The sequence below is a fragment of the Mustela lutreola genome, chromosome 2 (assembly GCF_030435805.1).
Source record: "Mustela lutreola isolate mMusLut2 chromosome 2, mMusLut2.pri, whole genome shotgun sequence".
In the NCBI taxonomy this organism is placed as follows: Eukaryota; Metazoa; Chordata; class Mammalia; order Carnivora; family Mustelidae; genus Mustela; species Mustela lutreola.
The window spans coordinates 149,587,997-149,652,112 of record NC_081291.1 but is presented as its reverse complement, the minus strand read 5'-3'; the positions used below and the strand labels follow the sequence as shown (position 1 = coordinate 149,652,112).

The 64,116-nt window shown below is 40.2% G+C and overlaps 1 protein-coding gene and 2 pseudogenes across 4 annotated transcripts; 2 read left to right on the top strand and 1 right to left on the bottom strand.

Annotated features, from left to right (window-relative positions):
* Window positions 1-9,288: 9,288 nt before the first annotated feature.
* On the bottom strand, window positions 9,289-34,223 carry TM4SF18 (transmembrane 4 L six family member 18). Of its 4 annotated transcripts, XM_059163804.1 has the most exons (6): window positions 34,023-34,223; window positions 33,747-33,940; window positions 30,847-30,936; window positions 21,645-21,787; window positions 12,390-12,570; window positions 9,289-11,616 (listed from the first exon to the last, which is right to left on the bottom strand). In XM_059163804.1, the coding sequence occupies exons 2-6, from the start codon at window positions 33,921-33,923 to the stop codon at window positions 11,602-11,604; spliced, it is 606 nt and encodes a 201-aa protein (XP_059019787.1). In that variant the 5' UTR covers window positions 33,924-33,940; window positions 34,023-34,223; the 3' UTR covers window positions 9,289-11,601. The 4 variants fall into 4 exon arrangements, with proteins under 4 accessions (XP_059019787.1, XP_059019786.1, XP_059019789.1 ...); XM_059163803.1 differs by lacking the exon at window positions 9,289-11,616 and having other exon boundaries at window positions 11,623-12,570; XM_059163806.1 differs by lacking the exons at window positions 9,289-11,616; window positions 34,023-34,223 and adding an exon at window positions 31,279-31,368 and having other exon boundaries at window positions 11,623-12,570; window positions 33,747-33,880.
* Window positions 34,224-44,865: 10,642 nt separating this feature from the next.
* LOC131825012 (histone-binding protein RBBP4-like) lies at window positions 44,866-46,639 on the top strand (annotated as a pseudogene).
* A 387-nt stretch (window positions 46,640-47,026) lies between these two features.
* LOC131825603 (SREBP regulating gene protein-like) lies at window positions 47,027-48,101 on the top strand (annotated as a pseudogene).
* Window positions 48,102-64,116: the final 16,015 nt, after the last annotated feature.

Here is a 64,116-nt window from a genome sequence, read left to right as displayed (position 1 = left end):
GCTAGTATTTTGGTGAGAATTTTCACATCTGTGTTCATCAAGGATATTGGTCTATAGCTCTCTTTTTTGATGGGATCCTTTCCTGGTTTTGGGATCAAGGTGATGCTGGCCTCATAAAATGAATTTGGAAGTTTTCCTTCCATTTCTACTTTTTAGAACAGTTTCAGTAGAATAGGAATTAAACATTCTTTAAATATTTGGCAGATGGGGTGCCTGGGTGGCTCAGTGGGTGAAAGCCTCTGCCTTCAGCTCAGGTCAGGATCCCAGGGGAATGAGACTGAGACAAGGAGAAAGTTATGCAAAGCTCTATTCTATGCTAAGCATTAGAAGTCAGACTTACCAGCCAGGGCCGTCTCCAAAGAGAGCGACCACCCCCAGTTTACAGGCTCAAGAATTGACTGACTGACCGGTCAGGGCCACCTCTGAAGAGAATGACCCCTCCCCATCTTACAGACTACTTTTTATAGAGCAGAAGTCTGGCCACACATAGGTGGCCAGTGAGAATGTAATATTGCATACTCATGTTAGGCCACACGCAGGTGGCCAACTGAATTACAGTTTACCCTTTAGTAGCTGTTTGAACTAAGCTATTACTCTGGTCAGAATTGGCACTCAAGTTTGGCACCCAAAAGGCGGGGTTTACATTCTTTGGTAGTTAGGGAGACAATATGTGTACTTTTACTGATTGGATGTCTTCACCTGGTGTGACTCGTCCTTGTATTCTGGGCTCTGTTATCAGGAACTGGCTGAACTGGCCTTGTATTCTGGGCTCTATTATTAGGAACTGGCCGACCACGTTCTGCTAGTTTCCCAGACTTGCTTCTCAGTAAGTTTCTCTGGGGGGGCAGGGTCAGTTTAAGTTTTACTGCACAAACAACAAAATGGCTTTTAACCAAGATGGAGTTGCTCTGGCTAAATAGATCCTTACAAGTATAGGGTTAGGTTGTGTATTTGAGACCTTTCTTCTTTCTTGAGAAAGGCTTGTACCACTATATATTTTCCTCTCAGGAGTGCCTTCACTGTGTCCCACAGATTTTGATCCATTGTGTTTTTATTATTTGTTTCCATGAATTTTTTCAGTTCTTCTTTAATTTCCTGGTTGACCCATTCATTCTTTAGAAGGATGCTCTTTAGTTTTCATGTATTTGGATTCTTTTCAAATTTCCTCTTGTTATTGAGTTCCAACTTTAGAGCATTGTGGTCTGAAAATATGCAGGGAATGATCCCAGTCTTTTGATACTGGTTGAGACCTGATTTATGACCCAGGATATGATCTATTCTGGAGGATGTTCCATGTGTGTGCACTAGAGAAGAATGTGTATTCTGTTGCTTTGGGATGGAAGGTTCTGAATATATCTGTGATGTCCATCTGGTCCAGTGTGTCATTCAAGGCCTTTATTTCCTTGTTGATCTTTTGCTTGAATGATTGGTCCATTTCAGGGAGGGGAGTGTTAAAGTCCCCTACTATTATTGTATTATTGTCGATGTGTTTCTTTGATTTTGTTATTCATTGGTTAATGTATTTGGCTGTTCCCATTTTAGGGGCATAGATATTTAAAATTGTTAGATCTTCTTGTTGGACAGACCCTTTGAGTATGATATAGTGTCCTTCCTCATCTCTTACTATAGTCTTTGTCTTAAAATCTAATTGATATGATATAAGGATTGCCATCCCACTTTTCTTTTGATGTCCATTAGCATGGTAAATTGTTTTCCACCCCCTCACTTTAAATCTGGAGGTGTCTTTTGGTCGAAAATGTGTTTCTTGTAGACAGTATATTGATGGGTTTTGTTTTTTTTATCCATTCTGATACACTGTGTCTTTTGATTGGGGCATTTAGCCCATTTACATTCAGGGTAACTATTGAGAGATATGAATTTAGTGCCATTGTATTGCCTATAATGTGACTGTAACTATATATTGTCTCTGTACCTTTCTGATATACTACTTTTAGGCTCTCTCTTTGCTTAGAGGACCACTTTCAATATTTCCTGTAGAGCTGGCTTGGTGTTTACAAATTCTTTTAGTTTTTGTTTGTCCTGGAAGCTTTTTATCTCTCCTTCTATTTTCAATGATAGCCTAGCTGGATATGGTATTCTTGGCTGCATGTTTTTCTCGTTTAGTACTCTGAATATATCATGCTAGTTCTTTCTGGCCTGTCAGGTCTCTATGGATAAGTCTGTGGCCAATCTAATATTTTTACTATTGTATGTTTCAGACTTCGTGTCCCCGCTGCTTTCAGGATTTTCTCTTTGTCGCTAAGACTTGTAAATTTTACTATTAGATGACGGGGTGTGGACTTATTCTTACTGATTTCAAGGGGGATTCTCTGTGCCTCCTGGATTTTGATGCTTGTTCCCTTTGCCATATTAGGGAAATTCTCTACAATAATTCTCTCTGATATACCTTCTGTTCCCCTCTCTCTTTCTTCTTCTTCTGGAATCCCAATTATTCTAATGTTATTTCATCTTATGGTATCACTTATCTCTCAAATTCTCCCCTCATGGTCCAGCAGTTGTTTGTCTCTCTTTTGCTCAGCTTCTTTATTCTCTGTCATTTGGTCTTCTATATCACTAATTCTCTCTTCTGCCTCATTTATCCTAGCAATAAGGGCCACCATTTTTTAAATTGTACCTCATTAATAGCTTTTTTTATTTCAACTTGGTTAGATTTTAGTTCTTTTATTTCTCCAGAAAGGGCTTTTATTTCTCTGGACAGGGTTTCTCTAATATCTTCCATGCCTTTTTTGAGCCCTGCTAGCACCTTGAGAATTGTCATTCTGAACTCTAGATCTGACATATTACCAATGTCCATATTGATTAGGTCCCTGGCCTTTGGTACTGCTTCTTGTTCTTTTTTTTTTTTTTTTGCGGTGAGTTTTTCCGCCTTGTCATTTTATCCAGATAAGAATATATGAAGGAGTGAATAAAATATTAAAAGGGTGGCAAAGACCTCAGTAAAATGTGCTTTAACCAAATCATAGGAGACCCCAAATCATGGGGGGAAGAAAGGGAGTAAAAAAAAAGTTCAGAAAAAAAATTAAAAAGAGAAAAAATATAAACAAGAAAAAATATATATATTAGACTGGTGACTAGAACAGGGTTACCCACTTAATTTTGGGAGTATTTTGGTCTCTAAGAAGAAACTACCTCCCAAAATTTTAAAGAATGAAAAACATATCTAAAGACATATCTAAAACATGATGAAGTGATGGAATATGAGTATAAAGATAAAAAAAATTTTAATTTCTAAAAAAGGAGTTGATAAGTTGGTTGGGAGGATAAAGAAAAAGAAAGTAGAGAAAATTTGCTCAGGCTGGAGACTAGAACAAAGCCCTGTGGTAGGTTTAGGGTATATTTTGATCTATTAGAAGAAGTTGTTCTAAAAACATCCCAAATGTTTTTAGAAGAAAAAACCCTATGTGTATACAAAAAATAAAGTTAGATACAATGAAGGATAAAATGTGACTGTAATAATGAAGGTTCCAAAAAGATTTTTTTGAAAGGTATTGTTAAGATAAACTAGTTAAAAAAACATTAAAATAGGAAAGGGTAAAAGTCTAAAAAAATTTAGCAGAAGAAAAAAATAAAATAAAAAAAATTAATTAACTTTGCATGAGGAGAATCATGGGGAGAAAGCCATGAATTCCATTCTTTGCTTTCTCCTCCTCTGGAATTCCGCTGTTCTTGGTTAAGTGAACTTGGTCTTGGCTGGATTTCTTGTTGATCTTCTGGGGGAGGGGACTGTTGTTGTGATTCTCAAGTGTCTTTGCCAGAGGCAGAATTGCACCACCATAACCAATGGCCAGGCTAAGTAATCATTTGGGTTTGCTTTTGGGAGCTCTTGTTCCCTGAACACTTTCCGTAGGGTTCTAGAGGACGGGAATGAACATGGCGGCCTCCCAATCTCCGGCCAGAGGAGCTGAGAGCTTGGGGCCCCACTCCTCAGTGCACCCTCAGAGAAAAGCGCTCAATCACTCCTGTCTCCCTGGCCTCCAGCTGTACTCTGAACTCACCCAGCCTGTGACCAAGTGTCTCTGTCTCTGGCACACAGTACCACCTGGAGTCTCCAAACCCCGCAAATCCCTGAGCTCTTCCAGGGGAGTCTCCCTGGATCTTGTGGGGACCCTACTCACAGAGCAGTGACCTGTGCCATGGATCACAATAAGGTAACCCCAAGTTGAGAGCTCACTCCTAGGTTCCATCTCTGTAGCTGGCTTCCCCGCTCTAATACCTGTGAGCTCCATGACACTCAGACACCCCCCCCCCCATCCTTCTGTGACCCCGCAGGACCTGAGGCCATGCTGTCCCCGCTTAGGCTTCACCCCTGCTTAGCCTCTGGAGTGATGTCCCTCAGTGAAGCAGACTTTTTTTTTTCTTTTTCTCTTTAATTGTGTTATGTTAGTCACCATACAATACATCATTAGTTTTTTATGTAGTGTTCTATGATTCACCATTCACATATAATACCCAGTGCTCCATGCAATACATGCTCTCCTTAATATCCATCATCAGGAGCACCCATCCCCTCAATCCCATCCCCTCCAAAACCCTCAGTTTGTTTTTCAGAGTCCACAGTCTCTCATGGTTCATCTCCCCCTCCGATTCTCCCCTTTCCCTTTTCCTTTCTTTCTCCTAATGTCCTCCATGCAGACTTTTAAAAGTTCTGATTTTGTGCTCTGTTGCTCCACAGCTTGCCGGGAGCCAGCCCCTCCCCCCACAGTCTATCTTCCTGTCGCTTTGGATTTGCTTCTCTGCCAGTCCTACCTTTCAGAAAGTGGTCGATTTTCTTCTTCTAGAATTGCTGCTCTTCTCTTTGATCTCCTATTGGATTTGTAGGTGTTCAGAATGGTTTGATAAGCTATCTAGCTGATCTGCTACCTGATGTCATCTCAGCCTGCTACTTCTCTGCCATCTTGAACTCCTAAATATTTTTTTTTTAAGAAGGGGAGTGGGGACAGAGGAAGAAGGAGAGGGGGACTCTTAAGGAGGCTCCACAATCACTCCTCCATGGAGCCAGATGTTGGGCTTGACCTGGGTCAGTGTGGTGTGGGTAGCTGATCTCATGACCTTGAGATCATGACCTGAGCCAAAATCAAGTCAGCTGCATAACCGACAGAGACACCCAGATGCCCCACAACTCTATTATTATTCCTCTTTTACAAATTCAGGAACTGAGGCACAGACACTGTAAGTAACTTGACCTGGATCGTACAGCTAATAAGGCAGAGTCCAGATCTGAATCTGAGCATTCTGACACCAGAGTACATCTTTAAACCACTACGTTATAGACTTATAAATCACAACCATGTGCCAAACACCGTTTTCTGAGATATACATATGTATGTATATATGATATGTAAATAAGATTATACAAATTAGTAGGTGAGGGCCTATTCAGCCAGAATGGCCCCACCCCGTTTGAACTGCCATTTTGTTGTAAAACTTAAATTGACTTTGCCTACCCCCCTAGGGGAACTTACTTAAAAACAGGTCTGGGAAACCAGTCCCAGGTAACAAAGTCCAAGTACCAGGGTGGGTCAGACGGTGGAGGTATTCAATCAGTGGGGGCTCATACTGTTCCCTAGCTACCAAGGAGTATGGGCTCCCGGCCTTTGGGAGCCTTTTGGCATCAATCCTAACCAAGGTGTGATAGGCTGGTTCAAATGTCTACTAGGGTAAATTGTAATTCAGTTGGTCGCCTAGCATCACTGTGGAGTTTCCTGTGTGTGTTACAATCTCATTGGCCACCTGTGTGTGGTCAGGCCCAACCAAATGGCCTTTGCTCTATAAAAGTTAATCTGGAAAGCAGGGAGGGGTTGTCCTCTCTATAAAGGGCGGCCCCAACCAGTCTGTTTGGCGGTCGGTCTAATTCCTGATGCTTGGCATGAAATAAAGCTTTGCTTGACCTTCGCTTTGCATTGGTCTCTCTCCTTTAATCACGGACCCACTATTGGGGTACCCAATTTTGGGGTGACCCAACATTGGGGGCTCGTCTGGGATTAAACGACAAGAACTGAGCCAGCATCGAAATTTCTGGGTCTGAATCTGTCTGTCTGGTTGCGGAGCTCCAGGTAGAGCTCACGGGGGAGAAGCTGGATGCAGTCATGCTCCCCAGGGCCGGAGTGGATGTGGGGATGCTCCATCACTCTTCTGGTAGATCGTCTAGGGGTCCGAGTACCCCTTAGGCAGTCATCTGGGTCTGTAGGGGGCCGGGTAACCCCCACCAGCAGGTGAAAGCCACTGGGTCTGATTCTGGTCTGTGGTTCATCTCAGGGAGCAGCTGTGGCTTGTCCCAGCGAGTGTCTGTAAGACGCCGGAAAACCCCCACCAGCTGCAGCCTCTGGGTGAGGGCCACTGGGTCTGGTTCTGTTGTGTGGTTCATTCTGGTGAGCATCTGTAGGGGGCCGGGTAACCCCTGTAGGGGATGGAAAAACCCCCACTCATGGTTGGCTCTGGGTAAGGGCCCCTTGGTTTGCAGTTGTCTGTCTTGTCTTTTTGTTGTCTGTTGTGGTGTTTGTTGTGTTTGAAGGAATGGGGCAAGCAGAGTAAGGGGACTCTGACTTTCGTCTCTCTGTTCCTCCTAATAGATGTGGGGCTTCTCTCTCACTCATTTCGTGTGTTAAGGGCTATAATTGGAGCCAGCTGGGGTTAGTTTAACTCAAGACAGAGACTTTAAGGAATATTCCCTAGCAGCTGCCAAAACAAATTGTTTCAGGGACATTCCTTGCCCTCTCTTCCCTGACAGAGACTGCCTAGCCCCTCCCCCTTGCTGGCGGGAAAGCATGGCGTCTGCTCTTCTCTTGGAGCTGATGAGCTCTAGAACTGGGAACCCTTTCTCTGCCTTCTGATGGCACTTTGTTCTGTTCTTTACTGTCGGGAAACAAGAAGAGCGCCCCCTGGACCTAACACCCCCTGCTCCGGATCTTCCCTGGGCTTCAGGTAAACATTCAAAATGGAGAGGGCCCAGGTGGAACATAAATCAGTATTTGAACTAAGTTAAGTTTGTTGGGTTAATTAGGATAAACATGTCTTTTGAGTTAACAGTAGAAATGTGAAACTTCAGAGTTTTTTCTTAAAGTCAAATAAGCTCGTGTTATTTGTTAAAATCTGTGTTAAAATCTGTTGGGTTAAAATCTGTTAGCAAAGAATTACTAAAACTGATGGTTAATTGTCTGACTCAAAGTTTTAATGGGTAATTGTTAAAGTAGCTTTCAAAGTCTTTTCTAACCTGAAACTTTAAACCAAATGGGATAAAATGCTAGAGCATTGGTCGGTTGCTGGAACTAGGTTTGTGCTTTTGAAATCTGTTGGTAAACATCTTTTGTGCTTAACTGAATTCTGTTTAACAGCCCCAGGGCCACTGTCTGAGCTAGACCCATTCGTAAAGAATGGAAGGGGAGACTGACCACCTCCCATTAGCCAGGGATACCCAAAGGGGAGGGTGTCCAAACCGTTTGAATCTGAAGAGTGCCTGACTGTGTGAATGTGTCTGTATGGCTCCACCACTTTGGCTACAGAGTCTGAGTGGGTTGCACCCTGAGTCTCGCGGGGCATCACTAGATCCAATAGCAGCTGGGTTTCCCCCTTGCCTCCGCATAATTGCTGCCATAGCCCTCTTGGTCAAGGATGCAAGTAAATTGACTCTGGGTAAAATCTCATCTTGACCACCACCCATACTCTTGAGCACCTTCTCTGGGCTCCACCAGACCGGTGGATAACAAATGCCTGAGTGGCATGAACCAAAAGTGACATTCCAGCCTCAGGTGGTGCTAAATCCAGCCACATTGCTGCCAGAGGAACTGGCCAAGCACCCACGCAACTGCAGGAAGGTCCTAACCCAGTCACAGGAATAAGGCCGGATCTCAGAGACACTCCCCTCCAAGGGGCAGAGATGACTCTGTTCACAGATGGGAGTAGCTACATGGTCAATGGAAAGAGGTATGTGGGGGTTGCGGTAGTTTCTCCTGAGCAGGGACTCTGGACAACAGCCCTGCCACATGGAACTTCGGGGAAAAAAGTGGAGCTGATTGCACTCACCAAGGAATTACAGATGGCCAAGGGTAAGACTGCCAACATCTATATGGACGGTAGGCTAGGTAAAGGCTTTTTCTGCCAAACATGAGATGGCAGGAGTGGTAGCTAAAAAGCTACTAGACTGTCATGACTGGGTCAGACAACGGCCCTGCATTTGTGAGTTCAGTCTCACAGGCATTGGCCAAGGCCATGGGCACTAATTGGAAACTGCATTGTGTCTATAGGCCCCAGAGTTCTGGGCAAGGAGAGAGAATGAACTGGACTCTCAAAGAGACCTTGGCAGAGCTAATTCTGGAGGCTGGTGGTAGATGGGTGGATCTCCTTCCTTTCGCCCTCCTCAGGGCACGATGTACACCCTGTTTAAACAAGGTGACCCCATTTGAAATAGTGTTCGGGAGACACCCCCTGCTCTGCCCTCGGCTATAAGAGGTTGCCCTAGCAGAAATGACTGATCAGTCTGTACTCCAGTCACTGCAGGCATTACAGTCTGTCTTGGAAGGAGACCCAACAAGTATAGACCCATTTAATCTTCATGGATACTATAGATCAAGGAAACAACCAAAAGGGAAGATAGTGAAGGTCTGAATGACAAGATTAACAACTTTACCTAATGGACACTGAAGAATCTTGCACCCAATATTTGGAAAAATATATACTTTTAAAGAACATAAAATATTTACAAATAGTAACCATAAAACATGATTAAAAAATGTTAAAAGTATCAGAATCATATAGACCACATTGTATAATCACAATACAATTAAGTTGGAAATCAATTAAAAAAAAAAACCTAAACTCATATTTGGGAATTTTAAAGCACATTTAAAAACACATAGATGGAAAAATAAAGTAGAAAATTTTTAACTAAATAATAAAAAAAATGCATTTCAACACTAGGGAGATGCAACAAAGGTGGCACTTAAAGAAAAGGTGTATAGTCTTAAATGGTTATATTAAGAAGAAAAAAAGAAAGTTTGAAAATTAATAAGCCAGGCATTCAATTTAAGAAGTTAGAAAAATTACAATGAGATAGAAGGAAGGGAAATATGAAAGAAATAACAAATATAAAAACATAAGTGCATAAAATAGAATTCATTCTCAATTAGAATTAGCTAATTCTAATGTTCAACCTCTCTTAGAATGAGAAAACGAAAAGAACAAGAGAAAGGACTATCACACACTTTCCCTCATGTTTAGTGTTTTTCTATATTAAGATCCTTAAGCAGATTTTACGAAAGGATGAGAGACTACTTCCTTTTTAAATGGTATTTATTTTTTCTCACTATTCAAGTAACACATTTTCAAATGAAAATTTGAATATATAGAACAATGTAGAGAAAAGAAACACAAGTCACAATCCCACTATTAGGGGATAATTATTAAGTACTAACATTTAGATATTGTTCCAGTCTTTTTTGGTCTGTATCTGAAGATTTACTTGTGTCTACATGTAATCGTATTATTAAAAAATTGATCTCACAGTGCACACATAGATTTGTATACAGCCCTTTCCCCTTAAAACTGCATTAGTGGCTGCTCTTTAAATAAAAAATGTGGGGTGATTCTGTTAATATTAAATATACTGATACAAATACTCTACTGTATTTGGCTGCAACCTGTTCTTAGACAATGTTTCCAGTTCTGGGGTGGAGTTGTTCAGCTGACATCTACTCATGGTCCACTCAGGGTATGGTGCTATATCGAATCTAAACAAGACTGAGACAGTCTGAATGTGTCAGACAAACTGGTGGGGCTGACTTGTCAGAAGTCTGTTTACCAGAAGATTAAGGAGTCATTGGGAGAACTAAGAAAAGAGAGTGATGAATATGACAAGTTTATGCACTTGGTGGAGTAATCAGATACTCTCTGTATGTTAGCATCCTTTCTCAGCCTTTACTTTCCTGACAGCATGATTGGGTTGATTCATTCCTGGCTTCCTCGAGATCAGATTCTCAAGCAAGAAGGACCACCAATATCATTTGGATGGTGTTTCACTCTTGGCTAAATCAGAGCTAGTTGGGTGATGATAGGTTGCCCATGGCTTGGGTGCCCATCCCAGTTCTAGCTGGGTCCAGGCATTGAGGTCATCTGATATATAACATGACTTGCTTTCAAGACACTTATGTCAGCAAAGGCTGCAGTCAGGGCAGCTTCCTTTAAAGGAGGATGTGGGCAGAGCAGGCACCAAGGATAGAAGCATGTTTCCTTCTTCCCCCAGGCCGCTGCCCAGCTTTGGCACAGAGCAGGTATTGACAAAGCATTGTTGACAGTGTTCATGGAGGAGAGCAATAGGGAAGTGGCAGAAGTGTTATGGTCCAGTGGGCCTATGGTGGAGACAGGTGTTCAGCATAGTAACCGTGAAGGGCAGACAGGCCTGGCATGAGTAGCTAATGTTGAGTGTCTACCATACCCACTTTGTGCTACGTCCTAAGGAGGATGGGAAAATATATAACATTGCTGTTGTTCTCAAGGAGGTCATGGTAACTATAGGGTACAGACAGAAAGTTTCTAAATGTTTCACTAAAAATTTTTTTTCTATTAGTGTAGGTATTGGTAACTCCCTATGACATAGGTATTGACGGGTCAATGTTCACTTTCTTTAACCCACTGAGCATGCCCTCGACTGCTTATTTATTTCAAGGTTACCTCTTGTAGCCCACCACACCCATCATCAGGAGTGAGAAAATAAGGCTAAAGGCTCAGTTAGATAATATAATTTATACAATTTATTTTGTCTTTCTATCTCAGTACTTTCATTATTGAACACTGAAGCGTTATTTTATGATGTTTATAGATACTCAAGGTGGGAAAATGTGGAAAAACATATATTTAAAGATTGGATGAAAGCAAGCATTTTTAATAGTAAAAATGATGAGTTTTAAAATATGTTTTAATTATAAAAATGATAATGAAAACTTGGGAAATAGAGAAAAGTAAGAAGGGTCGCCTATCATCCAGACAAATGACACTTGACATTTTTCTGTAAATCCTTCTAGATTGAGTGTTCTTCCTATATTTTGATTATTTGGTGTTTGTCTTAGATGGTTTGTTTATAATGTGAACATAAGTTTGTAATCTGCTTTTTTAATTAACAATATTTATAATCTTTAAAATATAATTTGTAATGACTGTGTAACATAATTTGTAGTGACTATATAATATTACAACTAATGTATTACTCTTGACTTAATCTTTCCCTGAAAGTTAGACTTTCAAGTATTTCTAATTTTCTAGAATATTAAATAATATTGTATTATTTGTATTTGCATGAAGTTTTATCTTTTATTCTTACTTATTTCCATAATATAGATTATTGGGAATGGATTTGTTTGACCAAAGAATATGGATATTTCTGACGATCCTAACACATATTGCTTAGAAAAAATTCCAGATAGAAGGGTGACATAGCTGGCACTTCCAGTGAGGACTATAAATTTTATAAGAGGCTCAAAAAACAACAAACAGAGAAATCACCATCATTTGAATATTGCCTTAAGGTCTATATAGTAGATATGAGACAGATAGATGGCATATCTTGATAATGGAAAATATTCTTGTTGACATTCAAATGATTCCAGGCTATAAAAAAAGAAAAAAAAGGGAATGAAGTAGTAAATTTGGCTTGATTAAAGATCCACGACCCAAGTATCAACTTAAATTTATAGTGCATATTCAAAATATGATGAATTAGGAACATATCTACTTGAAATTTCTAGGAAGGGTATACATTATTTGTTGTTAAATAAAATACAAGCTAACTTGTTTGTGATTTCTCTTCACTCTGGACTTGCTGGGTGGTTTTAGCAATTCCAGTCATAACTAAATTAACATCAGTATTTTAGCAGATGAAACAGAAGTAGTTTTCAAGGGATTACAAACATATTTCTCCACTTTAAAACGAACTACTAATGATTTGATATAAAGCATGATTATTAGGTTAATGGAAACAGCATTCAGAAGAGAAATTATTTCAATGGGATAACTATGTGAGCCTTCGATTATCTTATGAACAGCGAAATTCTCAATAAATAGTAAGGCTTCTTTGTGCTTTGGGTTATTTCCACACAGAACACTGCACTGTGGCTCATTCAAAACACTTGTGCTGTTTTCACCATTCAGGACTAAGTACAGATTTTACAATTACTCCATTGATTCAATCTACATAGGCAAACCAACAGACACATTGGATATAAAAAATATATATATTGAGCTATTAGAGCTTGAGTAAAGGTGAGGGCAGTAGGGATGGAATGAAAAAGACGGGAAGCTCAAACCCTTTCAACCGGAGTCATTGGATCTTGGTTAGTGGGGGTAAAATGGAGGAGGTCCAGGTGCCACTGGGGGTCTGTTACCTGGATGATGACTGAATAGGTTCCACACAGTATCCTGGATAACTGAGTGACTACTCTGATGAGGCAAACAAGCACCTGAAGTCCACTGAGAGCTATGAGAATGGAAAATAAAATGATATTCCACTCCACTACATGTGCGGGTTCCAGGCACTCAGTCCATATGCTGGAATCTGTAAGGAAACTGAAAGAGAGAAGGGATATAGTCAACAAGACACATGGCCAAGCCTAAATACTTGGTCCAAGTAAGAGGGTTATTAATATATATGATTGAAATTATAATTGAAATTAATATATATGATTGAAATACATAATATTCAATGTGAATTAAAACATTTTAAAAAATATTCAGATACATATATGGAGTATATAGCATGCACAAAGAACTAGGCTATGCTTATTTTATTTTATTTGCTTATTTGACAGACAGAGGTCACAAGTAGGCAGAGAGGCAGGCAGAGAGAGAGGAGGAAGCAGGCTCCCTGCTGAGTAGAGAGCCCGATTCGGGGCTCCATCCCAGGACCCTGGGATCATGACCTGAGCCAAAGGCAGAGACTTTAACCTACTGAGCCACCCAGGTGCCCCTATGCTTATTTTATTTTATTTATTTTATTTTTTGAAGATTTTATTTATTTATTTAGAGGTTAATATGAATATTCAGTGAAAGGTGTGTGAGAATGCTTTGGAACCTGTAAAGCCTGATACAGATACAATTTCCTGTTACCATTTCCCTAGACCCACTCCATACATCCTCGTACTCTGAACTCCATTTAAGCTACCTGGGAAGCAATCCCTTCAAGATCCTTACTCTAGATTTCCCAGTACAGGCTCTACACAGATCAGCCAACACTTGGAAGTGAGATGCCCTCATGGTGTTGATTTTTCTCCTGGGCTGGGGCACTTACTTACTTTTCATGTAAACCACAGAGTAGTAAATGTACTAGCAGGGTCTGGAAGGAATGGAGATGCTATTTCTGATACTCCCTCCCTCCACAACCATTTTATAGCGCTCTATCACACATCATTTACTTCCTTATATCGTAAGGCCATCTTACTGGTATCTGTATATATTTGCTCACTAAGTTGTGTACACTGAGAGCCCTACTGTGATTTATACAGCCCAGAATAGCTAGGCCTGACACCTAAGGCTGTGCTTGGCACATTGCAAAAACCAACAAATGCTTGTTGAATGGACCAGATTCAGGACCCCCAGCAGTGGCCATCCCTGTGACGGAGCCTATGGACTGCCCAGCAGATGGAGACATAAGAGATAATGCCTGGTAACAATGTTAATCATAAAATCCAGCTTATTTTAAGAATTTATTAAATCTAATCTCTGCTTTGCTTCCAGTTAATTGTCAATTCTGTGAGATAGAAATGATTTACAGAGGCTCAGGGATATATGTTTCAGGTCATACAGTTTGGAAGTAGCAGATGGATGACGTGAACCCAGATGTGTATAAGATCAAAGGCCTGTGCTCTAAGGGCAGTGTTCAATCTAAAGCAGCCATCTTAGCAGAACATTTGGTCAGGTCCGTGTGAGCTCCTGGAGGGAAAGAAAACTGAGTAATTGAGGGAGGAGTCAAGATGGCAGAGAAGTAGCAGGCTGAGACTACTTCAGCTAGCAGGAGATCAGCTAGATAGCTTATCTAAAGATTGCAAACACCTACAAATCCATCGGCAGATCGAAGAGAAGAAGAACAGTAATACTGGAAACAGAAAAACAACCACTTTCTGAAAGTTTATCTAATATATATATTTTTTCTTTTTTATATTTTTCTTTATTCGTTTTCTTTTATTTATTTCTTTTCTTTTTTTTTTTTTCTTTCTTCCTTTTTGAACCTCTCTTTATCCCCTTTCTCCCTTCTCACGATTTGGGATCTCTTCTGATTTGGTTAAAGCATATTTTCCTGGGGTTGTTGCCACCCTTTTAGTATTTTACTTGCTCCTTCATATACTCTTATCTGGACAAAATGACAAGATGGAAAAATTCACCACAAAAAAAAAAAAAAAAAAAGAACAAGAGGCAGTACTGAAGGCTAGGGACCTAATCAATACAGACATTGGTAATATGTCAGATCTAGAGTTCAGAATGACAATTCTCAAGGTTCTAGCCGGGCTTGAAAAAGGCATGGAAGATGTTAGAGAAACCCTCTCGGGAGATATAAAAGCCCTTTCTAGAGAAATAAAAGAACTAAAATCTAACCAAATTGAAATAAAAAAATGCTATTAATGAGGTGCAGTCAAAAATGGAGGCTCTCACTGCTAGGATAAATGAGGCAGAAGAAAGAATTAGTGATATAGAAGACCAAATGACAGAGAATAAAGAAGCTGAGCAAAAGAGAGACAAACAGCTACTGAACCACGAGGGGAGAATTCGAGAAATAAGTGACACCATAAGACGAAACAACATTAGAATAATTGGGATTCCAGAAGAAGAAGAAAGAGAGAGGGGAGCAGAAGGTATACTGGAGAGAATTATTGGGGAGAATTTCCCCAATATGGCAAAGGGAACGAGCATCAAAATTCAGGAGGTTCAGAGAATGCCCCTCAAAATCAATAAGAATAGGCCCACACCCTGTCACCTAATAGTAAAATTTACAAGTCTCAGTGACAAAGAGAAAATCCTGAAAGCAGTCCGGGAAAAGAAGTCTGTAACATATAATGGTAAAAATATTAGATTGGCAGCTGACTTATCCACAGAGACCTGGCAGGCCAGAAAGAGCTGGCATGATATTTTCAGAGCACTAAACGAGAAAAACATGCAGCCAAGAATACTATATCCAGCTAGGCTATCATTGAAAATAGAAGGAGAGATTAAAAGCTTCCAGGACAAACAAAAACTGAAAGAATTTGCAAACACCAAACCAGCTCTACAGGAAATATTGAAAGGGGTCCTCTAAGCAAAGAGAGAGCCTACAAGTGGTAGATCAGAAAGGAACAGAGACCATATACAGTAACAGTCACCTTACAGGCAATACAAAAGCACTAAATTCATATCTCTCAATAGTTACCCTGAATGTTAATGGGCTAAATGCCCCGTCAAAAGACACAGGGTATCAGAATGGATAAAAAAAACAAAACCCATCCATATGTTGCCTCCAAGAAACTCATTTTAAGCCCGAAGACACCTCCAGATTTAAAGTGAGGGGGTGGAAAACAATTTACCATGCTAATGGACATCAGAAGAAAGCAGGAGTGGCAATCCTTATATCAGATCAATTAGATTTTAAGCCAAAGACTATAATAAGAGATGAGGAAGGACACTATATCATACTCAAAGGGTCTGTCCAACAAGAAGATCTAACAATTTTAAATATCTATGCCCCCAACGTGGGAGCAGCCAACTATATAAACCAATTAATAACAAAATCAAAGAAACACATCAACAACAATACAATAATAGTAGGGGACTTTAACACTCCCCTCACTGAAATGGACAGGTCATCCAAGCAAAAGATCAGCAAGGAAATAAAGGCCTTAAATGACACACTGGACCAGATGGACATCACAGATATATTCAGAATATTTCATCCCAAAGCAACAGAATACACATTCTTCTCTAGTGCACATGGAACATTCTCCAGAATAGATCACATCCTCGGTCCTAAATCAGGACTCAACCGGTATCAAAAGATTGGGATCATTCCCTGCATATTTTCAGACCACAATGCTCTAAAGCTAGAACTCAACCACAAAAGGAAGTTTGGAAAGAACCCAAATACATGGAGACTAAACAGTATCCTTCTAAAGAATGAATGGGTCAACCGGGAAATTAAAGAAGAATTGAAAAAAATCATGGAAACAAATGATAATGAAAATACAACGGTTCAAAATCTGTGGGACACAACAAAGGCAGTCCTGAGAGGAAAATATATAGCGGTACAAGCCTTTCTCAAGAAACAAGAAAGGTCTCAGGTACACAACCTAACCCTACACCTAAAGGAGCTGGAGAAAGAACAAGAAAGAAACCCTAAGCCCAGCAGGAGAAGAGAAATCATAAAGATCAGAGCAGAAATCAATGAAATAGAAACCAAAAAAACAATAGAACAAATCAACAAAACTAGGAGCTGGTTCTTGGAAAGAATTAATAAAATTGATAAACCCCTGGCCCGACTTATCAAAAAGAAAAGAGAAAGGACCCAAATAAATAAAATCATGAATGAAAGAGGAGAGATCACAACTAACACCAAAGAAATACAAACTATTATAAGAACATACTATGAGCAACTCTACGCCAACAAATTTGACAATCTGGAAGAAATGGATGCATTCCTAGAAACATATAAACTACTACAACTGAACCAGGAAGAAATAGAAAGCCTGAACAGACCCATAACCAGTAAGGAGATTGAAACAGTCATTAAAAATCTCCCAACAAACAAAAGCCCAGGACGAGACAACTTCCCAGGGGAATTCTACCAAACATTTAAAGAAGAACTAATTCCTATTCTCCTGAAACTGTTCCAAAAAATAGAAATGGAAGGAAAACTTCCAAACTCATTTTATGAGGCCAGCATCACCTTGATCCCAAAACCAGACAAGGATCCCATCAAAAAAGAGAGCTATAGACCAATATCCTTGATGAACACAGATGCGAAAATTCTCACCAAAATACTAGCCAATAGGATTCAACAATACATTAAAAGGATTATTCACCACGATGAAGTGGCATTTATTCCAGGGCTGCAAGGTTGGTTCAACATCCACAAATCAGTCAATGTGATACAACACATCAATAAAAGAAAGAACAAGAACCATATGATACTTTCAATAGATGCTAAAAAAGCATTTGACAAAGTACAGCAACCCTTCCTGATCAGAACTCTTCAAAGTGTAGGGATAGAGGGCACATACCTCAATATCATCAAAGCCATCTATGAAAAACCCACCGCAAATATCATTCTCAATGGAGAAAAACTGAAAGCTTTTCCGCTAAGGTCTGGAACACGGCAGGGATGTCCATTATCACCATAGTAATAGAGGTCCTAGCCTCAGCTATCAGACAACAAAAGGAAATTAAACATAGTACTAGAGGTCCTAGCCTCAGCAGTCAGACAACAAAAGGAAATTAAAGGCATCCAAATCGGCAAAGAAGAAGTCAAATTATCACTCTTTGCAGATGATATGATACTATATGTGGAAAACCCAAAAGACTCCACTCCAAAACTGCTAGAACTTGTACAGGAATTCAGTAAAGTGTCAGGATATAAAATCAATGCACAGAAATCAGTTTTATTTCTCTACACCAACAACAAGACAGAAGAAAGAGAAATTAAGGAGTCAATCCCATTTACAATTGCACCCCAAACCTTAAGATACCTAGGAATAAACCTAACCAAAGAGGCACAGAATCTATACTCAGAAAACTATAAAGTACTCATGAAAGAAATTGAGGAAGACACAAAGAAATGGAAAAATGTTCCATGCTCATAGGTTGGAAGAATAAATATTGTGAAAATGTCTATGCTACCTAAAGCAATCTACACATTTAATACAATTTAATACAATTTAATACAATTCCTATCAAAGTACCATCCATCTTTTTCAAAGAAATGGAACAAATAATTCTAAAATTTATATGGAACCAGAAAAGACCTCAAATAGCCAAAGGGATATTGAAAAAGAAAGCCAAAGTTGGTGGCATCACAATTCCGGACTTCAAGCTCTATTACAAAGCTGTCATCATCAAGACAGCATGGTACTGGCACAAAAACAGACACATAGATCAATGGAACAGAATAGAGAGCCCAGAAATAGACCCTCAACTCTATGGTCAACTAATCTTCAACAAAGCAGGAAAGAATGTCCAATGGAAAAAAGACAGCCTCTTCAATAAATGGTGCTGGGAAAATTGGACAGTCACATGCAGAAAAAGGAAACTGCATGTTTCCTTACACCACACACGAAAATAGACTCAAAATGGATGAAGGACCTCAATGTGAGAAATGAATCTATCAAAATCCTTAAGGAGAACACAGGCAGCAACCTCTTCGACCTCAGCCGCAGCAACATCTTCCTAGGAACAACGCCAAAGGCAAGGGAAACAAGGGCAAAAATGAACTATTGGGATTTCATCAAGATCAAAATCTTTTGCACAGCAAAGGAAACAGTTAACAAAACCAAAAGACAACTGACAGAATGGGAGAAGATATTTGCAAACGACATATCAGATAAAGGACTAGTGTCCAAAATCTATAAAGAACTTAGCAAACTCAACACCCAAAGAACAAATAATCCAATCAAGAAATGGGCAGAGGACATGAACAGACATTTCTGCAAAGAAGACATCCAGATGGCCAACAGACACATGAAAAAGTGCTCCATATCACTCGGCATCAGGGAAATACAAATCAAAACTACAATGAGATATCACCTCATACCAGTCAGAATGTCTAAAATCAACAAGTCAGGAAATGACAGATGCTGGCGAGGATGTGGAGAAAGGGGAACCCTCCTACACTGTCAGTGGGAATGTAAACTGGTGTAGCCACTCTGGAAAATAGCATGGAGGTTCCTCAAAATGTTGAAAATAGAACTGCCCTATGACCCAGCAATTGCACTATTGGGTATTTACCCTAAAGATAAAAACGTAGTGATCCAAAGGGGCATGTGCACCCGAATGTTTATAGCAGCTATGTCCACAATAGCCAAACTATGGAAAGAACCTAGATGTCCATCAACAGATGAATGGATTAAGAAGATGTGGTATATATACACAATGGAATACTATGCAGCCATCAAACGAAATGAAATCTTTCCATTAGCGACAACACGGATGGAACTAGAGCGTATCATGCTTAGCAAAATAAGTCAAGCAGAGAATGACAACTATCATATGGTCTCCCTGATATGAGGAAGTGGTGATGCAACATGGGGGCTTAAGTGGATGTAAGAAGAATCAATGAAACAAGATGGAATTGGGAGGGAGACAAACCATAAGTGACTCTTAATCTCACAAAACAAACTGAGGGTTGCTGGGGGGAGGAGGGTTGGGAGAAGGGGGTGTGATTATGGACATTGGGGAGGGTATGTGCTTTGGTGAGTGCTGTGAAGTGTGTAAACCTGGTGATTCACAGACCTGTACCCCTGGGGATAAAAATATATGTTTATAAAAAATAAAAAATTTAAAAAAAAACTGAGTAATTTATCTTTGGTTCTCTAATACCTAATTCAAGGCCTGGACAGAGTTGATGTTCAAGAAATATTTGTTGAAAAAATGTACAAACGAAGACCTGATTTGTGGGACTTTAACATTAACACTTGTTCCTTTTTTTTTTTTTAAGATTTTATTTATTTATTTGACAGAGAGAAAGAGAAGGAGATCACAAGTAGGCAGAGAGGCAGGCAGAGAGAGAGAGAGGAGGAAGCAGGCTCCCTGCAGAGCAGAGAGCCCGATGTGGGGCTTGATCCCAGAACCCTGGGATCATGACCTGAGCTGAAGACAGAGGCTTTAACCCACTGAGCCACCCAGGCGCCCCATTAACACTTGTTCTACCCAGAATTGGCCAAGGCTTGGAAATTTCTCTAGGAGACCAGAGACTTCACTTCCCTTTATGGCTTCCAATGTTTTATCTCCATTTGTCTGTAGCTGGAGTCAGGTGAATACAGATATTAAGAGAGACTTTCAAGAGTAGCGAAGAGTAATGGAGGGGCATGTGGGAAGTCTGAGATCTTGCTCTGAAAGGGAAATCTTCTTTGATTTGGGGGTCAGGGATGTTCAGGGGATGACGGCACAAAAAATGATTTTTTGCACCCAGTGGGACTTTCTTCATTAGCGTCTCCTTTCCTGAGTCCCTGAAGGGCTTCAAAATGCCTACGGTTGTTTTCTAGGTTCTCCTGACCTAAGAGAGACCTCTGCTCACAGAATGTGGTACCTGGTGGAACTTTCCGGACAAGGCAGCTATGGGCACAGAAGCAGATTTGCAACCCAGGCCTAGCTGAGCATGTAAGACTTCAAGTTTATGTGGGCATTGGGGTGCCTGGGTGGCTCAGTGGGTTAGGCCTCTGCCTTCAGCTCAGGTCATGATCTCAGGGTTCTGGGATTGAGTCCCGCATCGGGCTTTCTGCTCAGCAGGGAGCCTGCTTCCTCCTCTCTCTCTCTCTCTCTGCCTGCCTCTCTGTCTACTTGTGATCTCTCTCTGTCAAATAAATAAAATCTTTAAAGGACAACAACAACAAAAAGTTGATGTGGGCCTTGAACAACAGAGCCGGTCACAGGGAGCTGAGAAGAGATTGCAACTTCCCTAGGGAGTGGTCCAAACACTCCCTCCATTTATACCATTAGAATTCTGGGCATAGGACAGGACTGGGAAGGATCCGATGGAGCTCTCCTGCATCTCTTTCTGGGCCCTGCTGCTTCTAGAGCTGTCTCTACAGGTGCTGGCCAATACAATGCCAGGGTGAGGTGTTCTGCGATCTGGGACTGGGTTCATCAACAGCTAACTGCATCACCAGCCCTCTAAGTTAAGGCTGCCTTCCTAGACTCTTCAGTGCACACTAGATCTTCTCCTGGCTCCCCTACGCCTGGTCATGCCCCCAGATCTTACCCTCTACTTGGCTGCTCATGCTGTCTGCTTCTATCTGTGTTGTCCCTGATGGTATAGCATGGGTAACACCATCCAAGGTCACTGAAATTCTCTTCCAGCCAAGCCCCTTCACATCTGTAACAGACCACACTTCCAAACTGGCCACACAGCAAGACTGAGGTATTAGAACCATTCAATTCCCAGGCTCCAGTAGCTGCCAGACCACAATAACTACAAAGCTTCGCTCTGAAATTCAGGAGAAACACACCTTTCATTTGGATATCTCCACATCCGCCTCAAAATAGTGAATGCATATGACATTAGAAGACTGGCAGCGGTGCCTAGGTGGCTCAGCCAGTTGAGTGTCTGCCCTCTGGCCATAGGTCATGTTCTCAGAGTCCTGGGATCCAGCCCGGTGTTAGGCTCTCTGTTCAGTGGAGAGCCCGTCTCTCCCTCTGCATGCTGTTCCCCCTGCTTGTCCTCTCCCTCTCTCACTCTATCTAAAATAAATAAATAAAATCTTGGAAAAAAGAAAAAAAAAGACTGCCTCCCCACCCCCCCAAAAAAAGAAAGAGAGAAGAAAAAGCATCTAAACATAGATCTATGTAGGCAGAAGTTGGTCTGAGTATTCCCACATAGAACCCCAAAGTTATCATGGAAAATGATCATGAGCATGAAGCCAGGTGTTTCTGGCTTTCTGAGCCCTTTGATTTGGAGAATTATTTCTTACCGTCCTGCAGTGCCTTCGAAGACATATTCCCAGCCATCAAGAGTGCGGCAGTATGGACCTTGAACGAGGCCTAGAGCAGATATGACCAGGCAGTATCCAGAGAAAGCAATTCCAAGGGCAGAAAAGATCATCGACAGCAGTGTCTAAATTAAACATAGAAGAAGGAGGTCAGGAAAAAAAAGGAGGAGGAGGAGGTAGAGGTCAGTGCCGCAAAATGAGACAAGGGGATATTGTGGACAAATGATCAGATAGATACCTTTCCCTACTCGTCCAAACCTACCTCATGCAGTCTGTGTGAAAGCCCACAGGAAAGCAAACATTTAATCCAAACCCATCTGACCTTTAAAATAAGTTTTAAAATGCCTTTTTGTGTGGAATTCCACAGAGGATACTAGTTAATTGACTACCTTTCTTCCTTTCTTCTGGAATTTCGGTATCAAAATAATGATCAAACATTAATGCAGAGAAGGGGTGTGATTGATCTATCTGTATTTACCAAAGACGTTATTTTCTAGGTCAGGTGGGTTCTCTAAGAATCAGAAGCTAGGACCTTGACTTTTCTCATGTGAAGATGATATGTGGATACCTTCACCTACAGGAATATGAGGGGAAGCATCAGGTGTTAGCCTATATGGCCATATTTATGTTCAAGTGAGGAAGGGATTGATGGGGAAGAGGGTGTTTGCCTTGGAGGAGAGAGAACAAGCAGTGTTCCCAGGCAGATGGGTACAAGCAGAATTATAAGGTAAGTAGATTAGTGTGACCTAAGAGAGGGTTCCCATGGAGCATTAGAGAGAAGTTTATGAAAACCAGATAGACATGTTTGCTAATGCTGGGGAAATGGAGTTGTTGGACACCAACCAGCCCTCCAGTTGCTTACGAAGTTAGTGCAACTTGTACCTGCAGGCAGAAGGTGGCTTTGAATGCTGGCTCAAGGGAGGGCTGACTTCATCCTTCAGGACAAGTAGCTCCCCCCACCACCGCCCCCAATAACCTTTTATCTACATTCTTTTTCAAATCTACTGAAAAGTTGAACATATGGTGTAGTATACTATAGTCAATGTATCTGTGTATACTTTTTATCTAGACTCACCTGTGAGTATTTTATAATTTTTCCTTGTTCTCTCTCTGTGTATGTATATATCCATGCACATGTGTTTATTTATTAACACATTTTTGTTGCCAAACCACTTGAAAGTAAGGTGTAGACACTGTGATATCTCACTCCTAAACACATCAGCACATATCTCCCCAAAATAAAGATATTCTATTATTCTGCAACCATGTTTTACTTTTTTGTACAGGATCCTATGAGAGTTTATGCACAGGATTACATCTCTTCAATTTCCTTTGATCTACATTAGTCTTACTGCCTCTTTGTTTTTTAGAATATTAAATTGTTTTTGAACAATATAATCCCAGCCAGTGGTCTTACAGAATGTCCCCCACAATCTGGGATTTTCTGATTGTTTCCTCACAACTGGACTTGGGTTAAACATTTTGGCAAAAACATCCGATAGGCATGAGAATATTAGGGGCCTCCCACTGTCATTGGTGATGCTTTTGACCTCTTGGTTAATAAGGTGGTATTCTTCAGGTCTATAAACATACATTTTTCACTTTGCAATTAGTAAATAATTTGTGAGGTAATACTTTGAGACTGTGTGATATCCTATCCCCCAAAGACATTTCAGCCGGTGAGTTTACCATCCACTGATGATCCTCATATCCATTGATCACGAATTATCACAATGACTGGTTGCAGGGTGCTGCTTATCTCATTCTATCATTTCTTCTGCATTTATAACTTATTAATTTTCTGCACAGCATAACTTCCATTTCGTTTCTCTCTTTCTTATTGTGTACTCATGGATTTTCTAATTCAATGCATTATAATTCATAACTGTTATTATTCTCTTAGATGCTCATTTGGTCCAAATATGGCCAGTGAGACCATCCTGCCAAGTCAATTCCTGTGCCCTTCGAGATACCCCTATCATTCCTTGAATACTTCCTTGCTTCCCGGCACAAAATGTACCGAGCCCATTTTGAATTTATAAAGAACCAGAATAGCTCTTTTTCCAACAAGCCATGTACTTGGTTTTTGAACAAGGAACTGACATGAACCAATATATAATTTGGAAAGATGGTTCTGGCAGTGATGGCATGCCCGCTAGAAGTGAGAGAGCCCAAAATAAGGGTTCCATGTGGAGACTTCAATTTGCGGTAACAACAACAGGTCCAGGAGGAAAAGACATTGGGGAGGAAATAAGTACCTGGAGATAGACTGAAAAAGAAAATTCCAGAGTTTGGGACTGGAACACAAAGGACAGAAATAGGGATGCCAAGAAGGGTAATTTGCTTTGGGAGACAATTTAATTTAGTTTTAGAAATGTTGCTTTCAAGTGAGAGTAGAACAGCCGTTAGTTGACAATAAATTCAAAACTTGACACCAGAAAAACTGAGAACAACAGACCTGTGATTTGGGGGACAAATAGTGATCTTACATTATATATATCTCAAATAATTTAACATTATTTTACTGATTATAACATTAATACATGCTCATTATGGAAAATCAGGAAAAAAATATTTTAACAACCTGGGGGCGCCTGGGTGGCTCAGTGGGTTAAAGCCTCTGCCTTCAGCTCAGGTCATGATCCCAGGGTCCTAGGATTGAGCCCTGCATCAGACTCTGTGCTCAGCAGGGGGCCTGCTTCCTCCTCTCTCTGCCTGCCTTTCTGCCTACTTGTGATCTCTCTCTGTCAAATAAATAAATAAAATCATAAAAAACGAAAAAACTGAAGAAGAAAAGAACAGGTCTGCTTTTTTTCCTATTGGATATTAATTCATTGGCATCTTCACATATGATTAAAAGATCTTTCAAATTATATCTTTCATATTGATTTTAATAACATGTTGCCCCATCATAGGATGAGACAAGCTAATTTTAAACAGATTACTGTTCGTTACACTTCACAAAGAAAATTTACCTATCCACCAATGCCATCTTCCAAAAGGGAAGAAGGATGTTTCAAAAAGATTGAGCTCCTTGTTTACCAAATATGCTCTTAAGCAGTTCACTGGAAAGATCAATGAAGAATTTTTTGATTTGGTGAAACTGGCAACCATAGCATAACAAATATATATTTGTATACATATACAAATTACAGTGTAATGAGTGAATACAGTTGCACAATTGAACCTTGAAATAAATCAGGAATAAGAATCTCTCTGAGTTACAGTTCCATGTTCTATTAAATGTAAAAAAGGTAGATGATTATACTACCTCCATAATAGGGATATTTCAAAGATTAAAGGACACAATGGATATAAAAATTATTTCAAATTATAAATATAATCACAATATCATCTCTTATTCCAAGCACCTCCATTTGGCTGGTAGCTGTTTTCCAGAGATAACAACCCACAGGATTTTGGCAGAAAATGAGACAACACAGAAGAATGAATAGCAAACAAGGAGTTAGTGAGGTTCAGGTCACCCCCAAAACATGGCACGTTAGCATACTGCATATCTTAAACTGAAGGAGCTTGAGAACATGGCAGAAGCAGGATGGTCACTCTGACCCCTCCCAGCCCCTTCACCCTTTTTCTCTGAAAGAGCTCATAAAACTCTGGTGGGCAAGTTACCCTCTCTGTACAAGGAGAAAAAGGAAGAGACGGGGGCCAAGAAACCGGTGAAAACAAACCTCGTTAAACTAAACCTGATATTCCTTGCTACTTCTCCAACATTCACTACCCCTAGCCCAAACACCTCACTCTTGCCAATTCTTTACAAATTTGTTGTTGTTTCTTGCTACTCTGCTCACTTCTTCAGCTCTTCATTCTCTCATTAAGGCCCCTGTGTATGCATAAAATTCAATAAAATGTATATCCCTTTCTCTTGCTCACCTGTCTTTGTCAGTTTAATTTTCAGACTGAGCCAGGGACCCTAAGAGGGTTGAGTAAAAGTTTTTTCTGTTACAATATCTGGCACCCAACACGGGGCACCATTGGCTCGGGACACCTTCCTTGGTGCAGGAGCTACGATTAGAGATCCTGAATCTGTCGAAAAAAGCCACAGAAGAATTCTTGCCATGTCAGTTTCTTGGGTCTCTGCCTGTGGGGGACCAGTCTAGGGTAGGTGGTAAGAGTCTTTTCCTTTTCAGATTCAGATTGGCAGGGAAAAAACATTTGTAAAGATGAGTTCTTTGGATTGTGACTCTGGTTAAAATTTGGTTTTGAGCTATCCCTTGGTTCTGCCAGGGATAGCTGTCAGTTTCCTGTTTGTCTTTTATTTGTGTTCTGAGAATTTGACTTTCTGCCTGTCAGGCATGCAAATGCCAGTTCTTGAAAGCAGCCAACTGTCAGGTTGTGGTCCCCCCCAAATCTGCCATACAGAAATTTGGGCTGCACCCCACTGCAGCTAGGATCCCACCAACTGTCACTAGCTTTCAGGAGGAGTTGTCTAAGTTTCTTTTGCTACCTTGGGGAGTGATTCTGGATCTTGGGAGGGCTGCATCTTTTGCACTCCCTTTGGGGACATCTCTTGCATCCCTGATTAAGTTTTGGTTTTGGTTTCGAGTCATCTGGTTTAAATATTTGAAATAATTTTTTAGGGGGCCATATGGTCTGAAGTTGGCCAAATTAAAGCTTGATATTCACATCCTGATAGAAACTTTTAAAATTAAGTTCTTCTCTCTGGAGTAAAATGGAGCTCTGTACTTAGAGGGAAAGAAAACATGTGGAAGGTTTTGTGAAATAATTACGAGAACATTACAAAGACACACCACTGTTAATCTAGACCTGAGAAATATTCAGACTTCCATCTTAGTTGGAAATCTTCTCCCTAATATAAAGAAGCAAATTGAAAATAGTGTAGTTGGATGGGTAGGTCAGGATCCCCCTCTTTGATCCCCCTCTTTGAGGAATTAAAAAACAATTGCCTTTGTCTTACAAATCTAGTCTTTATTGAACTAGAAATGGGTCTCTTAAAGCAATTCAAAGTTCACCTACCTATTCTTACCACTCCCCAAGCCTCCCCTATTCATCTCAAAATATCTGTAGTTGTTATAAAAAATCAGGTCATTGGGAAGCGAACTACCCTGTGCTTCAGAAAAAGAAGGAAAACATTAAATAGTAATTATTCTATCCCTCTTGATAATAGATAAATATGCTACCAAATTCCTTCTAAAAGGAAACCTACATTCTCTACCCCTTCTGAGATGCAACTCTTATGGGGTTCCCACTCTTTGGAATATAAACGTTCCAGGAGATAATTAAAACACAACACACAACTGCTTGAAACTGAAGGGCAAAAAAAGGCAGGGCTGGGGGATTTGGAGGGGTGGGGAGAGGGAGATGGGGGGAGGGGTGAGGAGGTGGGGGGGGAGCAGGGAGGTGGGGGAGTAGGGGGGTGGTTAAAAAAAAAACAACTGCTATAAAAATTTCCTCGCCAAAATCTAGTCCACAGCCTTCATAAGATTACTTGTCAAGGGCAGATATAAATCTTAAAAGCCTTCTCCACAACTCAGTAAAAAGCTTTAGCCATCCAAGTGGGTAACCATAACTTGCTCCATAGGCCAGAAACACAATTTGGACTCTTCTATAAACTGGAAAGTTTCTTATCAATGTACCAAATACATGGCTAAAATTTAAAAACAAAGGCCATAACATCTCTATGTCTGTCTGTATGTTTATTTATACCTACGTGTGTGTTACAGATGTGTGATATTTTTCTACCTCCAGATGGTATTACCAAAATAATTTATAAAATCTGTCAAAAGAGTTCTATTCTAATTGCCATAGAGGTAAATGAGTGCTCATATAAATTAAGTATTCTTAAAAACAGAGACTAATCCAAAACAAATTTTTTAAGTTCACACAATCTGGGATAATCTTTGGTTAAATAAAGCTATTTTTAAAATTGTTGGGAAAAATAAAAAACAAGCATATCTTCAGAGTTCTCAGCATTAAATGTATCATAGTCATACAATTTTATTTCTACCTAGAATTACAAGTCAAACCAACGTAGTATCTCTACTAGATCTTTAACAATATAAAACTATCAATTCAACCTAGAAACGAAGCATACACTAAAAAATAAATTGCTGAATGTAATTTGCCGTCAAGCATGGCAACTGAGAGAAAGAGAGAAAAAGTATGTATGTTTAACTTTTTGGGTGCTTTGTTTCTACATTTGATGCTTGCCTAATATATATGTCACAAAAATTGTCAACAAGAAAAATAACTTAGAATAATGGCTAACTTTGTCTATTGTGTCCTGAAATTTGCATGAGTAATCTACACATAGTTGTTAAGAGCAAGTGCATTAACAACATGGTGATAAAAGTTTTTAAGTGAATTTTTCAACAATGATTAGGTTTTACAAAATCCATTTATTTTAAAATACCTTCCAAAATCTTTTTTGTTAACTTGAAACCTTAAAGTAATACAAGTTGTACTAAGTGAAGTTAAATAATGGTAATTCATTGAATATGTAAGTCATTTCCAAATAAAATAAATTACTGAAACATTGATTAGTGAACATAACCCTATATTTATCTCCCTTTTAAAGAAGAAGTAAAGATATTTGGGTCTATTAGTAGATATGTTTTGTGCTACATTGAAAAATTGTACAATGAAGAAATTTTATGCTTTAGAAATTATGAAATAGCATACTCAAGAATTTGCCAATGAGATGTTGATATCTATAACATTCCACAACTGCTTACTTCCTGGTTTTCACCAGAAATTAAAGTTTCTTTTTTTTTTAAGATTTTATTTATTTATTTGACTCGGAGAGAGAGAATGAGATAAGGAACACAAGCAGGGGGAGTGGGAGAGGGAGAAGCAGGATCCCCACTGAGCAGGGAGCCTGATGTGGGGCTCGATCCCAGAACCCTGGGACCATGACCTGAGTCCAAGACAGATGCTTAATGACTGAGCCACCCAGGCACCCCTAGAAATGAAAGTTTCTAAGAGTTAAGAATTCCAATTAATATATGTAATTAAAACTACTAAAAGTGGGGGGGGGGTGCCTGGGTGGCTCAGTGGGTTAACCCTCTGCCTTTGGCTCAGGTCATGATCTCAGGGTCCTGGGATGGAACACCACATCAGGCTCTCTACTCAGCAGGGATCCTGCTCCCCCCCACCCCCTCTGCCTCTGTGCCAACTTGTGATCTCTCTGTCTGCCAAATAAATAAATAAAATCTTTAAAAAAAACTACTAAAAAAGTTAAACTAGTAGAAATAAAAAGGGAACAACTCTGCATACAAGAAAAAAGAAAAAGGAGGCATTTTGGTTAAAAAAGAGTATGAATTACAGAGATGTGTTTTTGTTGAGGGAAAAAGAAACTTTCAGGGGAACTTTCCTCTGTCAAGTGAGTCTTGGGTGACCTCAATTTCCATTACAGAGCTTCTGCCGTTCAAAACCTGGGCAAACTCATATTTAGCCTTCAAGATGCGCTTTATTTAATTTTAATGAGAATTAATTGCCAACATGTTGTAAAATGCTCCATATTTCTACTTTCTGCTGAAAACGGACTGCCCGTTTTTGTCATGATAACAATTGGCTGGACTTGAGCAGATCCCGCTCTTCCTTAAACAGAAATTGAAATCTAATGCTTACCAGGCTCAGATCTTTCATTTCCATCAGGTGGTTGGCTCCTGGGGCATATAAACTGGGACCCCTCTTCTAAAGCCCTACCTTGAAAGAACCAACCAGGGAATCCGGAGAATCCCCTCTCCCGTCCTCCTGCTTTTCCCATTGAGATGCCAGCCATCTCCTCTGATTTAATTATAAGACGCCATCCAGACTCCACTCGTCTGCAGCGTCCGTTTATGCTGGAGATGCTAATAGTGATTCAAGGCAAATTAAACACATTTATTTTTATTATGAACCTAGTGGCACATACGGTTCTTTTCTAGAGATTCCCTGAGTATCAGAAGCTAATGTTTACCTGAATCTATTGTTTCACCTAGGCAGTTTTGAAAGCTTTCCATAATTACAATACCAGCAGTTATGGAGGAAAATACATACACCCACAATGCACATGCGCATGCAGGTGCACAGAGCGTCTTTTCATTCTTCAAATCTTCTCCACCAAGAGCATAGTACTACATTTAGCAGCTAATTAAGTCTTCCAACGCCATCTGTCATAAAGCTGGACATGTCATCTCAGCTGCCCATTAAAATCTGGTTGCCCCTTGGACCAACTAGCTCAGGGTGTCTGGGGGGTGGAATTCCAGCTCCAAACTCTCAGATGATTCCAATGTGCAGCCATGGCCGGCCGCCACGGCCGGCCGCCACCGCGGGCAGCCACGGCCGGCAGCCACCACGGGCAGCCACAGCTGCAAGATATGCCTACCAGGCCTCTGGAAAATTCCTTTTAGTTAATACATCACACAATCTCTCTGAGCCACGGGTAATTCACAGAAGTATGAGTAACAATGATCTAATTCCCTGGGTAAGTGTGAAAAAAATGTGGTATGCAAATATGATTAAAAGATGATAACCCTGAGGAGGAGAAGGATAGTGATGAAAAGGTAGGAGCCCAGCACCTGCCTGCTGAGCACAGGCTTAAAAAATTGGTTGCTTATTCTCTCTTGATTCTATTTAAATTATTTTTGAAACCCCATTTAGAAAAATATATACATTGTGTATATCCAACACATGGATAAATCTAATCATGATGCTGACAGAAGCCAGATACAAAAGACAAATTTTGCATAATTCTATTTACATAGAATACACGCTAATCTATAATGACATAAAGCAGATCAAAGATCAGTGTTTTGGGGGTGATAGGAATGTTCTGTGTCTTGAGCGTGATGGTGGTTGCCTGGGTGTATTTGGCTGTCAAAACTCATGAAACTGTACAGTTTTAATGGATGCCACCTATTGAATGTAAATCAGACCTCAATAAAGTTGAAAAGGGAAAAAAGTAAACTCATATTATTTTCTAACTCTATGTATCTTTAAATCCTGAACTTCTGGAAGAACATCAACAATAAACAAAGACAGTAAACTAAATGGAAGTTGGTTTGTTTTTGTATTGTTTTGTTTTGTTTTAGTAAATTCTTGGGCTCTGAGTTGAAAGGGTCATGGAGAGGGGACAACAGTGTGAATATTTTCTTGTTTCTGAGTGAGAGGAAAGAAAGCAGAGCCCACTCAGCCATCCTCAAGGTACTATTGCTCTTACCATGTATTTTTTGCTGCAGTTTTCACTCTGGCAACATTTATAGTTGTTATCATTCTCCAATGCAAGAAGAACTGTTGCTACTATAAGCATCTGTAGTAGGGAAGAGAGGAAATATCAGAAAAGGAATACTAATCATAATCAGAGCACAGTGATTCTGAGCAGGAACTGTGGGGGCAAGTGGACCTGGGTTCAAAACCCAAAGTTGCCATTTTCTAGCGGTGTCAGCTTGAGAGTCTTTCCCTATAAAGTGGTGTTGGGAACTCACCTCATTGGGTGTTTAGGAGATCATGTATGTAGAATTTTGAACATAGTGCTTGATTTAGAGTAAGTGATTGATAAATGTTAGCTATTATTGGCATGGTTATCAGTCATCAAAAACTAATGATTAAGCAGTAAATGGTATAGACATGGGAATACCACCCCGCAGCAAACCTGCATTTCTCACTGACTCAGTTGCAGAGGTCAAAGGAAAATCATTCACCACACTTTGATGTTTGCCAGCCTTTCTCCATTTACTGCTCTCTGGGAATGCAAGTGAGAGGTACAGTTAATCGGAATTACATGTCTTCATTCAAAGTAAAATCAGTTTGTTTTGCCCAAGCATTCAAATCATCTCAGGTTCAAATTTTCAAGTGTGTTTTGTCTCTATCCAGCCAACAGACTGGGAGAATTCAATGTATTCTACTTCCTTTTCTTGGTATCCTAAGCAAAGGGCTCAAGTTCTGTAAAAAACATGTTTCTTTTCTGTTATAGTTCCTTGTTGGGGCAGGTATGGACCATGAGTTGCTTCTGACAAATTCTCCACCTATCCTTTACTCCTGGTGTTCTGGACTGAATCCTGAAGCAGATTTCGTCATTATTTTACTATGCATAGTCAGCATTTCCAGTTTCCAAATTCATCAGCTTTCGCTTGTCTGCTTATTTATTTATCTACATCCCTCTTCTTTCTCTTAAAAATATTTGATGTAGTACCAATCATGTTTTGTAGGGATTCCCTGACAATGGAAAATAGAGAACTGATTCTTTTCTAAGTTTTATATTTTACACAAAATATAAACCAGAGTCTTACATTCTCCTCCTTTCAACACCACTAATTATCATAGATTTTAGTAGATTCTAATTTAATCTTATTAATGCCTTGCAACCCTTCTATTGATTCCAGTGACATATTGAGGGAAACAATGACGAGAGAAGGCATAGTACATCAGGTACAGTAACTAGCTTCATTACAGTACTAGTGGGAAATAATTAGATCTAGACCCTGGAGTCCTGTGTCAAAAGAGAAATACAGGCCTCACTCGTGTTGAAAAAGAAACTGCTTTCTTTTTTCATTGTGAAATTATAACTGGAGTACAGGGCTCAAGCATGGTGGAGGAACATTACCCCAAATCCCACCACCTTCACATGTTTTTATGTATATACTCCCAGGGTATTACCACATGTGTATATTTTGCATAATTGTAATTGTAACTTATTCACAATTTTTTGAATCATTTCTTCTTTGTTTAACACAAAATAATATGCATTTTCCATGTTACTGCATCTTCATAATTATCATTTTCAATGCCATAAGAAGTGAATGTTCCACAATTTATTTGACCAATTCTGTGCTAGGGAGCTCCTACAAATTACTTACTATTATAAATACTGCTGCCATAAATATCTGTGTATGTGTATCTTTCCTTATTATGGATTATTTCCTCAGAATGAATTCTCAGGTTTAGGATTACTGAGTCGAAAGATAAAAGCATTTTCATGGACATTAATACAGCATATCAAAATTTTCTCCAAAAGGTTTGCATTCACTTATAGTACAATCACCAAACATTCATTCCGTACCTATCTATCACACAGCAACTTCAGTAGTGTTGATTATCAGTACTTTAAAGTTAACTAACTTCATGTGCAAAAATAGTAACCAAATGAAAACTGCTTTTTATCATAGCTATTCAAATATTATATAATTAAGCACCCATGAAGATGTAAAGATAAATTGTAATCCATTGTCTTTTATGTCTTTGGGATACAGTAAGCTTATAGCGCACAATGTGCTGTTTTTAGAAATGATATGATCAGGAAAAGTGTTGTTTCCTCTCACTTGCCAACATGATTTACTATCAGCTTGTTTTTAAAGAGCACAAATTCATCAGGAAAAACATTCTTGGATTCTTACTGTAAGTAATTAGATCTCGTTTCAAAAATACCCCCATTATGAGGGGTATAATATCAGACTATTTAATTATGATCTGGCCCATTCTTCAACAAGTATTTATAATCACAATATTTGTTGGCTATCTAATACATATCAGCCTCTATCCTGGGCACTTCTTTCATGAGATTTTGTTGAATCCCCACAATTACCCAGTAAATGCCATCCCTCCCATTTTTCAGATGAGAACCCTGAGGCTCAAAGACATTGAGTCATCTGATCAAGGTCTCATGGTACAAATGGCAGAGCTCGTATTTGAACACAAATTTGTCTGAATCTCCCAATCTCTGCTTTTCCCATGTGGTCTTGATATCTCTCCAGTCTAGAGAAATCATGAGGGCAGATAGAAACTATTCTGGAAAATAGCTCTGCCCCTGGACATCAAACAGCAAAAACCAACATACAGGGTTCGTGAGGACATAATATTTCAACCGGCTGGCATCCCACAGACTTTCATTAGGTCTAATTTCCTGCACTGCTGAAGTCACATAAATCAACAGCTTATCGAAGACAAAGCTACCCTCCCAAGCCCTCATGGACTACCTGCCCCTCTACCCCCACCCATCTTCCAAATCCCAACCCCAGGATTAGTCCAGTGATTTTTCCATCATTCATTATTTCTGCTAGGAACAAGACAAAGCTTAGTAAAAACACTCCCTTCTGCAACCCAAGTCTCCGAAGTCACACTTACCATGATACCTGAGAAACAGATTCCTTCAAAATACCACACGTAGTTGGTGAGTTTATTGCTGGATGCATAGGAAGTTTGCCCATTTGGGAAATACAATAATATGTTCACAATTATGCTCCAAAGTGCAAGCGGAATCAGCAGACCACTTAGGCAGCCTCCACATTTCCGAGACCCCATTTCACCCTGCTCAGAACCTGCAGGAGATTTCAAGAGTGTAGAATTACATAAAACCTAATTTGTTTCCTACCTGTCCTTTTTTTTTTTGAGATTACCTACCACGTTCTGGGTCAGAGCCCTTCACTTCATATTCATGAGAAGCCCAGGGCTCGGACAGAACTGCAGCCCACAATCTCTGGTGAGAAATAGTGGTTTACTGTTTGGAGAACAATAGACAATGATCTAGGGCTGAAGAGCTGAGCTGGTCTTCATCCTGTGCCAAAGGAATGCGGTGTTTTTACTGCATTTTAAAATAAGTCATTTTCCTCTGGATTACGGCACGAAAGCCTTAACCCTGAGCATATTTTAAAGAAGGAAGTTGGGGCGGGGGTGGGGTTGGAATAGAATCTGACAAATTTTATCCAACGGCAAACAGGGGGGTTAAAGAGGAAACTACCAAGGGAATTTACGCTAGAACAGACTGTGTGGTGTGTTGACTTTATGCTTCTGCCCTTCCTTCAGGGTTCTTTATTTTGTGCTCACTATTCACCAAGCTTTGTTCTACCTTCAGGGGTGGGGCACAAAAGGACAAAGACAGGGACAGGCTGGAGGGGGAGAAAAACAAGACTTCCCTGTGGGTGAGTTTACTGTCTAGGGACAACTTTCCTTCCAAGAGTTCATCTCTGTGATTTCCACCTCTCTGAAAAATAGTAACAGGAAGAAATTTGCCCTCTTGCTGCTTAGGAAAATGGGGAAAAGAATTTGGGGAATTTGGTTAAGACTTTATGAGTAAGAAGTTTGAAACAAGGATTTAAGAATTATTGCTTCCAAATGATTGCCCCGAATCAAAAGAGCCACAGAGCCTCTCCAATTAGGATGATATGAGGAAAGGATTAAGGCAAGGCATCCTTACCCTGCCTGGTTTTTTTTAAAGCTTTAATTAATTAATTTATTTGAGACAGAGTGTGCATAGGCAGAGTGGGGGTGGAGGGCAGAGGGAGAGGGAAAAGCAGACTCCCTGCTGAACCCAGGGCTTGATCATAGGACACAGCGATCATGACCTGAGCTGACGGCAGCCACTTAACTGAACCACCCAGGCGCTGCCCCCCTTCTTTAAAGATTTTATTTATTTATTTATTTGAGAGAGATTGAGAGAAAGAGAGAGTAAGATGACACTATTATGTTAAAGATGATGTGGACAACAGTGATAAGGAATGCAAGGGTTGCCTGACTTCGTTGCCATCCCTTTCTGTTGGGAAGATCAGAACCCAACTCAATTTAACTTTCTTAAGTCTCAACTTTCTCATCTGTGAAATGGAAATTGTTTTAAAAACTGATACTTTTCCTAGAAGAATAAAGTGAGGGTTAACCAAGATTATGTGTGCAAACCACAATGTCAGGTGATATAGAAGGAGTAGGCAATAAGTGGGAACCATTGTTAACAATACAAAGAGCAGTTATAGGGACGTAATTGTCAAAAATAGTACAGAGAGCAGAAGTAATGTCTGTTTATTTACTTCTCTTGATACCCAAAGAGTTCTGTGGCTTGAGCTCTTAAAATCTTGATCCCAGAAGTATTTACATAATTTGTTAGTGTCCTCCAGAAAGTATTAATATTCTATAATATATTTACTTTTTATTCAAGTGAATAAAAACTTATTTTATGTGAATAATGTTAAATTATATTATATTCATATTTTTTTCCAAAAAATTGAGGTCCTTGGATCTGCTTTTGGATTCAAACAATCAAATCTAAAACTAACCATCTTATTCTATGATGGGTTCCAAAGAGATTTCTTGGCACCCCTGGTGACTGTGATTTTTTTTCCCCCTTTTTTTTCCCCTAATGTTTTTAAGCAAAGAGCATCACAAAGTTTGGTCATTAGATTTTTTTTCTCGAGGGACATAGACGCAAACTAAAATCATATTTACCAGAACCCTTAGGATGATAGGGAGAGCAACAGTTTTTTTTTTTAATCTTAATAAACATATAATGTATTTTTATCCCCAGGGGTACAGGTCTGTGAATCGTCAGGTTTACACACTTCACAGCACTCACCATAGCACATACCCTCCCCAATGTCCATAACCCCACCCCCCTCTTCCAACCTCCCTCCCCCCAGCAACCCTCAGTTTGTTTTGTAAGATTAAGAGTCACTTATGGTTTGGGGAGAGCAACAGTTTTGACTGAATATTTATTAAGCACCTCCTATGTGCCAGGCACTTTATTCTAAGTGCTGGGGAGAGACAGATCCATGAAGGAGACAAAATTCTTGTCCTTATAAAGCTTATATTCTATTGTGGAGAGACTAATAATTTAAAAAAAAAAAGAAAAAATATATATAGCTTGTCAGGTAGTGATAAGTATGGCTAAAATAAATCAGGAAAAGGGCAACTAGAAGTGTTTAGAGAATGGTAACGGAGACATCATTTCAAAGAGGGTGGTCAGGAAAGACCTTAAAGAGAAGATGACATCTGAGTAAAGATCTGAAGAAAGTGGAGAGTGCAAGCCATTTAGGGAACTCGGGGGAGAAACGTTCAGGCAGAGAGAATGGCAAGTGTACAAAAGCCCTACGTCGAAGTGAATCCTGGCGAGGACCGCTGTGGCTGGAGCCAAGCAAAGGAGGGGAAAAGTAATAACACCTGAGATTAGTTTTGAGTAGGAAAGTGACTTCTTGTCGTGAATTGGTTGTAAAAGATCTGGTTGAAAGAAAGGAGATGATTTATAAAGTCATTTCAACAATCCATGGCTCAGACCATGACAGTAGTAGCTGAGATGGTAAGAAAAGGCTGGCTTCTATGTGTGTGTGTGTGTGTGTGTGTTTAAGATTTTATTTTATTTTACATAGTCTCTACACCCAGTGTGGGGTCACATGCTCTACTGACTGAGTTGGCCAGGCTCTTTAAGACAGAATCAAGAATATTTGGTGACAGATTGGATTGAATATAAGAGAAAAAGAGGGAAAGATGACTACATGGTTCAGAGCCCAAGCAACAGGAAGAAAGAAGTTGTCATTAACTAAAATGAGCAAAACAGCAGGTTGAACAGGTTTGGGAAGGGGAAGATGAAGTGGTAAGTTTCAGACATTTCTAACTTTTGAGACACCTATTAAAATCCAAGTGATGTCAATTAGGTAGTTGGATATACAAATATGAAGTTCAGGGGAGAAGTCTTGGGTAGAGTATATAAGAGTTTTCAGCATTTGGATAGTATTTAAAGCCATGAAACACTATGAGAATAAGAGTGTAGACAGAAAAGAGGCCAAGTACTAAATCCTGGGAAGTCCAATGAATTGCGTTTGCAAACTTGATGGGAAGCCAGGAAAGGAGCCTGAGAAGTGGCCAGTGAGTTAGAAGAAAAACCAGAAGCTTATCCTAGAAGTTGAATTTCTAGCTGAGGAGGAAGTAACCAACTGAGTCAAATGCTGCCTAGAGAGCAAGTAATATGGGAGGACTGAGAGTTGGCTATTGGGTTTAGCAACATAGAAGTCACCAAGGACCTTGATAGAGAAACTGGTTGGAGGGCTAGACATGGAAGGCTCACTTTAGTGGGTTCATGGCAGAATTGAAAGAGAGGAGAGGAACTCTTTTGGAGAGTTTTACTGTAAAAAAGAGCAGAAAAATGAAGCTGTAGCAAAGTGGAAGTCAAGGGAAAAAAATTTGTTTAAAGATTTTATTTATTTATTTGACAGACAGAGATCACAAGTAGGCAGAGAAGCAGGCAGAGAGAGAGAGAGAGAGAGGAGGAAGCAGGCTCCCACTGAGCAGAGAGCCCGATGCGGGGCTCGATCCGAGGATCCTGAGATCATGACCTGAGCTGAGGTAGAGGCTTTAACCCACTGAGCCAACCAGGCGCCCCAAGGGAAAAAAATTAATGGGGAAAATTGTAGCATATCTGTACAATGATGGGACTGTTTTTGTTGAGAGTAGGGGAGGGGAGGTGGGGATTGATAATGCAAGACAGAGAGAGGGGAGAATTACTGGAACCTGTCCTCATTTACATGAGAAGGGATGGGAGTATGTGCACAGAAGGAGGAGCTTGTCTTAGGTCCAGCATGGGCCCCTCAGTCCTTGGCACAGAAAGAAGGCAGAACAGACAATATTGGATTTGTTTTCTTGGTGAAATAGAGAGAAGGTTGATCAGCCAAGAATGAGAATGGGGGCAGGGAGACTGTTAAAGGTTTGGAGAGAGGGGGAAAGGTATGAAACAGTTGCCTGGGATGGTGAATGGTTGGGATCAAGGTGGCAGGACTGTTAGCAGACACTGAGGGCCCATTGAGATCATGAACAAATAGTGAACTTAGGCAGAATGACTGAGTGTTCTTCCTAGTGAAGTGCTGGTGCAGAGGTGTGGGCGAAATCGTGAGAAAGCTGCAATAACCAGGGCTGGGACTTTGCCAGGCAAATACCATGAAGGGAGAGTGCAAGTGTATCAAGAATATATGTAAGAGGGGGCACATGGGTGGCTCAGTGGGTTAAGCCTCTGCCTTCGGTTCAGGTCATGATCTTAGGGTCCTGGGATCGAGCTCCGTATAGGGCTCTCTGTCAGCAGGGAGCTTGCTCCCCCCCCCCAACCCCCGCCTGCCACTCTGCCTGCTTGTGATCTCTGTTAAAAATAAATAAATAAATAAATAAATAAATAAATAAGAATATATGTAAGAGAGTGATTATAATAATAGACCATGGAATGCAGTGTGAGAAAGGCAAGTAAGGACATGAGAGAATGTGAGGAGAATGAAAAAGAGGTTGCATTTAGAGACTGTGTATCCCAGTGTGGTCGAAGAGTTACTGGTTTAGGGGTAGCAGAAGGACAAAGAGCTGGAAAGATAGACTTTAGTGATTTAGAAGTGGGATGCTGGAATTTAAGATTAAAATGTTTCAGAAATTGGGCACCTGCCTGCGTGGCTCAGGTCATGATCCCAGGGTCCTGGGATTGAGCCCCACATCAGGCTCCCTGCTCAAAAGAGAGCCTGCTTCTCCCTCTCCCTCTGCCTGCTGCTCTGCCTACTTGTACTCTCTGTCTCTGTGTCAAATAAATAAAACCTTAAAAAAAAAGTTTCAGATGGGATGCCTGGGTGGCTCAGTTGGTTAAGCGGCTGCCTTCGGCTCAGGCCATGATCCCAGTATCCTGGGATCGAGTCCCACATCGGGCTCCTTGCTTGGCAGGAGCCTGCTTCTGCCTCTGCCTCTGCCTGCCACTCTGTCTGCCTGTGCTCACTTGCTCTCTCTCTGACAAATAAATAAATAAAATCTCTAAAAAAAAAAAAAGTTTCAGAAATTGATGAAGGCAAAGTTTAAAGGTGTATAATGGGCTGAATTGTATCCCCTCAAAATTCATTATGTTAAAGCACTAATCCTTATAACCTCAGAATGTGACATATTTAAAGTGGTAATTAAGTTAAAATGGGGCTGGTAGGGTGGGCCCAAATCCAATGTGACTGGTGTCCTTATAAGAAGAAAAATTTGAACATACAAAGAGATACCAAGTGCACCTGGAGTTCAGAGAAAAGGCTGAGTGGGGACACAAGAAAGTAGCTGTCTGTCAGCCAAGGAGAGAGGTCTCAAGAGAAACCAAACCTGCCGACATCTTGATCTTGGACCTCAAGCTTCTATTACCTTGAGAAAATAAATTTCTGTTGTTTAAGCACCCTAGTCTGTAGTATTTTGTCATAGTGGCCCCCACAGACTAACAAGGTATGACCATGAAAGTGAGAGGCGAGGTAGGATGTGAGGCCAGAGGATGGAAAAAGGAATTGAGAGGGTTTAGCTGAGATTTTACAAAATTTTTTATTGCTGATTACTTTGTACTTTGAAGAAGAGTGACTAAATACTTTTTGTTAAAGTTTACAGAGAGTGGAATCGTTGAGGATTTTCCATCTTCTATCAACACTATGGCTTCTAGTAAATTTCAATACCACTGAGATGAGAAGTCACTCCCAACCAGGGTGTCCCTCAAAGTAATCATGATGAACTGACATCTAATACTCATTAGATGTCTTTTTCATGCTAGAAACTTCTAGAAGCTTTCACATATATTAAAACAAAAAATGAGTTCAATGACATTAAGGTGAAAGCATTGTTAATCTCATTTTGCATTTGGAAAAAATAATGAACATAAGAAAAAAATTTTTCAACTTGCCCAAGAACTTGGAGATGAATCCAAGACTTTTATATTCTTTGGACTCTTCAACTGCCCTTGCCTGATACACTTCTGTGTGTTAATCCCTTCCTCTTTATTGCAAATAGGTTTTGGATGTGGATATTCTGATTCCTGGGTAGTGGCTGCCTACAATGTTATTTTGAAGACACACTGGTAGCCAGATAGGTTAACGAGATAGATGAGTGCTGTCTGCTGTGGACATAGGGTCAGGGAAAGGCAGCATGCATTGCTAATACTCCACAGTCTTAGTTGACCCCAGAAAGATGCCTCTAGTGATGATTTTATGTCACAGGTGGTTATGAAGACTTGAGGTACAGGACAAATTGCCATTTGGAAAACCATTCAGTAAAGGTGATGGTGACAAAAGTAATGAAGAGGATATGACAGGCTGGAAAACCTGATAAAACTGTGGTAAGGGGAGTTGAGTAATGACCTTATTTTGGTGATCCCATTAATGGAAACATCTAATGAAGTCTCTCCAGACAAGGAAAAAAAATTACTTGATTTCATTTCTAAGAAAACTCTTTTTTAACCTGCCTCCTGAAAAAAATATGTATGCTCATAAAGTAGATTCCTGAAGCCATTTGTCTCCAGTAAATTCCCAATTTTCTTGCTAATGAATTCTTACTAAATCCGGATTTTCTTGCTGGTCCTCCAGGAACCAGGGAGAGTCACTGGGGCTGCTGTGCTTACTGGCCATTTCTGGCCTTGGCTTCCTGTTCTCAACAGCAGAGCTGAGGAAATCCGCAGGATGCTTGCTACCAGGGGACAAGATGACTCAGGAGGAAACACTCCACCTAAAATAGTCTTGCTGTGCAGCCCCTGAGTCACTTTGGAAGCAAAGTAAATGTGTGATCCTGGAATTAATCCCACAGGTGATGGGAAGTGGAGAAGAAGGAAGTATCTGGAAGAAGTTTATTCAAAAGAAAAGTCTGCCACAGAGATGAAAATTTAACTGCAGAAAAAGGTTACTATTCAGGAAGAAATTTCATCCTAGAAGTTCAAAGTAGATGAATTGCGATTTTCTCCCATGACCATGGGCGTAAAGTTGTTGTCAAGGCCCAATCTATCCACTGGAAGTGGATATTTCCTTAAAAACATGCTAGGAAAGTAGCACTAGAACAGCTGTGTAAACAGAAATGGGCCATTGGGCTACAATAGCCTTGATTTGTGTCTTTATAATTCTTTCTCAAGAATTAATCTGGCCAAAACGTTTATGATGCTGCTAGATGCTACATTTATCTTGAATTCATGGTAAACATCTAGTGTTTCACCTACTGAAAGAGGGGAAGGAGTATACAACTCAGATTCAAAGCTCTCCAAGCAATATTCCGTATTTGGAATGACCCTTCCAAACCTTTGTCTTACCTCTTCTTTTCCCTCTTCATCCTGGCTCTGGTCTTCACAATCTACTTACTTATTGCAACTCTCCCAAATGAGGGCCCAAAGAACTGAACTGCAGTCTATCACTTATTCTTTAAGTGTGTATTGAGAAATTAGCAGGAAGACAAAGAACACCCTACCCATTTTTTTCCCCTCCAGATGCTTGGAATCTAATTGTGGAATAGAAAAGTTCAACAACAGGTTTGTCATACAAAGTTGTCAAATCTCCCAATAGATTTAAACATAGGTGTCTTGAAATTACAGCAAGGCAGGGAACTTGAGTGGAGCTAGGGGTTCACGGGAGATTTCTTGGAAGGGCAGGGACACGACTGAGTCATCAAGGTGAAGAAGCTGGTAGCTGGACAAATGCAGACTCGATCAAAGTTAAACATTCACATGGTAGAGAGATGCCATGTGTGAAGCTTGATTGGATCCTGGCTTGGGAAACAACGAGGTGAAATATATTTTGGGGACAATAGAAAAACTGTTACTACAAAGAATATTAGACAATATAAGAAGGTGTTTTAAATTTACTTAAGGTAAAGTAATGATGTAATTATGAAGGAGGTTCTAATTTTTAGGAGATACATACACTTAAAGTGTATTTAGCAAATGATTTAGTAAACATCTGAAATATGAAATGGTTTAGCAAAAGGAGGAGGAGGAGGGAAAGGAGAAAGAGAAGAAGGAGGAGGGGGAGGAGAAGGAGGAGGAGGAAGACAGGGAGGGAAAGAAGGAAAGGAAGGAAGAGAAGGAAGAGAAGGGGACGGAGAAGTATCTAAGTATGGTAGATGGCTAAAGGAATTAAACCTATCAAAACATTAACATTTGTTGAGTTGAATCAATGTTCATTCCACTAGTTTTTCAACTTTGTTGAGTTTTTGAAAATTTTCATAAAAAATAGTTGGAGAAGAAGTACACTGGTAGATACTCAGTTGCATAAATGCCAACACTACCCAAAATTCAGAGAGTGTATCCATGCTGGGTATTCAATGTAGAAAATAAATGCTTCGCCCAAACAACCACATTAGGCCACACAGAAGTTCCGAGTTAGGAAAGAGGGGCCCAGTCTGCAACTTAGAGACAGTGTCCTGCTACCTGAATAGGAATGAACATGGTTGGAAGTGTGGGTGAAGAAGGAGCTCAGAGCTTGAAGAGTCTTGTACGGGTCAGGCTGAAGAGTTTGGTATTTATCCTGAGGAAATCAGAGCCACTTAAGAGAGGAGGGCATTTTAGAGGCTCATTTGAGGGATGGATCAGACAGAGTCTGGAGGGGATCATCGCAGAGAAAAGTGCAGTCATTCCATCAGAAATAAAGAAGGCCAGGGTACCTGGGTCATGCAGTGGGTTAAGTGACCAACTCTTGGTTTCAGCTCAGGTCCCCTTCTCAGAGTCATGAGATCGAGGCCCATGATGGGCTCTGGGCTTGAGATTCTTTCTCCCTCTCCCTTTGTCCCTCCCATTCGTGCTCTCTCTGTCAAATAAAGAAATCAAGTTTTAAAAAATAAAAAGAAACAAAGAAAGAAGGCCAAATTTGGGGGAGGATGCAAAGCAAGCCACTTTGAAAAAGAGTTTGGCAGTCTCTTATAAAAGTAAATATATATGTACCACGCAATGCAGAAATTTCACTACTAGGTATTTACTCAAGAAAACAAAAAACTTAAGTCACACAAAGACTGACAGGAACGTTTAGAGCAGCATTATTCGTAATCACCAAAGTTGGAAGTATTGACTAGCAAATGGATAAAATGTACGTTCATAAGCAGAACAGTGTGCAATAAAAAGGGATGACCTACTGAGAGGGCAACATGGATGAATTTCAAAAGCCTTATGCTGCGTGAAAGAAGCCAAACTACACACCATATGATTCTGTGGATATGACATTCTGAATAAAACAAAGCTAGTAGTACAGTAATTGGACGAGTGGTTACAGCCAGGTGCTGGAGTATGGGAAGGATTTGCCTACCAAGGGGCACATGGAACATTCCGGGGTGATGGGAAGTATTTCATATAGTATTTTTATCATGGTGGTAGCTACATAGCTGCAGACATTTATCAAAGCTATGCACCTACAAAGGGTGAATTTCACTGTATAGAAATTGGATATCTCCATATACCTCACTTCAAACAAAAGAAAAGAAAAAAGGATAACAGGACATGAGGACTGAATAGATAGAGAATAAGAGAAGGAAGAGTGAAAGATGTTTTGGTAATCAAGAAAATAGATATGCTAATACAGAAGTGGAAATGTCAGAGGATAGTACCAGGATACAGGCAGTTAACTGCTGCAAGAATAAAATGAGCAATCAAGTTGTAACCAGGAGTAATTCAAAATCTATTAAACTATTTTCATCTAGTTTTATGTTACTACTTTAGCAGACAACTTGGCACAAGTATGAGGAAAATGTAATCAACTTTAAAAAGTGTATAATGGATTCCCAAGGAGAAATTTCTATTCTAAGGACATAAAAAGTGTGTGTGTGTGTGTGTGTGTGTGTGTGTGTGTGTGTGTGTCTGCATGGGTATTCCTATCTCAAAATATTTGATGATAGGGACACCTGGGTGGGTCAGTGGGTTAAGTGTCTGCCTTTGGCTCAGGTCATGATCCTAGGGTCGTGGGATCAAGACCCGCATTGGGCTCCCTGCTCAGCAGGAAGCCTGCTTCTCCCTCTCCCACTCCCTCTGCTTGTATTCTCTCTCTCACTGTCTCTCTCTCTCTCTCTGTCAAATAAATAAATAAAATCTTTTTTAAAAAATCTGATGATAATCTTCTTTGGGTTATGTTTTTCACCGATTTTACATGGTTTTTAAAAGTTTATTTAGGTGCGCCTAGGTGGCTCAGGAGGTTAAGCCTCTGCCTTCCCTTAGTGGGGAGCCTGCTTCCCCCTCTCTCTCTGCCTGCTGCTCTGCCTACTTGATCTCTCTCTCCACGTCAAAAAAATAAATAAAATCTTTTAAAAAATTAAAAATGAATGTTTATTTATTTGAGTGGGAGAGAGAGAGAGAGAGCTAGTGGTGGGGAGGAGCAGAGGGAGAGGGACAAGCAGACTCTGCTGATCACAGAGCCAGATATGGGGTTCAATCCCATGACCCTGAGACCATGACCTGAGTCAAAATCAACAATCTGAGGCTTAACCAACAGAGCCAACCAGGCACCCCTAATGATTAAAATGTATGCAAAATGCTTTCTTAATTTTAATTAATAAAAAACACTAATTTTTTTTAATGAAGCATGCATATAATATGGTGGAAGCAGTAAGCCTGGAGATAGCTTGGAGAGAATTTAAGAAGGTAGAATCTTTTCCAGGAAGTCATTTTTCAGATAAGATAGGCTTATACATGGGCATATGGACCTCTCTAATAAGAATACTATTATAGGCCCATAGCCTCCCTGCCCCTCCCGCAACACTCGACCCCGGGATCCCCCCCGGCTTGCCTGCCCGCCATGGTCAACAAGGAAGCAGCCTTTGATGATGCAGTAGAAGAACGTGTGATCAACGAAGAGTACAAAATATGGAAAAAGAACACCCCTTTTCTTTACGATTTGGTGATGACCCATGCCCTGGAGTGGCCTAGCCTAACTGTGCAGTGGCTTCCAGATGTAACCAGACCAGAAGGGAAAGACTTCAGCATTCATCAACTTGTCCTGGGAACACACACGTCCGATGAACAAAACCATCTTGTGATAGCCAGTGTGCAGCTCCCTAACGATGATGCTCAGTTTGATGCTTCACCTATGACAGTGAGAAAGGAGAATTTGGAGGTTTTGGCTCAGTTAGTGGAAAAATTGAAATAGAAATCAAGATCAACCACGAAGGAGAAGTAAACCGGGCACGTTATATGCCCCAGAACCCTTGCATCATTGCGACAAAGACATCATCCAGTGATGTTCTTGTTTTTGACTATACAAAACATCCTTCCAAACCAGACCCTTCTGGAGAGTGCAACCCAGACCTGCGTCTCCATGGACATCAGAAGGAGGGCTATGGACTTTCTTGGAACCCAAATCTCAGTGGGCACTTACTTAGTGCTTCAGACGACCACACCATCTGCCTCTGGGACATCAGTGCTGTTCCAAAGGAAGGAAAAGTTGTGGATGCGAAGACCATCTTTACAGGGCATACAGCGGTAGTAGAAGACGTTTCTTGGCATCATGAGTCTCTGTTTGGGTCAGTTGCTGATGATCAGAAACTTATGATCTGGGATACTCGTTCAAACAATACTTCCAAACCAAGCCACTCAGTTGATGCTCACACTGCTGAAGTGAACTGCCTTTCTTTCAATCCTTACAGTGAGTTCATTCTGGCCACAGGATCAGCCGACAAGACTGTTGCCTTGTGGGATCTGAGAAATCTGAAACTTAAGTTGCATTCCTTTGAATCACATAAGGATGAAATATTCCAGGTTCAGTGGTCGCCTCACAATGAGACCATTTTGGCTTCCAGTGGTACTGATCGCAGACTGAATGTTTGGGTTTTAAGTAAAATTGGAGAGGAACAATCCCTGGAAGATGCCGAAGATGGACCACCAGAATTGTTGTTTATTCATGGTGGTCACACTGCCAAGATATCTGATTTCTCCTGAAATCCCAATGAACCTTGGGTGATTTGTTCTGTATCAGAAGACAGTATCATGCAAGTGTGGCAAATGGCAGAGAACATTTACAATGATGAAGATCCTGAAGGAAGCGTGGATCCAGGACAAGGGTCCTAGATATGTCTGCACTTCTTGTGATTTTAGACTCCCCTTTTTACCCCCTCTCAACCCTGAGATTGATTTAACACTGGTTTTGAGACACAGACTTTGTTTGGCTATCCCTCTATGATAGGTACCATCAACGATGTTACTAGCCCAAACAGAGGGTGTTTTCTAAATATTAACTGGGGGACTTGATTCAGTAAAGCCACAGACTTATATTTAAATTTTCTTCAGGAATTTTCTAGTAACAAAAGGTCTAAAGTAGCCACAGAAAGGGGAATATTGGGTGTGGTTATTTTTCTTCTTAGGCTATATCCCCAAGTTTTACAGACTCCTTTTAAGTAAAGGCTAAAGTGAGGAAGGATAGAGCCAAGTGAGGTAGGTGTCTGAGCATGAAGTATAAATACCACAAGATGTTGTTTTTATTCAGGAAATGGGGGAGATTCAAGTCATATAAATTCCTATTCTAAAGTTTTCACACCTGACTTTCCAGGATGCACATTTCCCTATGTAGACCAGTCTCCTCTCAGTTTCTTCAGTTAAGTCAAAACTATGTGTTCCTCTTTCCCCATATATTTTTTTGCTTGTTAGTGTATTTCTTGAGCTCTTTTAATATTTCTTTCCTTTCTGTGAAATGTTTTTTTTAAAAAACTTGGGACCACCAAGTTGTAAAGATGTATGTTTTTACCTGACAGTCATACCACAGGTTGACTGTCCAGTTGAGTTGAGAAGAATGAATTGATAGCTTGTATTTGTTTTTAAAATTAAATTAATCCTGGATAAGAGTTGCTTTTTTTTTTTTTTTAGAGTTAGTCCTTAACCACTAGTTTGATACCATCTCTATTTTGGGTGACCTGTTTCATCAGCAGGCCTGTTACTCTCCATGACTAACTGTGTAAGTGCTTATAATGGAATAAATTGCTTTTCTACGTAAAAAAATACTATTATAGTATTTGTGGGAAGAAAAGAGTGGAAATAATCTAATTTTCCATTAATAAGTAACTGCTTAAATAAGGGATGGTATATCTACACAATGGAATACTATGCAACTGTTAAAAATGAGAAAAATCTATGTGTGCTAGTATGCAAAAATGGTTGAATTATTTTAAAAAAACATTGTACAGAGATCTCTTTCTCTCTCTCACACACACACACACACTGAACAGCCAAAGAATATCTCCGGAAGACTATGACCAGAAGCTGTTTCATCTGTCAAGATGAAATTACACAATAATTTGAACAGTGAAGAGTAGTTGGTGGCTGCTGGCCACTGGCTAGACTGCCACCCACTTCAATGGCTGGGGCTGCTGGCCAAGTAGGGTCCATGCCTCCTGGGCCCCGGCCTGCCGAGCTCCACAGCCTGGCCACCATGCCCCACATTCGCGCCTGGCACCCTGAACCTAGCCGCCAAGGCATGGCGCCGTTTCCTCCCCAGGAAGAGCTGGCTGCTTGCCCTGGTCTTCTGGCTTTCGCTGGTCTACTTCTTTCTTAGCACCTTCAAGCAGGGGGAGGGGGCAGTGAGAGATCCAGACCAGGTTCAAGACCATGAGCAGCCCATCCCAGTGGAAAGTGCAATTTCAGCTGGGCAGTAGCAGGCCAGCCTGGCCCCCAGTGCTGGAACTCCATTCAAGGGAAGCCCTGTCAGATATATTTGTGAAAGAGAGGATTTGCCAGTGAATGGCCGCTGGAATGTCAATGTCCCCGGCACAAAGCAGTACCACTGTGAAGGCTGCTTGCCCCACAGCTGCTGCAGCACTTCCAAGTACTGCATGCCCTGCTGCCTGCAGCCCAGAAAGCAACTTCTCCTGGCACACTTCCTTACCTGGGCAGCTGTGCTTTTCCAGAACATTTTCATAGCTGTTGAAGATCACTTTGAATTGTATTTGGCCAGATGCAGGACCTCATCACAGTTTCCCAGGGAGCTGATACTGGCTGCTGACTTGATCTGTTCATCATGACCAGGGTAAAAGAAAAAGTTAAATTACAGGAGTATCCAGCCTTATCCCCACCCACCACCCACACAAAGGACTCAGCATCATTTTGTAATGAGTTGAATGGTGGCTGCACAAAAAGGACACATTCATGTCCCGACCCCTTGGAACCTATAAATATGAGGCTACTTAGACAAAGTGTCTTTGCAGATGGAATTAAGTTCAGGATCTTGAAATAAGGTCACCTTGGATTAGCTGGGTCGGTCCTAAATCCAATGACAAAAGTTCCCTGAAACACACAGAGGAGGTACGCATAGAGGAAGGCCTTGGGATACAAGCAGCCACAAACCCAAGGATGCTGACAGCCACCAGAAGCCTGAAGAGGCAAAGAACAAAGACTCCCCCAGAGCTCTGGAAGGAGTACAACCCTACCAACACCTTGATTTTAGACTTCTGGTCTCCAGAGATGTGAGAATAAATTCCTGCTGTGTTAAGCCGCAAAGTTTGTGGCAATTTGTTTTGGTAAGCCTGGAAAACTAATAGACTTTTTTTTTTTGCATTAATGGAAAAGGGGCCAAGTTAAAAAAAAAAAAAAAGGATACTGGAGAAGTCAGTAGGATTTATTTATTTATTTAAAGATTCTATTTATCTGTCAGAGAGAATGAGCACAAGCAGGGGGAGTGGCAGGCAGAGCAGGCAGAGGGAAAAGCAGGCGCCTCTCCGACCAAGGAGCCCAAAACGGGACTTGACTATGACCAGAGCCAAAGGCAGATGCCCAACCGACTGAGCCACACAGGCATCCCAAAGTCAGTAGGATTTAAATATCAAGTTGGTTAAGGAGATAAACTGATCCTTGTGAGCCTACTGAGGATTGAAGGGCTGACTCATTCAGGTAGCTCAATCAGATTAAAAATTTTTCTCTAAGACTTTTCGTTTTTATGGGGAGTAGGTGTGTGTGTGTGAAGGGAATGGAAAATGGGGTGTAGCATGGTTGATCGACTTTCCTTTAATCTTATCTCCTTGATGGCCCCTACTGAACCCAGATGTAGGGTTAATCCTGGCTTTCAGAAAATATGTGCCTTGACAATATGGACAAAACCAGATTCTAGTCAGCTTTGAGACTCCAGAAAAGTCTTATCTCATGTGGTAGGGTAACTCTATAGTTACAGGAACTCAATAGAGGAACACACATTCCTATGGTCAAAAGTGACCCATGAAAACCCTGGGAGAGACATCAAATTGGAGACTGTTGTATTTTCTCTGTTAGTCCAGTGCAGCCAGGTAGCTGACAATGTTGGGGAAGATTGTTGATTGTTCGGTTGAGCACCAGATGAAGAAGTTAGCCAGCTTTTAGAGGCCATATTAAACACTAGATATTTAAGCACTGGACTCATGCTTTGGGCAGAGAGGCACTTAGGACCAGAGGAGACTGAATGGACTCTAGTTCCATGCTGGGAGAAAAATGGCAGGTGAAAGCTTGTTTTGCACTTAATGTTGGTTTGTCCTGTTTTTTCTCTCATTAGTATACTATTATTGTTATTTTTACAATTCTGCTGAATGCCTATAGTTGAATTTGTGTAACACAATCGCATACATTATAAGACTACTATATAATGGAAGTTTTTCTTGAAACTACTTGCTTTTCAGTATGAGAGTTACACCCTCCTCACTGCTAAAACAAGACTTCAAGGAAATCAGACAGTTTTTATCTCTGATCCTCTCTGAGAATAAAATTTAGCCAGCTGAGCTGTCCGTGTGGCTCTGCCAAGGGATTGCCTCTTCTAGCCAAGTTGGGTCTTGCCCACAGTGATCTGGAAGCCAAGTTTCTGAAAAAAAAAAATCACAAAATTATTCCTGAAAAAAAAAGTGGCTATTTATAAGAAATTTACTGAGTGAGAATAGGGAACTCTGAAGAAATACCTTAGGGATGAGAAAGAGTATCCAAGAAAGAAATGAACTTGAAAGGTGGAAGCTCAAGGCTAGACCCAGATCTTCTTAGAGAGGGAGAAGACACCTCCCCACCATGATGTAATATTTTGCTGGGTTGCCTCAAGTCGGAGCTGGTTCACAGTTGACAGGCAAGGAATGACAAGCTGGAAATACCTCCAGTGAAGAACCAGTAGTCTAAGACTGGTGAGAAAGAAATCACTCGCTGGGGGTGCTAATGGAATTCTCTGGGGGAACTGCCATGGAGAGTGTCATTGAACTTGATGGGAAGCTGGCTGGGCCACAGTGATCACAGTAGAAACCTGCCAGGAATTGCTTACAGGAGTGTTGCAGAACTGGCCCAGGAGAAGCCAGCTGGGCCCCCACCATCAGTGGGTTTCCCACATACCTGCCTAGCACCACAGGCACAAGAACAGAAAGCCCACCAGAACCGGGAAGAGAAGCCCATCTTTCCTCCAAAGTCCCACCAGGGTCCTCTCCTGGGAAAGCTGAACACTGTGGCTGGGGGGCAAGGAAAGATGCTCTATTTTTCAGAAACAGAGAAATGAAGAGGATATGGGGGGCTGGAAGGCAATAAATCCCTAAATGCCACAGCTGGTAACTGTGGTATCTGGGGAGAAAAACTGGTGGTGAGGCTGTGATGTGTGAGAGAAACTCACTTTTCACTGTAAATCTTTGTATTGCTTGATTTGGGGGAGGGACATGAGAAATTTCTTTAATGTATTATCCTGAGTTTCATACTATAAAATACTAGTGCTATTGATGATAGTGCTATGCCAGCCATTGTTGTAAATGCTTTAACTATGTTAACTCACATAATCTTTCTAGCTAATTATTATTAGACCCAATTTTTATACCTGAAGAAAGTGAGGCACAAAGAGATTAAGTAACTTACCCAAGATTAGCTGCCAAGTGATTGAGCTAGTAACTGGTAATCTGGTTGCAGAATCTGTGTTCTTAACCACTACATTATATTAACTTCTAATATTTATCAGTGTTTACTGTGACATGAAACATAATGAACAAGTGAGATGGTAATTAATACTGCCCATCAAGTAATTCCCAATTTCTTATTCCCTTTAGGGGTGAGTTGGGTCATATGATTAAAGAGTTACACATGTCATTTCTAATCAGGCATTTCATTATTTGGAAGAGAACTTCCACAGCTCTCTTTTTCCTCTTGCACCAGACTGTGTTGACTGTGATAGGTAGAAAGCCTGAGCAAGAAATAAAACTCTGATAGAATTTCTAAGACCTTGATACTTTTGCTGATGATTCTTACTGAAGCAAAATTCTAGCTTATTTTTATTAAAATAAAGGATGTGTTTCTAATTATTAAACATGTGTTTTATAAAATGCCAAGTAAGATATATCACTTATTCTAATTTTTTAAATTTTTAGTTAATATTTTAAAAGACTTTTTATTTATTTATTTGAAAGAAGGAGACAAAAGTGAAGAGCATTGGGGTGGTAGGGAGGGCAGAGGGAGAGGGAGAAGCAGGGAGCCCAGTGCAGGGCTTGATACCAGGACCCTGGGAACATGACCTGAGCCAAAAGTAGACAATTGATCCACCCAGGTGCCCCAATTTTAAAAATTATTATTGGAATTTTGAACTTAAGAAAAATTGAAAAAATGAGAATTATACAAAGATCACTATTCTTCAGTTAGACTCATCAATTGCTCATATTTTACTCCCTTTGATTTATGTTTATCACATGCCTTTTTTTTCTGAATCATTTTTTTTTTAATTTTATTTATTTATTTGACAGAGAGAAATCACAAGTAGATGGAGAGGCAGGCAGAGAGAGAGAGGGAAGCAGGCTCCCCGCTGAGCAGAGAGCCCGATGCGGGACTCGATCCCAGCACCCTGAGAACATGACCTGAGCCGAAGGCAGCGGCTTAACCCACTGAGCCACCCAGGCGCCCTTTCTGAATCATTTAAAAGAAAGTTGCAGACATCATGAAATTTTATTGGAAAAACTTCAGTGGGCATCTTTTTTTTTTTTTAAAGAATTTTATTTATTTATTTTAGAGAGAGAGAGCACAAGCTGGGCAGGGGGCAGAGGGAGAGGGAGGGAATCCCAAGCACGAAGTACAGACCCTGACTCCCTGCTTGATCTCATGACCCTGAGATCATGACCTGAGCCGAAATCAAGAGTGAACTGACTGAGCCACCCAGGCACCCCTCAATAAGCATCTTCTAAGATCAAGAACGTTCTACATGACCACTGTGAAAATCCTGGTTCCTAATAGCATTCACATATTTACATTCTACAAAATTGTATACATAAAATTTTAATATTAATACCAATCATAAATCTATGAAGTGGACTTTAAGCATTTGTAGTCTCCCCTTTTCCTTTAGAATTAAGAACATCAAAGATGTGAAATCATTGTACAATGTATAGTACAGAACAGAGTAATTCAAATAACTTTGAACATAGTCCTCTGTACGTACTTAGTGAGATATATTCTGAGGACATAAAGGGACTGCCAAGAAATTTTGATAATAACTTGATAGAGATTCATTTGCTTCTTTTTATATTTGATTTTAGTTTTGAATTTTAAAAATCTTTTTATTTATTACATTTTATTAAATTGCTTTATGGATGACTTTTACTTGGTTCAAAAGCAGAACAATATAAAAAAGCATATTCAAAGAAGTGCCACTCATTTCCCTTTCCTTCATTCTCTTCCCACCAACTCCAGAAGCAGATATTAACATTAGTCTTTGTTTTATCCTTCCTTTGTTCCCTTTTCTCCCCTCAAAACACACACATAGAGGGAGGAGTCAAGATGGCGGAGAAGTAGCAGGCTGAGACTGCTTCAGCTAGCCGGAGATCAGCTAGATAGCTTATCTAAAGATTGCAAACACCTGATAATCCATCGGCAGATCGAAGACAAGAAGAACAGCAATTCTGGAAACAGAAAAACAACCACTTTCTGAAAGGTAGGACCTGCGGAGAAGTGAATCCAAAGCGACGGGAAGACAGACCCGGGGGGAGGGGCCGGCTCCCGGCAAGCGGCAGAGCAACGGCGCACAAAATCAGGACTTTTAAAAGTCTGTTCCGCTGAGGGACATCGCTCCAGAGGCTAAACCGGAGCGAAGCCCACACGGGGTCAGCGTGGCCTCAGGTCCCGCAGGGTCACAGAAGGTTTGGGGGTGGCTGAGTGTCGCAGAGCTTGTGGGTATTGGAACGGGAAAGCTGGCTACAGAGACAGAGCCGACAGTAAGCTCGCAGCTCGGTGTTACCTTGAACCGGTCGCAGGCTCGGTGAGCTCGGAGCGCGGCCGGAGGTCAGGCAGACGGGAGTAACTGGGCGCTGTTCTCTGAGGGCGCACTGAGGAGTGCTGCCCTGGGCTCTCGGCTCCTCCGGGCCGGAGACCAGGAGGCCGCCATTTGTGTTCCCATCCTCCGGAACTCTACGGAAAGCGCTCAGGGAACAAAAGCTCCTGAAAGCAAACCCGAGCGGATTACTCACCCTGGGTAAGGGCAGTGTAATTCCGCCTGGGGCAAAGACACTTGAGAATCACTACAACAGGCGCCTCCCCCAGAAGATCAACAAGAAATCCAGCCGAGACCAAGTTCACCTACCAAGGAGTGCGGTTTCAATACCAAGGAGAGCAGCAGAATTCCAGAGGAGGAGAAAGCCAAGCACGGAACTCATGGCTTTTTACCTGTGATTTTTTTCTTATTCTTGCAGTTAATTTAATTTTTTTCTTTTTCATTTTTTGTTGTTTCTTTTCTCGCCTTCGGGTAAAATTTTTTTTAACTGTTACCTTTTTCTTTTTTAACGATTTTTTACTAGTTTATCTAATATGTATATTTTTTCTTTTTTACATTTTTCTTAGGTGTTTTCTTTTTTTTAATTCTTTTCTTTTCTTTTTTCTTTTTTTTTCTTTCTTCCTTTTTGAACCTCTTTTTATCCCCTTTCTCCCCCCTCACGATTTTGGATCTCTTCTAATTTGGTTAAAGCATATTTTCCTGGGGTTGTTGCCAACCGTTTAGTATTTTACTTGCCCCTTCATATACCTTTATCTGGACAAAATGACAAGACGGAAAAATTCAACACAAAAAAAAGAACAAGAGGCAGTACCGAAGGCTAGGGACCTAATCAATACAGACATTGGTAATATGTCAGATCTAGAGTTCAGAATGATAATTCTCAAGGTTCTAGCCAGGCTCGAAAAAGGCATGGAAGATATTAGAGAAACCCTCTTGAGAGATATAAAAGCTCTTTCTGGAGAAATAAAAGAACTAAAATCTAACCAAATTGAAATAAAAAAAGCTATTAATGAGGTGCAATCAAAAATGGAGGCTCTCACTGCTAGGATAAATGAGGCAGAAGAAAGAATTAGTGATATAGAAGACCAAATGACAGAGAATAAAGAAGCTGAGCAAAAGAGGGACAAACAGCTACTGGACCACAAGGGGAGAATTCGAGAGATAAGTGACACCATAAGACGAAACAACATTAGAATAATTGGGATTCCAGAAGAAGAAGAAAGAGAGAGGGGAGCAGAAGGTATACTAGAGAGAATTATTGGGGAGAATTTCCCCAATATGGCAAAGGGAACGAGCATCAAAATTCAGGAGGTTCAGAGAACGCCCCTCAAAATCAATAAGAATAGGCCCAAACCCCATCACCTAATAGTAAAATTTACAAGTCTCAGTGACAAAGAGAAAATCCTGAAAGCAGCCAGGGAAGGGAAGTCTGTAACATACAATGGTAAAAATATTAGATTGGCAGCTGACTTATCCACAGAGACCTGGCAGGCCAAAAAGAGCTGGCATGATATTTTCAGAGCACTAAATGAGAAAAACATGCAGCCAAGAATATTATATCCAGCTAGGCTATCATTGAAAATAGAAGGAGAGATTAAAAGCTTCCAGGACAAACAAAAACTGAAAGAATTTGCAAACACCAAACCAGCTCTACAGGAAATATTGAAAGGGGTCCTCTAAGCAAAGAGAGATCCTACAAGTGGTAGATCAGAAAGGAACAGAGACCATATACAGTAACAGTCACCTTACAGCCAACAATGGCACTAAATTCATATCTCTCAATATTTACCCTGAATGTTAATGGGCTAAATGCCCCTGTCAAAAGACACAGGGTATCAGAATGGATAAAAAAACAAAATCCACCTATATGTTGCCTCCAAGAAACTCATTTTAAGCCCGAAGACACCTCCAGATTTAAAGTGAGGGGGTGGAAAACAATTTACCATGCTAATGGACATCAGAAGAAAGCAGGAGTGGCAATCCTTATATCAGATCAATTAGATTTTAAGCCAAAGACTATAATAAGAGATGAGGAAGGACACTATATCATACTCAAAGGGTCTGTCCAACAAGAAGATATAACAATTTTAAATATCTATGCCCCCAACGTGGGAGCAGCCAACTATATAAACCAATTAATAACAAAATCAAAGAAACACATCAACAATAATACAACAATAGTAGGGGACTTTAACACTCCCCTCACTGAAATGGACAGGTCATCCAAGCAAAAGATCAGCAAGGATATAAAGGCCTTAAACGACACACTGGACCAGATGGACATCACAGATATATTCAGAATATTTCAACCCCAAGCAACAGAATACACATTCTTCTCTAGTGCACATGGAACATTCTCCAGAATAGATCACATCCTCGGTCCTAAATCAGGACTCAACCGGTATCAAAAGATTGGGATCATTCCCTGCATATTTTCAGACCACAATGCTCTAAAGCTAGAACTCAACCACAAAAGGAAGTTTGGAAAGAACCCAAATACATGGAGACTAAACAGCATCCTTCTAAAGAATGAATGGGTCAACCGGGAAATTAAAGAAGAATTGAAAAAAATCATGGAAACAAATGATAATGAAAATACAACAGTTCAAAATCTGTGGGACACAACAAAGGCAGTCCTGAGAGGAAAATATATAGCAGTACAAGCCTTTCTCAAGAAACAAGAAAGGTCTCAGGTACACAACCTAACCCTACACCTAAAGGAGCTGGAGAAAGAACAAGAAAGAAACCCTAAGCCCAGCAGGAGAAGAGAAATCATAAAGATCAGAGCAGAAATCAATGAAATAGAAACCAAAAAAACAATAGAACAAATCAACAAAACTAGGAGCTGGTTCTTGGAAAGAATTAATAAAATTGATAAACCCCTGGCCCGACTTATCAAAAAGAAAAGAGAAAGGACCCAAATAAATAAAATCATGAATGAAAGAGGAGAGATCACAACTAACACCAAAGAAATACAAACTATTATAAGAACATACTATGAGCAACTCTACGCCAACAAATTTGACAATCTGGAAGAAATGGATGCATTCCTAGAAACATATAAACTACCACAACTGAACCAGGAAGAAATGGAAAGCCTGAACAGACCCATAACCAGTAAGGAGATTGAAACAGTCATTAAAAATCTCCAAATAAACAAAGCTCAGGGACAGACGGCTTCCCGGGGGAATTCTACCAAACGTTTAAAGAAGAACTAATTCCTATTCTCCTGAAACTGTTCCAAAAAATAGAAATGGAAGGAAAACTTCCAAACTCATTTTATGAGGCCAGCATCACCTTGATCCCAAAACCAGACAAGGATCCCACCAAAAAAGAGAGCTATAGACCAATATCCTTGATGAACATAGATGCGAAAATACTCAACAAAATACTAGCCAATAGGATTCAACAGTATATTAAAAGGATTATTCACCACGACCAAGTGGGATTTATTCCAGGGCTGCAAGGTTGGTTCAACATCTGCAAATCAGTCAATGTGATACAACACATCAATAAAAGAAAGAATAAGAACCATATGATACTCTCAATAGATGCTGAAAAAGCATTTGACAAAGTACAGCATCCCTTCCTGATCAAAACTCTTCAAAGTATAGGGATAGAGGGCACATACCTCAATATCATCAAAGCCATCTATGAAAAACCCACCGCAAATATCATTCTCAATGGAGAAAAACTGAAAGCTTTTCCGCTAAGGTCAGGAACACGGCAGGGATGTCCATTATCACCACTGCTATTCAACATAGTACTAGAGGTCCTAGCCTCAGCAATCAGACAACAAAAGGAAATTAAAGGCATCCAAATCGGCAAAGAAGAAGTCAAATTATCACTCTTCGCAGATGATATGATACTATATGTGGAAAACCCAAAAGACTCCACTCCAAAACTGCTCGAACTTATACAGGAATTCAGTAAAGTGTCAGGATATAAAATCAATGCACAGAAATCAGTTGCATTTCTCTACACCAACAGCAAGACAGAAGAAAGAGAAATTAAGGAGTCAATCCCATTTACAATTGCATCCAAAACCATAAGATACCTAGGAATAAACCTAACCAAAGAGGCACAGAATCTATACTCAGAAAACTATAAAGTACTCATGAAAGAAATTGAGGAAGACACAAAGAAATGGAAAAATGTTCCATGCTCCTGGATTGGAAGAATAAATATTGTGAAAATGTCTATGCTACTTAAAGCAATCTACACATTTAACGCAATTCTTATCAAAGTACCATCCATCTTTTTCAAAGAAATGGAACAAATAATTCTAAAATTTATATGGAACCAGAAAACACCTCGAATAGCCAAAGGGATATTGAAAAAGAAAGCCAACGTTGGTGGCATCACAATTCCGGACTTCAAGCTCTATTACAAAGCTGTCATCATCAAGACAGCATGGTACTGGCACAAAAACAGACACATAGATCAATGGAACAGAATAGAGAGCCCAGAAATAGACCCTCAACTCTATGGTCAACTAATCTTCGACAAAGCAGGAAAGAATGTCCAATGGAAAAAAGACAGCCTCTTCAATAAATGGTGCTGGGAAAATTGGACAGCCACATGCAGAAAAATGAAACTGGACCATTTCCTTACACCACACACAAAAATAGACTCAAAATGGATGAAGGACCTCAATGTGCGAAAGGAATCCATCAAAATCCTTGAGGAGAACACAGGCAGCAACCTCTTCGACCTCTGCCGCAGCAACATCTTCCTTGGAACAACGCAAAAGGCAAGGGAAGCAAGGGAAAAAATGAACTATTGGGACTTCATCAAGATCAAAAGCTTTTGCACAGCAAAGGAAACAGTTAACAAAATCAAAAGACAACTGACAGAATGGGAGAAGATATGTGCAAACGACATATCAGATAAAGGATTAGTGTCCAGAATCTATAAAGAACTTAGCAAACTCAACACCCAGAGAACAAATAATCCAATCAAGAAATGGGCAGAGGACATGAGCAGACATTTCTGCAAAGAAGACATCCAGATGGCCAACAGACACATGAAAAAGTGCTCCGTATCACTCGGCATCAGGGAAATACAAATCAAAACCACAATGCGATATCACCTCACATCAGTCAGAATGTCTAAAATCAACAAGTCAGGAAATGACAGATGCTGGCGAGGATGCGGAGAAAGGGGAACCCTCCTACACTGTTGGTGGGAATGCAAGCTGGTGCAGCCACTCTGGAAAACAGCATGGAGGTTCCTCAAAATGTTGAAAATAGAACTGCCCTATGACCCAGCAATTGCACTATTGGGTATTTACCCTAAAGATACAAACGTAGTGATCCAAAGGGGCACGTGCACCCGAATGTTTATAGCAGCAATGTCCACAATAGCCAAACTATGGAAAGAACCTAGATGTCCATCAACAGATGAATGGATCAAGAAGATGTGGTATATATACACAATGGAATACTATGCAGCCATCAAAAGAAATGAAATCTTGCCATTTGCGACAACATGGATGGAACTAGAGCGTATCATGCTTAGCGAAATAAGTCAAGCAGAGAAAGACAACTATCATATGATCTCCCTGATATGAGGAAGTGGTGATGCAACATGGGGGCTTAAGTGGGTAGGAGAAGAATCAATGAAACAAGATGGGATTGGGAGGGAGACAAACCATAAGTGACTCTTAATCTCACAAAACAAACTGAGGGTTGCTGGGGGGAGGGGGTTTGGGAGAAGGGGGTGGGATTATGGACATTGGGGAGGGTATGTGCTTGGGTGAGTGCTGTGAAGTGTGTAAACCTGGTGATTCACAGACCTGTACCCCTGGGGATAAAAATATATGTTTATAAAAAATAAAAAATTAATAAAAAAAAAAGAAAAAGAAAATAAAAAGGCTGATAATACAGTTGAAAAATTAAAAAAAAACACACACATATACTATATATAATATATAATACATATTCTTATGTTCTCTTATTTTTTACACTTCATTTTTCTCCACTTAATAATATCCTGGAAATCACTCCATATCAGTCTATAGAAATATTTCATATGTTTTGTTATGACTCTATAGTACTCCATCATATAGCTGTACTGCAGTTTAATTTATTAGTGGCTGTTTGGGTTGTCTCCACTCTCTTACAATTAAAAGTAATATCATAATGAAGAATATTGTACATGCATTCTTTCATATGTGTGGATGTTTACTTTCAAGGTAGTTTCCTAGAAGTGGTTTTCCTGGATAAATACATAATTATTATTGTTACATATTGTCCAATTTCCTTCATCAGGGATTGCATCATTTTGTATTCCTACTGGCATTGTATGACTGCTTATTTCCCCAACAGCCTCACCAACAAAGTATATTGCCAAGCTTTTGAATTATTGTCAGTCTGACTGGTAAGAAATGATATTCCTGTGTGGTTTTAATTTGCATAGTGTTTATTTTATTATAAATATATTTCAACATATTTTTGCATATATTTTTTAAAGATTTTATTTATTTATTTATTTATTTGACAGAGATCACAAGTAGGTGGGGTGGGGGGAAGCAGGCTCCCTGCTGAGCAGAGAGCCCGATGGGGGCCTTGATCGCAGGACCCTGAGATCATGACCTGAGCCGAAGGCAGAGGCTTTAACCTACTGAGCCACCCAGGCACCCCTCTTTTCACATATTTAAGAGTCAACTCTAAGGGCGCCTGGGTGGCGCAGTCAGTTAGGCATCTGACTTTTGGTTTTGGCTCAGGTCCTAATCTTAGGGTTGTGGAATAGATCTCCCCATTGGACTCTGTGCCCAGCATGGAGTCTGCTTTAATTTCCCCTTATTTTCCCTCTGTGCCTTCCTACAAGGCTGGAACACTCTCCCTCTCTCTCTCTCTCTCAAATAAATAACTAAATCTTTAAAAAAAAAAATGATGATGTTAAGATGGCAGAGTAGGGGGACCCTAATTTTGTCTCATTCCTAGAATACAAGTAGGTATCAAATCATTCTGAACACCTGAGAAATCAATCAGAGATCTGAGAAAAGAAATGCTGCAAATCTACAAGTAGAAAAGTGATCACAATTTGGAAGGTAGGAGGTACAGACATAAGATGTCTGAACTAGAATTTAAAACAATTATAAAGAAACTAGCTGGGCTTGGAAAAAGTATAGAAAACTCTAAAGAACCCCTTACTGTAGAGATAAAAGAACTAAAATCTAGTCAGGCTGAAATTTAAAATGCTATTTCTGAGGTGCAGTCCTAAGCGGAGGCCAGATAGATGAGGATGAAAAAAGCAGAGGAGTGAATCAATGATATAGAAGATAAAATGATGGAAAATAAGTAAGCTAAAAAGAAGATAGAAAGAAAACTATTAGATCATGAAAGGAGACTTAGAGAACTCAGCAATTCCTTAAAGGGAAATAATATCCATATTATAGGGGGTCCCAGAAGATGAGGAGTGGGAGGAAGACACAGAAGATTTATTTGAACAAATTTTATCTGAGAACTTTCCTAATCTAGGGAAGGCAATAGACATTCAAGTCCAGGAGGCACAGATATCTCCCCCCTCTGCTAAAATTAACAAAATTAGGTCAACTCCTCAACATGTTAGAGTAAAGTATGCAAATTTCAAAGATAAAGAGTAAATCCTGAAAGCAGCTCAGGACAAGAGGTCCTTAACCTACAAGGATAGACACAAAAGGCTGGGGGCAGAACAGTTCATAGGGACATGGCAGACCAGAAAGGACTGGCATGATATATATAAAATATGGGAAAAATATGTGGCCAAGAATGCTTTATCCTGCAAGACTGCCACTCAGAATAGGAGGAGAGATAAAGAGTTTCCAGGACAAACAAAAACTAAAGGAATTTGTGAACACTGAACCAGCTCTGCAAAAAATATTAAAAGGGATCCTTTGAGTGGAGAGAGAACCCAAAATTTAAAAAGACCAGAAACAAACAGAGACATTCTGTGGGAACATCAACTTTACAGGAAATACAATGGCACTAAAGTCTATCTTTCAATAATTACTCTGAATGTAAGTGGACTAAATTCTCTAATCAAAAAACAGATGGCGGGGTGCCTGGATGGCTCAGTGGGTTAAAGCCTCTGCCTTCAGCTCAGGTCATGATCCCAGGGTCCTGGAATTAAGCCCTGCATTGGGCTATTTGCTCAGCAGGGAGCTTGCTTCTCCCTCTCTCATTGCTGCCTCTCTGCACACTTGTGATCTCTGCCTGTCAAATAAATAAAATTAAAAATCTTAAAAAAAACAAAACAAAACAGAGGGCATCAGAATGGATTAAGACAACAACAATGAAACAAGACCTGTCAATATGCTGCTTGTTAGAGGCCCATTTTAAGTCCAAAGACACTTCCAGGTTGAAAGTGAGGGGTGGAGAACCATTTAACATACCAATGGGCATTTAAAAAAAAAACAAAAAACAAAAAACAAAAAACAAAACAAAACAAAACAAAAAAACAACCTGGAGTGGCCATCCTTATATCAGACACACTAGAAGAAATGGATAAATTCCTAGAAACACACAAACTACAAAAACTAAGACAGGAAGAAATTTTAAAAACCTAAATAACCCTATAACCAGCAAAGATATTGAATTGGTAATCAAAAAATCTCCCAATAAACCAGAGTCCAGGGCTGGATGGCTTCCCAGGAGAATTCTACCGAACACCTAAAGAAGAATTAATACCTATTCTTCTGAAATTGTTCCAAAAAATAGAAATGGAAGGAAAACTTCCAAACTCAATCTATAAGGCCAGCATTACCTTGATCCCAAAAGCAGACAAAGACCCAACCAAAAAGGAGAATTTCAGACCAATATCCCTGATTAACATGGATGCAAAAAACCTCACCAAGATAACTAATAGGATCTAACAGTACATTAAAAGGATTACTCACCATGACCAAATGGGATTTATTCTTGGGCTACAAGGGTGGTTGAACATCTGCAAATAAACCAATGTGATACATCACATTAATAAAAGAAAGGATAAGAAATATGCTCCTCTCAATAGATACTGAAATAGCATTTGACAAAATACAGTATCTTTTCTTGATTAAAACCCCCCACCGTGTACTAATAGAAGGAACATAACTCTATATCACAAAAGCCACATATAAAATATCCACAGCAAATATCATTCTCAAAGGGGAAAACTGAGAGCTTTTCCCCTAGGGTCAGGAACATGACAAGGATGTCCACTCTCACCACTGTTGTTTAACACAGTACTAGAAGTCCTAGCCTCAGCCATCAGACAAAAAAAAGAAATAAAAAGCATCCAAATCAATAAAGAAGAAGTCAAGCTTTCACTCTTCACAGAGGACATGATACTTGAAGTAGAAAGCCCAAAAGACTACCAAAAAAATTGCTAGAACTGATACAGGAATTCAGCAGGGTTGCAGGGTATAAAATCAATGCACAGAAGTCAGTTGCATTTCTATACACTAACAATGAAGAAGAAGAAAGAGATATCAAGGAATTGATACCATTTAAAATTTCACCAAAAACCCATAAGATACCTAGGAAAAAACCTAACCAAGGAGGCAAAGGATCTGGACTCAGAAAACTATAGAACACTCATGAAGGAAATTGAGGAAGACACAAAGAAATGGAAAAATGTTCCATGCTCATGGGTTGGAAGAACAAATACTGTTTAAATATCTATGCTACCCAAAGTAATCTACACATTCAATGGAATCGCTACCAAAATACCACACACATTTTTCACAGCGCTGGAACAAACAACCTTAAAATGTATATGCAACCAGAAAAGAACCCTACTATCCAGAGGACTGTCGAAAGAGAAAACCAAACCTGGTGACATTGTAATTCTGAACTTCAAACTCTATTACAAAGCTGTAATCATCAAGACTGTATGGTACTGGGCACCTGGGTGGCTCAGTGGGTTGGGCCGCTGCCTTCGGCTCAGGTCATGATCTCGGGGTCCTGGGATCGAGTCCCGCATCGGGCTCTCTGCTCAGCAGGGGGCCTGCTTCCCTTCCTCTCTCTCTGCCTGCCTCTCTGCCTACTTGTGACCTCTCTCTGTCAAATAAATAAATAAAATCTTTAAATAAAAAAGAACTGTATGGTACTGACAGAAAAACAGCCACATTGATCAATGGAACAGAATAGAGGGCCCAGAAATGGACCCTCAACTCTATGGCCAACTAATCTTCAACAAAGCAGAAAAGAATGTCCAATGGAAAAAAGACAGTCTCTTCAACAAATAGTGTAGGAAAAATTGGACAGCCACATGCAGAAGCATGAAACTGGACCACTTTCTTATACCATACACCAAAATAAACTCAAAATTGTTGAAAGACCTAAATGTGAGACAGGAATCCATCAAATCCTAGAGGAGAACACAGGCAGCAACCTCTTTGACCTCAGCCACAGCAAATTCTTGCTAGACACATCTCCAAAGACAAAAACAAAATCGAGCTATTGGGAATTCATCAAGATAAAAAGCTTTTGCACAGCCAAGGAAATAGTCAACAAAACTAAAAGGCAACTGACAGAATGGGAGAAGATATTTGCAAATGACTTATCAGATAAAGGGCTAGTATCCAAAAATCTATAAAGAACTTATCAAATTCAACACCCAAAATACAAAAATCCACTCAAGATATGGGAAGAAGACAAAAGAGACATTTCTCCAAAGAAGACATACAAATGGCCAACAGACACATTAAAAAATGCTCAACATCACGAGGCTTCAGGCAAACACAGAGCCAAATCACAGTACCTCCTACCAGTCAGAATGGCTAGTAAACAAGTCAGGAAAAAAAGGATGTTGGGAAGATGTGGAGAAAGGGGAACCCTTTT

What these genes read in the sequence shown, in the direction of transcription:
- TM4SF18 (XM_059163803.1), bottom strand. Translation starts at nt 33,923, where the DNA reads ATGGGGTCTCGGAAATGTGGAGGCTGCCTAAGTGGTCTGCTGATTCCG. An exon ending in TCTGTTTCTCAGGTATCATG is followed by an intron (nt 30,937 to 33,746) that starts GTAAGTGTGACT and finishes TCCCTACTACAG; the next exon opens with ATGCTTATAGTAGCAACAGT. An exon ending in ACTGCAGCAAAAAATACATG is followed by an intron (nt 21,788 to 30,846) that starts GTAAGAGCAATA and finishes TGTTTAATTTAG; the next exon opens with ACACTGCTGTCGATGATCTT.